At 44.0% G+C, this 70,607-nt stretch overlaps 6 protein-coding genes across 16 annotated transcripts in view; 4 read left to right on the top strand and 2 right to left on the bottom strand.

Moving 5' to 3' along the window:
• Positions 7,500–18,541, top strand: LOC8084390 (putative receptor-like protein kinase At4g00960). Of its 4 annotated transcripts, none has more exons than XM_021446526.1 (12): positions 7,500–7,682; positions 8,869–9,000; positions 9,102–9,512; positions 9,638–9,801; positions 9,906–9,973; positions 10,071–10,155; positions 10,317–10,419; positions 10,623–10,789; positions 10,875–11,139; positions 17,627–17,849; positions 17,941–18,103; positions 18,177–18,541. In XM_021446526.1, exons 8-12 carry the CDS (start codon positions 10,625–10,627, stop codon positions 18,399–18,401), a joined length of 1,041 nt encoding a protein of 346 aa, XP_021302201.1. In that variant the 5' UTR covers positions 7,500–7,682; positions 8,869–9,000; positions 9,102–9,512; positions 9,638–9,801; positions 9,906–9,973; positions 10,071–10,155; positions 10,317–10,419; positions 10,623–10,624; the 3' UTR covers positions 18,402–18,541. The 4 variants fall into 4 exon arrangements, with proteins under 4 accessions (XP_021302201.1, XP_021302200.1, XP_021302202.1 ...); XM_021446525.1 differs by having other exon boundaries at positions 9,638–9,805; XM_021446527.1 differs by lacking the exon at positions 10,071–10,155 and having other exon boundaries at positions 10,201–10,419.
• LOC8084387 lies at positions 24,285–27,753 on the top strand. 2 transcript variants are annotated; one of them, XM_021445993.1, is made up of 4 exons: positions 24,285–26,531; positions 26,673–26,790; positions 26,954–27,063; positions 27,269–27,753. In XM_021445993.1, the coding sequence occupies exon 1, from the start codon at positions 25,142–25,144 to the stop codon at positions 26,519–26,521; it is 1,380 nt and encodes a 459-aa protein (XP_021301668.1). In that variant the 5' UTR covers positions 24,285–25,141; the 3' UTR covers positions 26,522–26,531; positions 26,673–26,790; positions 26,954–27,063; positions 27,269–27,753. The 2 variants fall into 2 exon arrangements, with proteins under 2 accessions (XP_021301668.1, XP_021301667.1); XM_021445992.1 differs by having other exon boundaries at positions 26,954–27,133.
• On the top strand, positions 34,007–40,883 carry LOC8070150 (putative disease resistance protein RGA3). Of its 3 annotated transcripts, none has more exons than XM_021445991.1 (7): positions 34,007–34,231; positions 34,362–34,499; positions 34,593–34,762; positions 34,883–39,655; positions 39,799–39,901; positions 40,065–40,258; positions 40,404–40,883. In XM_021445991.1, exon 4 carries the CDS (start codon positions 34,978–34,980, stop codon positions 39,643–39,645), a length of 4,668 nt encoding a protein of 1,555 aa, XP_021301666.1. In that variant the 5' UTR covers positions 34,007–34,231; positions 34,362–34,499; positions 34,593–34,762; positions 34,883–34,977; the 3' UTR covers positions 39,646–39,655; positions 39,799–39,901; positions 40,065–40,258; positions 40,404–40,883. The 3 variants fall into 3 exon arrangements, with proteins under 3 accessions (XP_021301666.1, XP_021301663.1, XP_021301665.1); XM_021445988.1 differs by having other exon boundaries at positions 34,358–34,499; XM_021445990.1 differs by having other exon boundaries at positions 34,358–34,499; positions 39,769–39,901.
• LOC8070149 (receptor homology region, transmembrane domain- and RING domain-containing protein 1) lies at positions 41,819–48,565 on the bottom strand. Its single transcript, XM_002442472.2, has 5 exons — positions 47,954–48,565; positions 46,387–46,672; positions 45,806–46,030; positions 45,121–45,525; positions 41,819–43,010 (listed from the first exon to the last, which is right to left on the bottom strand). The coding sequence occupies exons 2-5, from the start codon at positions 46,523–46,525 to the stop codon at positions 42,127–42,129; spliced, it is 1,653 nt and encodes a 550-aa protein (XP_002442517.1). The 5' UTR covers positions 46,526–46,672; positions 47,954–48,565; the 3' UTR covers positions 41,819–42,126.
• On the bottom strand, positions 55,152–58,796 carry LOC8084386 (beta-1,4-mannosyl-glycoprotein 4-beta-N-acetylglucosaminyltransferase). Of its 4 annotated transcripts, none has more exons than XM_021466257.1 (3): positions 58,204–58,796; positions 57,078–57,644; positions 55,152–56,738 (listed from the first exon to the last, which is right to left on the bottom strand). In XM_021466257.1, the coding sequence occupies exon 3, from the start codon at positions 56,616–56,618 to the stop codon at positions 55,524–55,526; it is 1,095 nt and encodes a 364-aa protein (XP_021321932.1). In that variant the 5' UTR covers positions 56,619–56,738; positions 57,078–57,644; positions 58,204–58,796; the 3' UTR covers positions 55,152–55,523. The 4 variants fall into 4 exon arrangements, with proteins under 4 accessions (XP_021321932.1, XP_021321935.1, XP_021321934.1 ...); XM_021466260.1 differs by having other exon boundaries at positions 57,078–57,273; XM_021466259.1 differs by lacking the exon at positions 58,204–58,796 and having other exon boundaries at positions 57,078–57,402; positions 57,504–58,197.
• LOC110429932 (patatin-like protein 3) overlaps positions 68,262–70,607 on the top strand; it is a 7,792-nt gene continuing 5,446 nt past the window's right edge. For both annotated transcript variants that reach the window (XM_021446704.1, XM_021446702.1), the window contains exon 1: positions 68,262–70,607. This exon is cut by the window's right edge. The gene's annotated coding sequence lies outside the window, so the exon portion shown is untranslated.

The following is a 70,607-nucleotide window of genomic DNA, read 5'->3' as shown; positions in this document are numbered from 1 at the left end:
TATAAAAGATTTCAAACTAAGAGATTTTAAAATTCTTTTATTTTATTATTATTATTATTATTATTATTATTATTATTATTATTTTAAGACTTTTGATGTAAAGATTTCAAATCAAGAGACTTTGAAACTCTTTTAGTTTTCTAAATGAGGTGTTGCTCTCTTTTATTTGAATTAAACAAACTAGTTTTGAAAATGATTAGAAATCATTTCTCTCTTTTTTTTTGATAGAGCTTTCGCAACCAAAACATTTTTGAAACTTGAAAGTTCATTTTCATTTCATTTTTTTAAACTCTCTAGCAATTCCTTTTTCTTTTAAGACAAGGTTGAATTTAAAAAGGAATTTGGCTCTTGAGGTAAAATCAAAGGCCTTTAAAACAAAACTGAGCCAAAGATCTTTGATTTAAAAACCACTTTATTGAGCGAAAATCAAAACTTTTGTTTTTCTGAAGCGATTATGTCATACCTTTTGCAAATTGACTTGTTTTAAACCGTTTCATAAATAGAGCTTGAACAAAGTTGAGTTGAGAAAGGGATTAAAATTGCTTTCTTTGTGAAAAGGAAAGATATTGAGAGAGTTTTGAAACACTTTTCCTTTTGAAACCAAGATGTTTTTGTTAAAGAGGGGAGTCTTCCAACCAAAAAGAGGGATAATTTTGAAGACAAGCTCAGTTGGAAACTGAAAACATTTTTGAAATGGTTGGGTAAAACAAGATGCATCAGCTTTACACCCTTTTTCAACTCTGTTAGCCAGGGTCACTTATCTAGTCTCGGGACGGTCTCGGGTTTAGCGAGCTAGATTGGATGGGACCCAGAGTCTTTCTCGCATAAAACAGGTTCTATGACTTACACTCAAACAACAAGAAGCAGAAGAAACGCAATCAACATAAGATCCAAGCACTCAAACAGCATTACAACTCCTAATGCATAGTGTTGACTTGAGGCGACTCACAGACCTTCAAAGTCTCACACGACTACCGATCTAGCGTGGGCGGTATGGGAAAAGATTCCAACAGTCAACTTTATGAAACCGGGAGGTCAGTTAGCAGCAGAATTCAAGGCGAAGGGGGAAAACAAGTGTTAGCATCTATAACTCTACAAAAGATAGGATGTTTGGCTTCTAAACTAGTGTTTGGTCCTAAAGGTCTCGTCCTAGGGTCAAGTATGGCTCTGATACCAACTAAGACGACCTAGATTTTTCCACGAAGGGGAAAATCCACAGATTCGAATTATAATGTGATAATTCAAAAATTGAACCATCATATTATCATATATCAGCTATTATCACAGTCATGCATCGTGGAAAAACAAGGTTACAACACATTTACTTTACAACTCTTGGTCAACAAGTCTATTACATCGTTTTTCTAGCGGAAACACACACGGGTCTTTATCAGAGTCGATGAAGCGCGTCAGCGGTGAAGGCTCCTCCTTCACGGGCAATCATCAGAGTCGGCGTAGTTTATCAGCGGGCGTAGCCTTCATCTCCGAACCAAACTTGAGCGCAGGAACGAGACCACCTAATCCTTCTATTCTCCATAGTTATCGTCATAGACCACGTTCAAAACCTGCTAAACAATTTTCAGTACGATTTGTACTGGCCACTGGCTCCCACCCTATGCTTTTGCGTAGCTTTGTGGTAAGTGGAATGCAAAGGGTAGATCAAGAGGCCTATATTTATGGCTGTAGTCTTTCCTATGCAAGTTCATCAATATTTAATAATAATAATTCATCAGGTTTTATTCCATCTCATCCACACATCCATCCATCCATCCCATCCACACATCTCACCACACTCTCACTCTCTAGGTGGCAAGTACGACTCCCGCTCGTGCCTTGCCTCAACGGCCAACGCCGGATCCAACACAAACCCAGGGGAAGGTAGAAAGGACTCCTCTCTCTAGTCAAGTGAAGCTGTACTTAGGAAAGGTCCATAGCCGACGAATCGGCATATGTATCGATCGATCAACCAAACTCTGCAGAGGTTTACACTAACCACAAGATCACCATCATCGACGGTGGCCCCCGTCTAGGCTGATTCCGAGCTGCCTCCCAACTAGATACGATGCCACCCTACCACTCAGAACTGGGGCCATACCGGAGTACCACCGGCATGCTGAGACTGTGAGGCGTAGTACCGGGCCCCCAAGGTCACTACGCTGTCTTAGGAGGGTGTGGGTCCTCATGCCCGTACCTCCCTACACTATCTGCTTTCAACCTAGTAGTAGTGGCACCGCAGTAGCTGGTCGTACATCCGTCCCGCACCATAATAAGGCGAGTGGCGTGTAAGGCTTCCTAAGACCCGGTCCACAGAACATCTCAGTCCTTAGGGTGACCAAACAGGACATCTTCACGAGGGGCCAACCGATGCCCCGCTCGACGGGACATCCGGTTACCCCGTGCTAAACAGCACCTCCCATCCCGGCGCTTCGTCCCACGAAGACACTCCACTCCGGGACCTCTCCCTGTCACATGTACCCGCCACAGGTAACTCTCATGGAGAACACCCAGGTAGCGTCCCCCGGCAAGACTTGTCCCAAGACTCGTCGTAGATCCTGCTCGGTCGACTCGACCCTCACCACACACCCAAGACTCACGCCAAGATCTCCCCAAATCCATTACCATCTCATTATCCATTTATTGGCACCACGTGCCTTATCCACTCACATCCAATCTCCCACATTGCATCACATCACAGATATAATGCGTAGTAGAAGCAGTAGCAAGTAGTATGCAGCATCTAACCTAACAGCGGGTGTGCGAGGGTTATAGGTTGCAACAAGGCAATGGCTCACAAGCATTTCTACCATGCAACCTATCACAGTTCATTTGCATAAAAGTAAAGCACTAGCATCTACATTATTGCATGTCTAATAGGATTCTACGAGGTTGGGTGGGACGTGGCACCTGTCGAAGGTCATTTCCAAGATCCTTAGTGCAGTTGTAGTTGTTCTTATCCAAAGTCCTTCCATCTGCATGTCCTTCCTTCAAAGGGTTCCAATCCGACCAACGCTAACCCCGAAGCGACTACCTCGAAAGCGACAAACAAGGGAAACAATCAAACCACTAGACCTCGAAAGACTGCGAAAGGAGACGAAGAACACTGAAGAACAACTACACTAAAGGAGCACCGAAAGGATAATGACTTAGCCCTCTCGGTGGATGTCCGATCTCTGGGCTAAAAGAAACGAGAATGGTTGTTTACTAAGTACAAGCTAGAGTCTTGGCCTAGCCGGTACTTCTCGGGTCGATCGTGTCGACCTGTACGGCTTAAATAACAAAGGCATAGACCCTAACTTATTCCAAGTAAACACCAAGGCTTGCGGTCTTTCGATCCAAGTGTCATAGAGATCGACAGGAATCGAAAAGACTACGAGCACAAGAAGTTCCGGTCTCTCTCAATCTATACGCCATTGTAGTTGGCGAGAGCCAAGAGAGGGTGGAACAAAGAGAGAAGAAAGGGAAAGTGGTCTACTCCTTCCGATCCACTCGCCATGGTAAGAGATGGGGAATCTGAAAGAGTGACACACAAGAACACGAGTGCTCAAACTACTTGTAGGGTACCGCAACCTAGGTGCACTAAATGCACTAAGACATCACCAGGGTTCTTAGCGGTGCGGTTGTCACCACGAGAACCAAGAAATGCTACGGTCGAATAGGTACAAGCGTACAAGAGTTTAAGCACGAAGAACCAAAAAGGCAGGAAAAGACACGGGATTCACCTTCCTTTGATCCGCTCGCCATAGCAACGGCGGGAATCGCGGGATTGGAAACAAAACATCAAACAAGCAAAAGGGGCTTAATCCCCATCTTACTGGATCGACGGGATTGAGAACAAGAGAGAAGAGGAATGGAGTCCATACCCTTTCAACCAACCCGCCATGGAACAAACGACAGTTGGATAAAAGAGATACGACCCCACAATCCAAACCTACTCGTAGGGCACCATGACTGTGTATCTTAATCAACACAAGGCTATTCCTAAGGCTCGTAGCGATGCAGTTGTCACCGCTAGGTCCGAGGGAATGCTATAGTCGAAGTGGTACGAGCATACGAGGTGGTTAGGATAAACATGCGAAAACAAGGTAAAGCCCGATGGCTATGGCGAGGCGACTCGCAGCCATGAGCCGAGTTGGCTTCCGACTCTTCCACATAGGTTGTCCCCTAATTCTTATCCCACTAGACTAGGCCACATAGGTCTCGAGTGTGCGGGTAAGAACCGCGTCGATAAAGACATCGAGTCCACGATGACCACGTCCGCGAGACAAGAACAAGAGCTAACGACTGTAGCGCGACAGAGTCAACTGAACACGGGAAACGAGTTACGCTCGGCATCGCGATCACGGCGGGACGAACCCACGATCGAAATGGTCAAGTGCACTACCACTTCCCCGACCGGCTCGAAGGCTCAGTCCTCAGGCAAATAACAAACGAAAGAACGACGACAACCCGAGAGGAGGGATATGCTTGGCACTACGACCATGGCGAGACAAACTCGCGATCGCAACATTCAAACACATCATTCTCTCAACCGGCTCGAAGGCACGGTTCACAACCAACCAACCACACCACACGAGAACCAACACACAAAGAACCACAATGTCGCGACCAACACAAGACAACAATAGAGTAGCACATTTCCATAACGACCAAAAGAGATAGAGATAGATAAACAGATAGATAATAGACCGGCACGAAGGCACGGCACAGGCATAGAATAAATAGATCATGACATGGATAGATCATATACCGACAAGATAGGAGATGTATGATCATGTACAGATGATAGATAACGAGATGATGTATGAACAAATATGATTTAATTATGGAGTTCCAACGTCGACTAGGGTTTAGGGGGGGTTTCGACCTTGCCGAACACGAAGAAGGGCGTAGATCAGCTGCAAGTCTTCTGCTTGGCTGGCTGTGGCTCGCTGCGGCCGGCCGGGAAAGCGACACATCTTCGGCAAAAGCACGACGAGTCCACTGCTTCCCTGCGACAGTGGATGAAATGCGGCGCGAAGGCCGGCTTCAGATAGGAGCATGACGACTACGTGATAAAGGAAGGCCTGGGGCTCTGGTTGCTCACCGGCGACAGAGACGCTTGACGAGGTGGTGCTGCAGCAGCACAGCTCCACGGCGGTGCTGGTCGAGGATGAGCGGAGCATGCAGGGGGCTCAGCTGCAGCGCCGATGGAGACCGGGTACGGACTCGAAGGCGAGGACAGGGCCGTGAACGCCGAACGGGGTCGCGGTGCTTGATCAGCACAGCGACGTCGCGGCTGCCACGCTGCTGCCAAGGGCTCGGGCGACGTTGCAGTTCGCGGACAGAGGTGCTTGACGCGGTGGCGAGCGCGCGTTCCCGGCCACGGCGGAGTCTTGACGAGGACGTGCGGCGTCGCGTTGCTCGCTGTCTACTTCGGTGCGGTCGAAGCTCGGTGTCGGGGCAGGGGCTTCGAAGCGTGGCCGAGGCGGGGGCGAGGCGTGTCGCGGTCACGGCGGTGAGGTGCTCGGCGAAGAGGGGGTCCGCGGCTCCTGGCGAGGTCGGCGGCGAGGTGACGCAGGTGCGCGGGGGCGAGGTCGTGGCCATGGTCGTGGTTGCCACGGCCGGGGCGGCGTCCGCGCGCGACGTCGTAGGGGCACCGGCGTCGGAGTGGCCAGGCGAGGTAGCTCTGCGTCGCGTGGCAGGGCTCGGCGGCATCCAGGCTCGACGGTGGCGGGTGCGCGGGGCGGTGCCGAGGACGAGGCGCGGTCGTGACGGTGGCGTCGCAGGGCGAGGAAGAGGACGGCGACGTCGCGGGGTGGCGCGGTCGGGAATGGAGGAGGGCGGCGCGACACAGAGGAGGCGAGGTGGGTGACGGCGGCTCTGGTTCTTATAGCACGGTGTCCTAGGGTTCCGAGGGGGCACCGTCCATCCTCGACGTCCGTGCCCAGGGAGGGACACGCGGCGTCGATCCGGGCACGCACGCCGATGGGAGCAGGCGCGCGCGCAGGGGTGCGTGGCTTCTCCACATCAGGCGGCGGCGGCGGGCTTGGGGAGAGGCAGGGAGCGCGCTAGGGTTTCCTGGCTGGGGCGCTGGCGCCTCCTGGGCCGCGCGGCTGGGCCGAGGGAAGGCGCGCGGGAGCTGGGCCGCGCGCGGGATGGGCTAGGCGGGCGCTCTCGCGAGGTGGGCTGGCCTGGCTGCTGGGCCAGCAGAGGGAGAGGGAGGAGAAAGGCTGGGCCGACTTGAGGGGGGGGCGAGCTGGGCTGGCTGGTCGCGGGCCAGGAGGAGAAAGGGGAGGCAGGGAAAAGGTTTAGGCCCAAGAGAGAAAGAATGCTTTCCCAATTATGACAAGGGATTTGAGAAGGGTATTTTGGGAATAGATATCAAGGGGTTTTAGGTGAAGAGAGATTGGGATGAGTTCAAAGAGGATCAAAAGGAGTTTGAGACGTACTCCAACGAAAGTTTGAGAAAGGATTCGCTTCGCCTTTGAAATAGGCCCAACAGAGATTTAGAAAGACTTTGCTACAGATTTGTGCACTCCAAAAAGAAACTCAAAACCCTAAACAAGACCCGACTCAAGACGACTCACGAACAAAGGCACTCGCCTACAAACAATTCTATATGTATGCCACGATTTATTAGCGGGTTAGGATCGAGTTAGACCTAAAAACTATATGCTTCACACGATTACACCAAAAATTTTAAAAAGTTCGTATTTTTTATGTTTACGTAAAAAAATCTGGGGTGTTACAATATGCACCCAGTGGCGGATCCAGAAATAGACCAAGAGGAGGGCTAAATAATATAGGCTAATTTTTTTTTCTCGCTCAATCTAGTACACTAAGGCCTTGTTTAGTTCTAATTTTTTTTGCAAAATAGGAATAGTACTCAATCCAGTACACTAAGGCCCTATTTAGTTCTATTTTTTTTTTTGCAAAATAGGAATAGTAGCATTTTAGTTTGTATTTGACAAATCTAGGCTCAAGAGATTCGTCTCGCAAATTACAGGTAGACTGTGTAATTAGTTATTTCTTTTATCTATATTTAGTGCTTCATGCATGTGCTGCAAGATTTGATGTGATGGAAAATCTGAGAAATTTTGCAAAATCTTTTGGGAACTAAACAAGGCCTAATAGATATAGCTAAAATTGATAATTCAATATTGATTCAAAATGTTAAAAGACAAAGATTCATAAAATAAACATAGAAAAATTACCAAATACGTGGAATCTTTTGCTAAAAAAGAAAACCTGTTAAAAAAAATTTGAGCCCAAGAGTGGCTGCAGCCACCCAGCCCCCCTCATACGTCCGCCGATGTACGCACCCATCCAAATACAGACACGTTGTAAATGTCTAAAAGTAGTCTGATTATGTTTTTTATTGCGAACAGAATTTCGCTTCTTTTTATAAAGGCTCATTCTCGCTGTCTGCCGGGGCCAGAGACTCAGCCACTCAGGATACCTGCACGTGAACTATGGGTACTCCATCGGTTCCATTCCATATGGTGACCGTCGACCTGTAGACTGGCGTTGACGCAGTGGATGATTGCATTATTGTTCTTGCTCCTCACTTCCTCAGCCATCAGCTCCTCCGATCTCTTGCCTGGTTTGCGCCGGAACTGTGTCGCCGATTGTGTCCTCAAAGCAAAGCAACTTGGGGCATCAGATCAGATCAGATCCTGCTCGGCAGCTCCTTCCTCTGCTCTGTGAGTAAACTTGTAGATAGTTTTTCTCCTCTGGCTCTAGCACTTAATAATGGTGGTTTCTGTTAGATTATTAGGCAATTTCTATGTCATTTTAATTCCATAAATTAACAATATGATGATGACATATATGATATTATTGATAAATATAAACATGGCATGAATCATAATTACGACATGTAAATATGATCCATAAAGCATATCAAACATCAAAACATGGCATGGTATATAACTTTCTGTAACAGTACCAAACATAATATAGCTATCGAAACAGATAAACAGATGTACTGAAACAGACAAGCAGATACTAGCGAAACAATGAAACTGTAGAACAGAGGCATACACGCAGAACTTAAACATAGCAGGAACAGACAACGGATATTTTGTGAAACGATGAAACAAACCTACTGAAACAGATATGACACATCTACTGAACCTGCACGACAGAGCTACTGAAACAAACAGAGACAGAGCGACGTAAAACTGAGGGAAGACGAACAGATCATACCCTGAGACTCGGGCATTCAGATTTCCAGAGCTTTGTCCTTCGTCGATCGCCATGGAGTAGAGACGAAGGTGAAGACGACGAACCAATCACCGGGAAGGAGAAGACGGCGACCGGCAACACCAAGAGACCTCCGGGAAGAAGATGAACAGCAGCAATGGAGTTGGGCAGTCGCGTAGACGCTCCCCAAAAACCTAATTGCCGATCCCCCGTGCAAGGTCTCGAACGGCAAGGGCTCCGGAGGCACCTACCCTCTCGCTCCTCCGTGCGCGCGAAGTTACGAGATTGGGATTCCTACTTTGCAACGGAACTGTGATCTGTATGTTCTCTCTTCCTGTACCAAGGAGATGAGTCTCCTATTTATCCTTGTGGCTGGAGAGGAGAGGAGGGGAAGGGACTCCCCTGCTGGCGGCTGAAGAGACGGGCATCATCAGGGTTTTCACGCGGAGTTGAAACTCCCTCAATTAATTATCGAAACACCCGCAGATAATGAGTTGAAACTCCCACATAATTGAGTTGAAACTCCCGTACCATCAGCCAGCCACTCCAACCCTTGGACTTGCTCCTATTTGGTACAATATATATATTGTCCATAATTACACACCATAGAGTTTATTGATTTATTAAATCTAAATGGGTCTAACCCAAAATAAATCCAACAGTTTCATCTCTCCCTGCACGCAGAAGCATCGATTAAACTCTAGAGATCTTCGGATCCACTGCTGCCGTACTGCACGCAGAAGCATGCATCAAACTCAAGAGAAAGCACCAAGCAGACAGTCAGATCAGATCAGATCCTGCTCGTTTCTCTACTTGGTGAGTAAAATTGTAGACAGTTTTTTCTCCTTTGGCAGCACTATTGCTTATTAGTGACACACTGACACTCACTGATGCTGGTTTCATCTCCCTATGCACAGAAAGCTTCACTCAAGAGATGTTCTGATCTCGATTCTCGGATTCTCGTATTCCTGCCGCTGGCTCAGAGTCAGATTCCCGTCGTGTGTGTGGCCTCCTGCTTGTTTCCTGGCGCTGGATGAGAATCGGATTCCCGCCGCTGTATCAGAAATGAAAGGCTTCGGGCGCCACTTCGTCCCAGGACGTGGTAGTTCAGTATGTTAGAGGAGCTGCCCCCACTGGTCACTGCTCAGCTGTCAGCTCCTCTTGACCATCTCACTACCAGGTCCACCACCACTAGAACGAACCACCGGTTCTTGTGTTCTCCTCCATCATCTCTGCCGCCGGCGACCTCTCTCCGCAGCTGTTCTTTTCTTGCTTTCACGCAGCACAATCAAGTCCTGCTGGTTTAGTTTCTCTTCTTGGTTGGTAAGGTAATTAAGCTGGCTGCTTGTACTGATACTTTCCACTGGCAACAGCTAGCAGCATCAGATTTGTTTTGCTTCGTACTCACTTGCTGATGGCGGTTTTGTCTCCCCAATGCAAACGCACTCAGCAGCAGCTAGCAGACGCTTCAGAGTCGCACATCTTCCGATGCGGTGCTACTCTGAAGATCTTTGGAGTTTTCATGCCAGTTAGTCATCAGGGATATCTTCCTCTAGTTGTGTTCTCACAATCAACAACTTGGGTGATCAAATCGAATCCTGCTCGTTCCTCTTCTTGGTGGGTAAGCTTGCTTCTAGATGCATGATTTATTCTGTTCCGGACTCCTGGCGACAGCAGCATCAGTTTTGCTAATGGTGGTTTCCTCCTCTCCCTGCAAGCAGCACAACTCAAACATATATCTTACGGTGGTACTGAAGATTTCAACAACTAACACAACGGTTTGCAAGAGGTGGGTTTGGAGAATATGTGTTTTTGCATTGTGTGGCTATGCTGATCTTCTTGTAACTGCAGTGGCCTCACCATTAACTAGAGTATCTAAACTGTAGCTTCAAAGTTCAGACTTCAGACCCTTTTTTTGGCTCGGCATTCTACTTGAACCGACTTTTTACCCGCAGTTCAAATTTTGTCCAGGTGGGGTTTCTGTCTTGTGATGTAAGTATTCTTTTCATCTTGCAGTCTTTTCATGACGGTACAGTTAGCAGTTGGGAACATATATTACTGCCGTGAGCCTGTGACGTTCCATTTTCTATTGAATTGGAAGCTCATATATTAACATTAAAAACGGACTCTAGGGGACTCGACTAGAAATCTCAAGGAGATGGTCTTGGGTGCTGGCCAGGTATGATGAATTGATGAGTTGAGCTGGTCCATACGTGCTCTAACAAATCCACTCTGGTAAGTAGTTAGTTTTCTCACGTACAATATCGTAGCCATATGTATTCGCGAGTCGCATTATAGTTCTTCGTTTTGCTGTACATCGGATAAAGTAATTTACATGTTGGAGCAGCTCATAACAGTATAATAATTAAAATACCATAACAATCTATGTTTGACCCAAGTATAATTTTTCCCACCTAAGGCTGGCTCCTTATATATAGGAATGGACAGCAGAGCTACTGAAAGTGAGATACTGGAGTTGGAGAACAAACTGCTGCATCCAACTGCAGGACCAATTTCTGTGCCCCTATACTACCTGAAATTGATGACACGTGATTTTTGCATTGAGCGAGAACTCGGCAGGGGTGGCTACGGAGTGGTTTACAAGGTATGACTGATTCTTTTCGCTCCAATCAATCTTCAAATGTTGGCAGCAATAATTAATGAACGGATAAAACATCAATTCTATGAAGGGCATTCTCCGGTGCGGTTCAGTTATTGCTGTCAAAAAGTTTAATGAGATAATTCTGGCGGGTGATCACCCATCCTTCGAGAACGAGGCTTCTTTTCTGATGGATCTCAAACACCAAAATATAATACAGCTTCTAGGGTACTGTGCTGAATCAAAGGGGGTGATGATAAAGCAACCGACCGGGAAAGTCATTGTTGCTGAAGCGCAAACAAGAATGCTCTGCTTCGAGTATATGTGTAATGGAGGCCTTGATAAGCATCTTTCAGGTACGTTTCAGAAACACGTACGGGACATAATTTATCAGCTTCCTTTGTTTTCATTTTCTCTAGTTTACATTTCACAATCAGCAGAACAATGAAATATGTTGCCTCCATCTAAAAAAGGTTATTCCAGTTTTTTTTCTCGAACAGCGCAGGAGAACTGCACATCATTTCATTAAGGTAAAAAAACTATTAAATGGTCAAAGAGACCCAACACACACACCCCACACCTTGGATACTAAGTTACAGACTCGCCACACAAATAACAGAAACGACCAAAAGCCTCCGTGCGTTAAGCTCTAGCAGGCAGCGACCTAAATACAAGTTCCTACCGAGCACCAGAGCCCTCCCTCAGAGTTAATTGCCCTAAGGACTTCCTGAACGCTTGGTCTCTTATTATCAAAGACGCAAGAGCTGCGATAATCCAAATCTCCTGTGCCATCAAAATTATTAAGGAGTTGAGGCCTTTACGCACTTCCTTGGGGACAGCTGCAGTTAACCTTTTTCACCACCCGAGAAACGGGTCACAGTAGGCTGTGTTGTTAACTGCAGCAGTCCTAACTGTTGTAGAACCAGGGACCAGACTTGTCGAGCAAAAACACAGCCCCACTAGCAAATGATTTATTGTTTCATCTTCTTGATCACATAAGGGACAAGACTCAGGAAGGGCAAGATTCCTCTTCGCTAGTCGATCGGCTGTCCAAACCCGATTGTGGAACACCAGCCAGATGAAAAACTTACGCTGCGGGGGAGCCTAGGTTTTCCAAATCCTTCTCCAAGAACCAAACTTGATGGATCCCTGAAAGAAGGCTGCATATGCAGATTTACTGTTGTAAGAACCATCATATGATAATTTCCATCTAAAATGGTCTGGAATCTCTGGTTGCAAAATAATTTCCTCCACAATATCCCAAATGTGGAGGTAATCCAGGAGGACCTCTACTGTATGAGCTCCCTTAATATCTTGTACCCAACTTCTATTATGTAGTGCTTGAGCCACATTCCTTCTTTTGGCTATTCATTTTTGAATTGTTTTGAATAGGTTATTAGGCGCTATTTCAGCCATGGTATGCACCTCCAAGCATCTATCTATCCAGACCAAGATTTCCTCTCCATTTCCAACTATGGCATCAACTACAACATTGAAGACGGCTCGGGCTTTATAAGGAATAGTGATAGGAAGTGTTGAATATAATGTGGGCCTTAAGCCCATATTCTATTTGATGATTAATTCAAGGGCCCATAATAAATGCTATAATGCAAACAGTTTAATACCGGATTGATTGTTGACCATGTGTTAACTCAACTTAAATAGGCGGCCGTTGATAGCTCCTATAGAGAAGTTGAGGAAGAGAGAGAGGGTGCCACGCACGCGCGCCGCCGAGCCGTGCCGAGGCGAGCGAGCATGTGTGCGTGTCGAGATGAGACGAGACGCGCACACCAGACGTTTCCTCTTTGGCCTATATATTCCTTACCCGTGTCATTTTTTCCTTCTGCGAGACACAACACATCAGTCCTCCTCTCATCTCTTCCTGTCGAGTTGCTCTCTGGTTTATCCCCATCCCAAACCTCTGCGCGCAAAGAGATCGGGAGAGCAGGCCCCCGACGCCTTGCATCGAGACACCTGCTCGGGTGTGCGGGCAATTAGGTTTTTGGGGAGCATCTTCCGCGACTGCTCGCTACCTGGAATCGGCGAGATCGGCTACTTCCTGCTACCTCGGATCGGTTTCTTCCTGGTGGCGTCAAGAGATCGGCTAGTTCGTCTTCTTCCTGGTGGACTGTGGTCGGCTACATCTTCTTGCATCGACTGTGGTCTGCTACTTTAAGCAACGCACTATGTCGACTAGTGCGAATGGAGCCGCCGGTGCCTTCGGCACTGGTCCCTCTGGGTACAATCCTAAACGATTGTATTTTATTTTCAGTATGTCTACAGTAGTATTTGCAATGTTTATCTCTAATCTGAGTAGCGATAAAATTGCACACGTGCACATATATGCCACCACTTTATTATGTGTAATTTTCTGGATTAAATCAAACATTAAAATGTCTAAATTTCTAACAGGAAGGCTAGCCCAAGGCCTATGAGCCACTATCTTTTGCGACTAGAGCCACCGAATCCTAAGTGCCCTACCAAGAAGTTCAAGATTATGAATCCCAAGGCCTCCATATTCCAGTGGTCTCTATACTTTTTCCCAGGCTATCACACAATTGCCACCATTGGCCTATTGGAGACCTTTTCAAAGGAATCCTTGGCACTTTTTATCAATAGCCTTAAGCACCCATTTCGGAAGGTCCAAGGCTATTAAAAGATATATTGGGACAGCAGTAAGCACGACCTTCACCATGACCAACCACCCAACCCTATTCATTAGAGAAGCCTTCCATCCATGGAGATACTCTGCCACCTTGTCTACTAAAGGTAGCAAAACCTCTTGTACAAGGGAAAGCCTTTATGGGACATGAGAGGATGTTTGCTGTGAGTGTCAACTCCTCCTCAGCACACTGAATAGGGAAGACTGAACTCTTGGAGATGTCTAACAGTGATCAGATCCAAATTGTATTGTCTAAAAAATATAACCGTGTCATCAGCATAAAAGGAGACCTGGTGTCGTGCTTGCTGAATGGCAAGAGGCTGCAACATACCCATCGAAGTGGCAAAATTGACCAAGAAATTCAGGACATCCATTACTAGAACAAACAACATCGATGATAGGGGGTCTCCCAGTCTGAGACTGCGGTGATGAAAAATAGTGTCCCTAGGCTCTCCATTGACCAAAACTTGTCTCGAAGAGGTGAAAAGGATCAGGCAAATGAGGTCCTGCAACCACTGGCCGAATCCCGCCTTGCACATGACTTCCAGGAGAAACGACCAAGAAACAAAATCAAACACTTTGGAAATGTCCAACTTAAGAAGGATATGTGCCTCTTTCTTCTTATGTAGAGATTTGACCATCTGTTGAACCACCATAAAATAGTCGTGGATCTTCCTTCCCTGCACAAAAGCGCATTGGTTTACAGAGATCAAGGAAGGTAAATGAGGGGCCAACCAATTAGCCAAGAGCTTAGTCACGAATTTGGCAAAAGCTATGGATCAGGCTTATAGGCCGAAAATCCTTTACTTCCACCGCATCCACTTTCTTAGGTAGCTGGGTACCATGCATGTTCAGGAGTTAGAATTTGAAAACATGGCCTTTCTGAATGGCATCTAACGACATCAGCACATCACAATTAATAATGCTCCAGTAGGATTTGTAAAACCTCCCTGTGAATCCATCCGGCCAGGATCCTTGTCCAAGTTCATTTCCTTTATAGTAGCCCACACTTCCTCCTCAGAGAATGGGACATCCAGTTCAGATAGATCATGGTGTTGAATAGCCAATTCATCTAAATCAAGAGTATAATCCCTTTCTTTAGCCTTGCCAAGAATGTTCTCATAGAAATTATCCACTGCCTTCTGCTTCTCCTCTTGCGAGACGACCACCTGATTACCAACTTGCAGTTTGGGGATGAAACTCTTCTTTTTTCTATATCTAGCTTGTTGGTGGAAAAGGCCAGTATTGGCATCACCTTCCTGAAGATATAGTATCCTAGACCGTAGCAGTGCAATGGTTCGCTCTAGAGAAGCCAAACCGAGACAGTGAACTTTAAGCTTCTTTCTCAGCCATTCCTCATGTTCAGAGAGTGCCCTCGAATCTCTTTCTATTTCCAAATGGTGAAGAATCTCCTTGGTTAATTCTAGCTAAGATTTAATATTCCCTACTTTCTGCTGTCCCCATTTTCCTAACCCTTACTGAGATGCTGCAGTTTAGTAAAGAGGCGCTCTACAGCATAATTAGATTGTATCTGAGCCTCCCAATTCAGACTGACAGCATCAAGAAATCTAGGCATTTTGGTCCAGAAACATTCAAAATGGAATCGACACTTGCCGCTAGTGCTCACTTTCAAACCAAGGAGTGGGCAGTGATCTGAGACCCCAGCTGCATTGCTTTGCTGGACAGCAAACGGAAAAATATTTTCCCAATCACCACAGCAAAAAGCCTGATCCAGTCTCACCAGAGTACGCGATCTCCTCTCATTGGACCCACTGTATTTATGACCCAAGAGTGGAATTTCCTTGAGATCATTGTCATCCAGAAAACACCTGAATCTCTCCATCATTGCCCTAACCAAATTTGCATTGTTCTTGTCAGCTGCCTGATAAATCAAATTAAAATCTCCACCTAGGAGCCAAGGTCCATTACACAGGGCCCTGATATCCCTCAGCTCTTGCAGAAACAGCGCCTTCTCATCATCTCTTTGTGGCCCATAGACGCCAGTAAACCACCAATTGCGACCCTGTTGTTCTGAAAACAAATCAAAAGCTGAATAAGTGTCTACACTTGATGCAACTGCCTAGCAAGAACAGCCCTTCCAAGCAATCAGAACACCTCCTCTAGTCTGATTGGCCAGGAGCACGATTCGAACCCACACTTTTCTTTCTTTTTTCTTTATTTGCTTGTACATAAACTCTTTTGCTCTCCTACTTAATTGAAAGGCAGAGCTCCTGCCATTGCGTTCAAAAAAAAAAAGACCGAAAAGAACAGATGCTGAGATATATTCATGGCCTTAGTTTCTTGCAAACAACATTCCAAACTAGAATAGAAGAAGGATTCATTTGACCTGAGATATAGATCGACCCCAACAAAGAGCCAAACCATAACATTGTAAGGACATCTGCAACTTGCACCTACTCACCATCTCCTACTTCTTAGCCAAAAATAGCCGCTAAAGCACAAACATGGAAATCAGAGAGCATCTGGCGTGAAGAGCTTACTATAATTAACATGGAAACCAGAACCAAGTAGCTGGCAGCCGACAGAGAGGCAGGTCCCACGCCAGATGCTGGCACTGGCAGGGGAGGATTAGGTGCTAGTAGATAGGACTCTGGGATGATAGGCACAGGGGAGCATTGAGGCGAGTGTGGTGAGGCCGGAACTGACGCTCCATCCATTGCCTTGCCAACAGCGGAGCTTATGGAAAAGCACGACACTGTTGCCTGGCCGGGGGAGCCCCAAACCATAGGCTCACCCAGTCCAGTGGAAATATCACTCCCAAGTCGAGGGCCCAAATTCAGCCCAGGAGGTGCCGCATCTGCCGAGCTAGAGATGAGGATGCCCTCAAAAGTATTAGGCCCAGAGTCCACTTCAAACCGCATTAATGTACAGGAAGCCATCGAGGGGACCGAAAACTCAGCAATACGTGCGACATCAGCAACGTCGGGACCGATGGCTGGAACCTGGAAGCTTCACCACCCGCCAGACCTGAGCTGGATGGTGGAGAGGGGGAGGGAACATGTCATTGCTGTCTTGTGAAATCAACGTCATCATCCCCTCCATCAGAGGGAGAAGGGCTTGGCACCTAGAATACCAAGGTCGATAGGGGTTAGCCAAAACCCTTTTAACTGGAGGATCTTCAACAACGGCCGTCGGTGGCTCGACCATCCAGAGTTCCTTTAGGCCTTGTTTGGATGTTGTCGGATTCGCATCAATCCACATGTGTTGGAGTGGATTGAGGTGGAATTTAGTTCAAGTTCTATTTCAATCCACACCAACACATGTGGATTGATGCGAATCCGACTACATCCAAACAAGGCCTTAAGGAGGGGAGCACAAACAGGTCTGTACTCCAAGCCAAGCACCGAAAGCAAGATAGGTCCACAAGCCCAAGGGTATCAGGATGCACGTATTCAACCCAAGCATGAGGACTCAAGAAACGATCCACAGGAGAGGTTTCCCAAACATGGTTCAGTATGTGGTATGCCACAAAGCTCAATATCGATCAAGAACGGCAGAACGCGGCCTGAAGTTGAGCTCAACCAAGGCTCACTGGCTGCCGCAGCCCAACCAGATGCTCAACCAAGGCCAAGCTAGGAAGGACTGGCAGGTAACATGAGGAAGAAGCCTGCGAAGCACTAAGGAGCTGGCAGCAACATCAATTCTGGCCGCGATCACCACTGCCACCTCCTCCACCGCGGCCAGTGGTTCATCATTGATCACAGACACCGTTACCGCTCTTGCAAGATCCTCTTCAGCCCTAGCCACCGGATTGCTCCAATAAATGATGCATGGGGGATGCTTCGTCAAAGCTTCACAAGAAGTTTCCGATGAGGCAACGCCTGGCAACGAACCAGCAGTTGAGTGAAAACATCTTAAATTTGAACAAGAATATACAAAAATATATATATATAGCCTTAGTATTTATAATAAGTACTAAATAAGTGTGATAAGATCCATCATAAAATATATCTTGATAGTATTCCTATTTGGTGTTATCAATATGAGTCTTCTTTATAAATTTGGTCAGACAGAAATTGACTATCTATACATAACAAATTTGGTTAGAAGCTAGATATTACTATTACGTACTGCACTCAACCACACAAAATGTGTTTCATTGCTCTTATTATTAAGCATGGTATGACAAGATTAATTATGTCTAGAAAAAATTCCCACAGATGAATCTTCAGGTCTTGAGTGGAACACAAGATACAAGATAATTAGGGGAATATGCAGTGGTTTGAAATACCTTCATGGGCGCAATATTATTCATCTGGACCTTAAACCTCAAAATATATTAATGGATACTACTATGGTTCCAAAATTTGCGGACTTCGGTTTGTCAAGGTTTTTGAGTGAACAGAAATCCAAAACTGTCTCTTCAAATTGCCGCGGAACCACGTAAGCTACACCCCACAACAAATATCATTTGTTTTCTTAGTATGGTCTCGATTATACTTGCCGCATCTCAAACTCTTGATGTCTACTGCAGGGGATACATGGCACCAGAATACATAGACAGGGGCATAATCTCAAAGAAAGCAGATATATTCAGTTTGGGTGTCATAATCATAGAGATACTCAAAGGCTGCAGGGACGACTATCCAGACCATCGCCAAAGCACCGAAGCAGATTTCCAGCACTTCACAGAGAAAGTAAGATGGACTAACAGAGCTCCTTCATATGTACCATCACTCTAGCCCACTTATTATTTATGCAATTGTGTAGGTGCTAAGTAATTGGAGGAACAGATTCGAAAGGTCATCAAAGTATACATCACCGGAACTACATACCCAACTAGTAAAACAGTGCATCCACATAGCCTTGGAGTGTGTGCACCCTGATAAGGAGAAAAGGCCAGATGTATCAAATATAATTGAAGATCTTAATGTAGCAGAAGAAAGTTGTTGTGTTCAAAATGGCAAAGATTTATTGGTAGAACACCAGGTATGATATCTTATAGGAAAAAGGCTACATAACACCCCCCCCCCAAAAAAAACTATCTAGAGTAGAATACTTCATCCTCCAAACTATAAAATCAGATATTCTACCCTCTGAACTTTCAAAACCGATCAAATAACCTCCTAGAGTGGTTTTAGAGGGTGGTTTTGTCTTTTTATTTTTTATTTATTTCCGTTGAATCTTTGAAAAATCATAATAAATAACAAAAAACATAAAATAAAAATTCAAATTTGTTAGACTCTTGATGAGTAGATCTACACAGTGAATATATAATATGGTATACTTTAGTATAAAGTTTTTGTTGTAGCTTTAAATCTATGTTTTTCTACGATTAATTCAAATAATTCATATATGTAGTTCTTATGGTCCAGTTGTGGTAAAATTTCTATGGTGGGCTCATTATTATATGCTTCAACTATAGTAACAATTTATACTCATTTGCTCACATATAACTTAGTTATAGATAAAGCATAGATTTAACAAGAATAAAGCTAAATAAATCTATAACTAAGTTATACGTGATCCGATGGGTATGAAAGTTTTATCATAGTTTAAGCATACAATAATGAGCCCACCATAAAAGTTTTTTCCACGATTGAACCATAGGAACTACATATATGAATTATTCTTATTAATTATAGAAAAATATAGATTTAAAGCTACAACAAAAAACTTTGTACTAAAGTATACCATATTATATATTCATTGTGTAGATATACTCATCACAAGTCTAACAAAATTGAATTTTTCATTTTATGATTTTTTTGTGATTTATTATGATTTTTCAAAAATTCAGCAGAAATAAATAAAAAGGAAAAAACAAAACCACCCTCTAAAACCATTCTAGGGGGTTATTTGACCGATTTTGAAAGTTTAGGGAGTAGAATATCCGGTTTTATAGTTTTGGGCATGAAGTATTCCACCCTAGATAGTTTTGGGGGGAGGTTACGTAGACTTTTTCCTATCTTATATCCCCCATTAAGCAGCCCTTTCTGAACTTTATTACATTATTTGAGTATGGAAAGTATCTTAAACTTTAGAATATGTTAATTTTTGGGGGTGCAGTCATGACATGTGATTTAATTCTTATTTTCTTAAAACCAACTTGATATGTTTCTTTAGTGAAAACTAATGGATAATGTGTGGGAAATATCCATAAATAGTATTTCCTTTTCATTATTTTTTAGTGGGATGCAAACCGGCAGCTCAAATATTCTTACCAATCAACATTAACTGTTACATTTTTAAGGAAAAAATAAGCTTTAATACCTTGACGTTCGCTTTTTTTGATGAAGAGAAAAACAATCTTATTTCATTCTTATCATGTCCCACTTTAGACTCCTAGAATGAACTTTAAATCTAACAAGCATGATAATGGCAAACTATTGTCCAAAGGGCTCATTGGATTACTTTTTTTTTGAACTTGGGTAGATTTTCATTGAACTGGCGTCGACAAATCATCAACAACAATTACACTGACACTCTCCGGGACATTGCACTCAAAGTGCTCCATCCCTTCGATGCTACACACACCAAGCGCAGCCAGGGCATGAGCTGCCTTGTTACAATCTCTAGGGACATGAATACAATCACAGCTAATAAAATTAAAGGACGTAATCGACTTTAGCTCCTCAATCAGAACACCTGACACCGAAAGATCTTCATGGTCTGATACCCATGTTTGTTGGACCATCAAAACGTTAGTTTCCAGGATCAAATGACGGCCCATCGGGTTACTAGATTAGTACAAGCCTCACCTTATTATTCTTGGATTCCTTTGGGTAATTAAGTATACTAGTGTTACCTTATAGGTCTTGCATTGAGTATCATATAACGTTAGAATCTCATACCTCTAGTTATGCGTAGTAGTCACTACTACAATAAACTTAACCGAGGCGGGCAAAATTGATTTTGCGAGGCGGGCACACAAAACGCCTCCAATTGAGGGCCACGGCAAATGGAGGATTAAAGGAGACAGTTTCTTTGCCTGCCTTTGTTAATGGATTAAAATACATAAAAAAAATAAAAAATCCCACACGGGCCTGGATCTAGGACGCACATATCTAGACCTCGTGCTGCCACTATCGGTCCATCACCCCAGCTCCAGCTGCCTCTCCAGCGCCATCGGGGAAGAGGAAGGAGCCTAGACCACGCGTAGCCAGTAGATCAGGCCACCAGACGCCTGATCCAACCGCTTGCCGCTAGATCCAGCGACCCACCGCCACATGCACCCTCTTTGGCCACCATGGTGGAGAAGAAGAGGAGTGCGCACCAGATCTGGCCTCCCCGGTCACGCCGCCATCAGATCTGGCCGCACGCCATGGTGGTGGTGGAGACATGTCGTGGGAGGGAGCTCGCCCCCGCGCGTCCTCGGGAGGAGAGGGAGGAGAGGAAGGGAGGGGCGGCGCTAGGGCTTGGTCCTCACGAGGAGAGGGAGAGGGAGGTCTCAGAGGGAGAGGAAGGGAGGGGCGACGTTGGGGTTCGGTGTGTCGAAGGAGAGGGAAGGGGAACGGTGCTGCTCGGTGTCTCATAAAGATAGAAGTGTGAACCCTAATTCTCTTATATTTATATTGGAAGATGTGTATTGCACTCGTTTGGCCCTGTTGGGCTTTGACCTTTTTAGAGGCGTGCATTATAGTATGCCTGCCTCCAAAAATTGTTTTCTGGAGGCGGACATCTTTAGCCAACCGCCTCCGAAAATAGATGATTTTTGGATGCGATTAACTTAATATGCCCGCCTCGGTTAATTGATTTTGCAAGGCGGTTATTTGTAACCGCCTCTGTTAATAAAAAAGACCGCCTCGGTTAATCCTAGGCATTAACCGAGGCGGTTTGAATTGTTGCCCGCCTCCGAGGCCTATTCCAAAATGCCTCGCAAAAGATTTTTTGTAGTAGTGAGCCCTCAGATTGTTGAGAGAATCTTGTGAGTATGAGACAAGCATGAACAATATGTAGAATGATGTAGACGAATCAAGTAGAAAATCCTAAATGTTGATGTTGAAGCAAACATGATAAGAGATTAGGATTTTGGCGAAGTCGGCCTCAAATTCGATAATCACAACTCCAAGAGCACAAGAGATTGTTGCTCTCCCACAACTCTATTTGACACTCTAGACACACTAATTCTTGCCCCACACAAAAATCTAATACAATAGAACTATCTATCCTAATTCTCTTAAGCGCTCCTAATTGCTCCTTATAGGCTTTAGTTTATGTCTATGGCCTCCACCCCTTGTTTATATATAGTCCCTTCCAAAGCTCTCATACATGCAAGAGAAGACACTCAAGTCATAGCAGAATTAGAAGTCCCAATACCACACCTCTCTTGAGTTCTAATGGAAATAGAGTCGTCATACAACAAGTAATATGAAGATGATTTGATTGAGAACCCATACAATCGGTTGTCTTTTAAGTTGCTTTGTAAAACAACAGCATCTTTCTCTCATGTTCATCTATCTTTTATATTATTTAAAATCCTATGCAGCACAACTTAAGACAAGGTATGAGATTACTAACATGTATCAATTCACTTTCCTTTAAAAGTAAAATCACATAAAGTACCTCCTAGAAACAAGCTTAATACCCCCTCTATTCACAAATTTACGTAATTTTAGTATTTAATGTTTTCACAAATATAAGCACTTATGCTAAAACCCACCACTCTCTTTGTTGGGGATTCACCCACTTCCCCCTAGATGCTTCAAATGCTAAGGTTCCCAGGGTTGGGCGCAGAGGTCAAACCTTCGCGCCTTGCCGGGGACCTTTGACATCGGACATGTCTTCTTCCAATTCTTGAGCGGTAGCAATGTCCAACATGCACTCCTCAAAACAATGGAACCAACCTCCGGACCTAACGCTCAACAAATCATGAAAAGGGCCAGCAAAATTGGCTTGGACAGGACGAGGCGAAGGATGAGTAGCCACTGCAGACTACAATAGAAAGTGTCTAGAGGGCAAGTGAGAGCGAAGGCAGAAGAAAGGCTAGGCGCAAATGGCTGTGTGAAAACCTCACGACCCCCCCCCCTTATATAGGGAAGCCTTTGGCGATTCAGTGTTCGAGACCCAACGGCAACCTGCAACCATCGTCGTTCACGATTCTCGGGGAGAAACCATCGTGTCAACAACAGTTTTAGTCAAAGAACATAAATAACCAACAATGGTCATATCCTACGCACTAGGGGAAACCACAACCTCCGCCCCCCCACCAGTGTAGGGGGAGGTCTAGGTTTTGAGCCCACGGCCCATAGGAATGGCCCCACACTCAAAAGGGGGGAAACTGTTGGGGATTCGCCCACTTCCTCCTAGATGCTTCGAATGCTAAGGTTCCTAGGCTTGGGCACAGAGGTCGAACCTTCGCGGTCCAGGGGGCATAGGAAAGACAACTCTTGCACAACATATATATCACAGTCCAGAAGTGCAAGACCGTTTCGATGTCAAAGTTTGGACATGAGTATCACTCAACTTTAATGTGAATAAGCTGATAGGAGAAATTCAAGGATATATCCCTAAAATTGATGATGAAAGTAGTAATGGTACTGCTGGTGAGTTAATTCGGCAAAGGTTGAAAAATAAGAGGCTATTGCTTGTATTAGATGATATATGGGACTGCAGTGATGAGGATGAATGGAAACAGCAACTGGTGCCATTCCAAAAATCACAAGTACAAGGTAATATAATTATAGTCACCACAAGGTTTCCAGGACAAGCACAAATAGTGGTTCGAAAAAACGATCAGCCAATATATTTGCAAGGTTTAGAAAATAAAGAATTTGAGGAATTATTCCTAGAAGTTATCTTTGGTGATGATGATCAATCTAGAAAGGACCACACATCCTTGCTAGAAACTGGGTTCAAGATAGCTGGTAGACTAAAGGGTTCCCCTCTTGCAGCAAAAACTGTTGGTAGATTGTTGAAAACCGAACTTGATTTGGCTCATTGGACTAGAATCTTAGAAAGTAAGGAATGGGAGCATAGTAGCGGCAAGAATGACATTATGTCTGCACTGAAGTTGAGCTTTGATCACCTGCCTTCTCAGCTTCAGCAGTGCTTCTCGTTCTGTGCTTTGTTTCCTCAAGATTACAGATTCAAAAGAGAAGAACTAGTTAACTTCTGGATAGGACAAGAAGTCTTGCATTCATTACATGGTCAAAATAAAAGAGTTGAAGACATCGGGCGAAGTCATTTGACTGAGTTGCTTAATTATGGATTTTTGGAAAACAAAGTGGACGAAGATGGACAAACTTTTTATATTGTTCATGATCTCTTACATGAATTGGCACGGAAAGTTTCATCACTTGAATGCCTTAATATAGATAGTTCTCAATCTCAAGTGAGCACATTAGAAGTCCTACCATCAATTCGCCATTTGTCTATCAACATAGATGATACTAGTGCCAAGGATAGATTGACTCTAAAAAATAGTGTTGAGGATATCAATACATTGGGTACAAGATTAAAAGTTGAAAAACTGCAGACTTTGATGATATTTAGGGGACTCCATGGTTGCTTTGTGAAAGCTTTTTGTGATTTATTTAGGGAAGCAAAGGCCCTTCGTGTGATTTTTCTATCTGACACATCATATAATGTGGAAGATTTGCTACACAACTTTTACCATCTTGTCCATCTTCGCTACCTTTGGATTGGAGGTTCTTCTCTACGTCAAGCAAGATTTCCTAACAAACTTTCCAGATTCTATCACATGATGGTTCTAGATGCACATCATTATGCTTACATCGATGTTTTACCAAGAGATATGAGCAACCTTGGAAAATTGCGTCATTTTCATGTTCAAGATGATTCAACACACTCTAGTATTGTTGAGGTTGGGAAATTAAAATCACTACAAGAGTTAAGAAGATAAAGGTTTTGAAATAGGGGAGATAGGACATTTGGTACACCTTTGTGGATCATTGAGCATTGATAATCTTGAAAAAGTCCACGTGAAGGAAGAAGTAGATGAAGCAAAACTGTCGCAAAAAAGCCGACTACAAGAGTTGACATTACATTGGTTTAATATTGACCGGTCTCCCATAGACTATACACTAGAAGAACATGTTCTTGAAAGGCTTAAGCCAAACAACAATCTTCTAAAGTTATCTATTAAAGGGCACAGAGGAACCACTTGCCCTTCCTGGCTTGGTACCAACCTCTCCTTCAAAAGTTTGGAATCTCTCTGCCTAGATGGTGTAGCTTGGAAAACATATCCCCCTATAGGAGACTTGTGGCCAGTTGATAGGCTTGGCACATCAAATAATATCCCTATCATAAGGTTTGAAAATTTGAGAAGGCTAGAACTTGTAAACTTACCATGGTTGAAAAGGTGGGTTGTACATGCTCCCTGTCAGTTGTTTCGTTTCTTGGAAGTACTTATCATCAGTGGTTGCTCTCAACTAGAGGGGTTGTCCTTTCAACATTTGGCTTGTTGTCAACAAAGGAAAGAGCCAAATGTAAATTCATTTCCTAGGCTCTTGGAGCTCGAGATCAAGAAATGTCCACAGCTACTATCATTTCCTCCCATTCCTTGGAATAAGGCTCTACGCAACATCAATATACAAGGAATCGGAAGTTCAAGTCTTGATAAATTGGTTTGTGGAAAAGGAAATTTCAGTCGTGAATATTATTTGAAAATAGAGGGAAATGATACAAATTTTTTTGATGAAAGAAAGAAGGATACAATTCATAGCACGATTTGAAATGTGCTGGATTTTCATAACCTAACTGGACTGAAGGAGATGAGGATGCGGAGGTGCCAACCCCCACCACTAAGTTGCTTACAAATTCTATCATCCCTAAGGACCCTAGAGATGTCTTGTTCCAGTAATGCCTTTCCATTTGTTCAAGCTGACAGCCATGTCAAATACCAGTTTCCAGTTGAACATTTATGCTTCCCAGAGTGGAATGCTAGTGGGAAGCAGCTAACACAGCTACTCACTTACTTTACAAGGCTGTCAGATATATGGCTGGGGGCAACAACTAAAATAACAGGGCTGAGTGTGACGGGGCAACAGGCAACAGAAATAACTGCACCATTATGTTCAGCTAACAATGTGGACCCAACAGCAGAGGACGAAATAGTTGCATCAGAAGAAGCAGAACGTGGCATGTTGCTTTTGCCTCCCCAACTGCAAGAGCTGCGGATCTGGTTTTGCCCAGAGCTGAGCCTCCTCCGCTCCAATCCACATGACGACAGCAACGAAGAAGATGGAGGAACTGGGGGAAGAGGAGGAGGGCTCCAAGGTCTAACCTCCCTCCGACAGCTGCGAATCAACAATTGCCCCAAGCTCCTGTCCGCCTACTCGTCTTATTCATCCTTCTCTTCTTCTTTCCCCTTCCCCAACTCCCTGGAACACCTTTCTATTGACGGAGCAGTGGGCACACGGGCATCAGTGCCTCTATCAAACCTCACCTCTCTCACAAGTTTAGACATATCCAGCTGTGGGGATTTAAGAGGCGAGGGATGGTTGTCTCTCCTCGCCCAAGGCCATCTCACCAAATTATCTGTCATGGAAAGGCCCAATTTCTTTGTTGATTCCGATCCCTCACAGGTGCATGAACAGGAGATTCCATCCTGTTCCTCCAAACTGCAGGAGCTCGAAATAGATAATGTGACTGGATTCACTACTGCGGCCATTCATCGTAGCCTGATCTTTTCCTCGCTCACCAAATTGAAAATTCAATATGATCATAGGTTGGGGCGCTTCACAGAGCAGCAAGAGGCCCTTCTGTTTGTTGACTCCCTTGAGTGTATCATATTTTTTGGCAGCAGTAACCTGCAGTCCCTCCCTGAACGGCTACATACACTTCACAACCTCAAGAGGTTACAAATCTGGTCGTCCAAAGCAATCCAGATGCTGCCCAAGGATGATCTCCCAAGTTCACTTGAAGAATTGTATATCATGAGTTGTCCAGAACTCCAGTCACTGCCCAAGGATTGCCTCCCAGATTCACTGCGAAAGTTAGTGATCAGAGACTGTCCAGCAATACGGTCGCTGCCCGAGGTGGATGACCTTCCAAGTTCACTGCGAGAATTATATGTCAGTGACAGCAGAAGTGAGGAGCTAAGGAGGCAGTGCCGCAAGTTGATAAATATCATTCCAATAGTCAATGCCTGACAAACCCAAGGTAAAAAGAGGTGGAATTTCCAACCCACCAATTTCCCTGCTTCTCCCTAATCCCATAAACCTCAGTCATTCTTGTCTCGTTTATTTGATCACAATTTATGTTTTCTTCTAGGTAACCGGTTTGTTTCCATCTGCTGTGCAGGACATTTCTTCATATTTGTGTATTATTCTGTCCTCTGGGTTCTCTCTCTATCTATTCACAATTTTGAATTCTAAAGCATGAATCTCTCCACGTGCCTTCCACCCTGTACATCAAACTGGTAAGTGCCTGTAAATCACATCTGTAGTCTCATACAACTATTTACAAGTTCGGCATGTTGTTTACTGCTTTTTGATCATTGTTCTGGTTAGTTATACATTTTTTCCCTTATTAATGCCTTTGGTTTTCCGTCTAACAATAAGCCTATATATGTTTCCGATCAGGTGAATATCTTTAGCGTACTCCAGCCTTGTCGTTCTGAATCTCGGAAGATTTACTGAAACATGGATGCTGTTGTGTGACTTTTTTTCTAGTCAATGGTTTGCACTCTTAGGTTAGTTTCAGTCTTTCCATGGCACTTCGATCTCAGAAAAAAAAAATGATTGGCTCTACTTCTAGAAAAGGTAACAAACACATTTTAAAAAGTATGTCCTGTTTATGTTGAACATGATGTATATATATACCCATTTATAATTTGTTTAGAAAAATATATTCTGTATGACCCTTCATTTTCTTCACTTTTGTCATACTATGCACAGTTGTCTTGCACGACGGTGGTGCAGACGATGTGGTCGTCGTCGTTCCCGACGGACGCGGACTTGGGCTTTGCCGGCGTCCCTGGTCCTTCCGCTTCCGGTGGACCGCGTTCGGAAGGGTATGCTCGGACCTGCTCTCTGCATCGCCACGCGCCCTGGGGATGGCACGCGGCTCTGGATTCTCAGGGGCGATCGTTGTGCGGCCGTGCCTCGCGGCGGGGCTCGAGGAAGACGACGACCGCATCTTCAAAGCCGAGTTCCTTGGTCTTGGTCTCTCCTCCCGCGCCAACTATCTGCTGCGTGACGCCACTGCTAATGTAGTCCACTAGCACTAGGCCTCCTTCTCGTCTGTGATCTGTATACCTACACACCTGCTGCTGTTGCTGGATTGTCGATCCCCACTCCCCATTCGATTTATGATGACTACTCTTTCCGCCCTTGAATATTGAGTATTTTTATTTATTCTAAATAAACCTACCTTATATATATTTGATTGAAATTATAGAAAAATACATGGTTCACTTTTGCCACAGCAACAAAATAAGATATTATAAAAATATCTTTGGTAATGTTTCTAGTGGAGCTTATATGATGTCAAAAATAATATTGTTCTTTCCTTTAACTTGGTCAAAATATAAGATGGATGATGTCTTGACTTATTAGGATAAATAAAAATACATCATCTATTTCAGGATGTAGGAAGTAGGTTGCATGCTGCACAAAATATGTCATAATATATGGCAGGTGGCCGCCGACAGACAGTGGATAATCTACATAATCCCTTCGCCCTAAAATAAGCAATGATTTTTACTTGGAAACTTCTTTTTTTTGTCTTATTAATTTTTTTGTAAATAATAAAATAAATAAATTATTATTAAAGTATCTCTAATAATAAAATAAGTCATAATGAAATAAATAATATTACAAAAATTTTGAATAAAACAATAGCCAAACAAGAAGCCCATAAATAAATCATGATTGTGGGGGAGCTTTGTACTCTGAGAACCATTTTCATGTGGGGGAGCTTTGTAATCTGAGAACCATTTTCATGGAGCACATCCCACAATAGTCAACAAATCATGAATCAAATAGCAAAGCACGAGGGCTAAGTTATCGACAAACTTTTTGGACAATTGTTTCAAATTTAAAGGCTTGTATCCCAGTGAGGCTGTAATATAATATTGTTGACATTGTTTATAGTCTGGGCACTATTATTGATTTCGTTTTTGATAATGTGGACCTTATATCTGTTCACTCCCTGCCCTGCCTAAGCAAATGCTCTGAACATTAACTAAAGCTTTTTTTTTCTTGAATACGCAAAAGATTTGCGTATCATTGCTATTAAGAAGAAAAGAGTTTGCAGTACAGACAACGCGCATATAGCGTGCTAGGTGGTCTAGCAACTGAACCAACCTAGCAGACTGAACCCTAATCCGATATTGCAAAATGGGACAACCATTGTGCGAACACATGCGCGTCCTACCAGTCTTCCCTGAAGAGCTCCCGTGCACGCCAGTCGAATGTGGGAAACAACATGTCAAGGGCCTCCACATGGCCCAAAGACAAAGTTTCGGAACGCAAGGTGTCGAGTAATCCCTTTGGCGCAGATGAAATCGGAGCGGCCGGCGGCGCGATCCCCATCCGTTGCATGAGGAGTACCTCACCTTGTCGGGAGGCCGGTATGTGTGCCAACGGTTGGGCACCGATCCGATAGGTAGGGGGCTCCTGGATCTCGCCCTCTGCCGTGTTGAGGAGGAAACTAGTGGCGGCTCCCGTACGACCCGTACCTCATCAAGAAACCATGTGAGGCGCTGGGCGGCCTCACGTTGTGTGGGCGTGTCGTTGCCAATCTCGACATCGGTCTGACCCACTCGAGGAGGCATGAGCTGCACCAGCTCCTGCGCCGATGGCTGATGTGAGGAGACAGCCACCACCGTAGTCGACTCCGCAGACCCTGGGGAGGCAGCCACCACAACCGAGCAGCTCACGATGAATGCGGCGGCTAGGAGCTCCTCCAGCATCAGGTCAAAGGAGAGGACCAAAGCAGGAGGACCATCGCCCACATACATCGCCTCCGCAAGTGGGTCGGGCTCAGGAAGGCACAGCACAGGCACCACCACCGAGGATCCATGCGGCGCTTGGCCAGCCCTGGTGGCAACACCTGTTGCAGTCGCGATGTCGTCGGGCTAGGCGATGCCCCTAGGCAGAGCTTCAGAAGCAATCGAGGTGGAGGTCGGTGCTGTCTGCACATACTCAGCCGCCTGCCCGCGAAGCCTTCGACGCTTGCGTCGCCTCTGCCTTGGTCAACACCGACCATTTGTGAAGGGGGTCGTGGTGCTCGTCGTGGCTCTACCATGGCCACACAAACCACCAAGGTCCGTTAGCCCAAAGGAGCGAACCAAGGCATGACTGCTCGGAACATGATTGCCCGTCAGTCTGGGCGTTCGGGTTACCCGAAAACTTCGGGTCGGGTTATTCGGGTTTTTGGAGAGTTCGGGTAATGAGATTCGTTACCTGATAAGGCCCCTGAAAAAAAAACCCGATTGTTCGGGTACCCGCAAGTTCGGGTTCGGTTTACCTGATGTACCCGAAAATATGTAATGTACTCAAACATGCATACGAATTGAAAAACTTAATGATATTAAACAACAAATGATAAGCAGAACGCATTAACGTTTTTAACCAGTACCACACCAGAACTAGTGAACCACGACACAGACACAGTCTTACTGTCTTAATGACTACTTAGTACTGATAAGTGATAAGATAAGAGCAAATAAAAAAAGTTGAATCCTGCTGGCTGCTGCATGCCATCACACCAGTCACCAGTGCATATGCTTCAGATGAGAACAAAAGAAATGTTGAGCCATCCGGAGCTCCAAGCACCACGCCACCCACTGCAACTGCATTCTGCAACAGGCCTCCAAGGCTCCAACTCCATCCAGACTCCAGACTCTGAGATCTCCATGCTGTGTAGTAAATATTTGATGGTTAAAATTTAAAAATTCTAATGTGATCACAGGCTCACAGCTGCACATGTTTCATCTGTATCGTAGCAAATACGTAAGTGCATTGTTATCAGCAATGCACGTCATCTAAGATATATCAATCATATAGCTCAAACTTTTCACCACGCTACTTCTGGAACCTTATCTTATAGAAAACATATGTTGGCAACAAACACAGAATCACTCAAGATAGCCTTAATAAAAAAAATACTCAAGATAATGAATTGTGTATACAGTACACCTAAAGTACATACAGATGAAGGATTCATGGATCTAAATCAAATAACAAGAACAAGAAGGCCATAGGGATTAAGTTAGGGAATATGAATACTCACATTGCACGAGGAGCACGATTCTGCAGGTCCCCAGGCGCTGGAATTCCTCTCCGCCGACGACGAGGTGAGAAGTAGCGGCACAGGAGATGGAGTGATGGCGGCACCGCAGTCGCTCTCGCTCAGCTCGTTGTCGCGGATCTCACGGTCGCGGTCGCGCTCTGCCTCTGCCGGGTCCGGTGTCGGCGCAGGCGTAGAGGTGAATGTAGGCGCGAGCCGGATGAGGAGCATTGCCTCGCGTGTTCGTCGGGCCTTTTGAAGGGAGAGAGAGGCGAGAGAAGGCAGGCGACTCGGCCTCGGGGAGTGGAGCCGTCGGCGGCGACGCAACTATCGTGGAGGCGGGGATTGAAGATGGCGATTAATGAGGAAAGCAGCGCCCGAGGAGGTCTCACGGGAAATCTGGGACGCGACCACGGGGAAGACTCTTATTTCGGGTTCTAGCGTACCAGGCTACCTAACCCAATTTACCCGAAATAAGATCGGGTTTCGAGAATCAAAATCCGAACTAGACTTTGGGTTCTGCGGGTTCAGGTAATTCGGTTTCGGGTCCGGGTTTTTTGGGTTCGGGGATCGGGTTTCGGGTTTTGTGCCCAGACTGAATTGCCCGCGTGCCTTGGCCACTTGCAGTCACGCGCGATATGTCGAAAGCCCTTGCACTGCAGGCAACGCTGGGGCAGTTTGCAGGTGACCACTTGGTGTGAGGTTGAGAGGCAATTGAGGCACTTGCCATCCAGATCGGTAGGGATATGCCTCGGTGGTCGATGACTTGCTGGCTGATCCCCATAAGCAGGCTTGAGACGCACAACCGAGGCGGTCGCCGGACGCTTCACCTGCCGGTGGAGGATCTCCCGCCACCCATCGGCGTCAGGGGTGGAGACCCGTCGATGGTAGCCGAGGCACTGATGTGCCGAGATGTGGCCCTCCACTGGGCGAGGTGGCATGGCGTGCACTAGCTGTGGCCGTGGCCGATGATGACGCTTCCCCCTCCTTGGGCCAGCGCTCTGGAAGCCTGGCGTCGCATTGCCGCCGCCCAAAGGTAGAGGCTGAGCATGCAGCAGGGGCGGCGCTGCCCGCGTTAAAGGCCTTGATGGCTGTGGCCCCTGTCGAATAGCGTCCCGATAGGGCGCCATGGAGATTGGCGTCGAATCCGCATCGGAGGCATCAGTGAGGTCCTCATCTGCCCAACGTCGAGCCCTGGTCCATTCCGCCGTGCTAGGCCTTGGGGGACAAGGTGGACGACGGACTTGGAGCGGAGGGTAGATGGGTGGACCGGGAAGGCGTCGAGGCTGGCACATGCCCTGGTCAGGGAATGGAACGGACACCCACGCAGCTCCACCAGCATCATCGCCGTCAACCATGTCGACAACGTCTTCCTCGTCCTCGCTGCCTGTAGCATCCTCGATGAGGACCGATGGCCCGAATAGCTCGGCCTCAACCCCGGGAGCAGAACCGTGCTCACCTTGCTGCAGGGAGCAGGGCCCCAGACTCGCGGCCGCCGGGGAGGTGACGGTGGGTAGCGCGTTCCTAGGCAGGGCCGCCGCGTTGGCGCCGCCACCGACGAGGCCCATCCCCGAGTGGGGGCAGGAGCTTGACGACGTAGGCAGCCTTGCCGCACTCATCTGTGCCCCCGAACGTGGACTGGAGGCATAGGAGTAGAGGGCGGCCTAAAGCTTGGGAACGTAGAGGCGTAGGCAGGGTCGGGGTTGGGAACGTAGAGGCGTAGGCAGGGTCGGGGTTGGTGATGGGTCCTGTGCCCTAATAACACCACCTCTCTCTTAACTAAAGCTTTTATCTATTCACTTGGCATAGCTTTGTGGAAGTTCATGGTTTTCTAGTGTTTGTACATGTGACGTCTAATTGCAGTTTAAAGTCACTATTTATATTTTTTTTATTCCTTAGAGCAACTGAGCTGAGTGGTGGTGCCATATATAGTAGTGTTTCACAAACAACATTGTCAGTGTACAAAAATCAGATGGTCTTCTCAATATGTTTGCTGTAAAATACTCATTTATCAGCCTAAGCTCAAATACAAACCTTTTAGTTGTTTTGGGTTTCTGCCTATTCTTCTGTTGGGATCACAACCTCAGATGCTGTTCCTTTTTCAGTCTAGCTAGAGTTGGCCACACAAGCCAATTTGTTTGGGAGCTACACAATTTCAACTTTGTCACGTTTTTGTAATATAATGCAGACATAAATTGATGAGGTGTATTTGTGTGTTCTCTACGTTAGTGCTTACTTTAATAAGATTGTCACCCATACATGTCTTTTATTATAGAATATATTTTCATAATAAATAAATTTAGATATATAAATGTAAATATTATTCACTAGCTTGGTTAACTTTGACGAACACTGATACGTAGTTGTATCCTTGATGAGGTAGTACAAAAATAGTTGGAACACCAGTTAACTTAAAGGTGCAATGGTCATTTGAGCCACCCGTTCGACGACGTTTGCAGGAAACGGCGACAGGTGACAAGGACATAATAGTGTGGTTAGATGGGTGGGCAGCGAGAGCCTGGAGGCGACGAGGAACAGGCCCACGGTGGCCAGCATCTCTGCTAACTGTATTGGATGGCGACGAGGAACATGGCGTGCTTGTTTGGTTGGTTGTTCTATTCCAGCAAAGCTGTATTTGGTTCGATGATTTTTTGACCTAGTTGATATACGAGCCCCCCAGCTTTGGCCATCTTTAGATCCGAATTTTTTTTAGATTTTGACACTGTAGTACTTTCATTTTTATTTGACAAACATTGTCCAATCATGGAGTAACTAGGCTTAAAAAATTTGTCTCACGATTTACAAGCAAACTGTGAAATTAGTTTTTATTTTTATATATATTTAATGTTCATGTACCGTAAGATTTGATGTGATGGAGAATCTTAAAAAGTTTTTGGTTTTTAGAGTGAACTAATCAAGGCCTTTATATGCACCCATCCAAATATAAATAAGTTGTAAATGTCTAGAAGTAGTCTGATTACTTTTTTTTGTATTGCGAACATAATTTCGCTTCTTTTTATGGCCCTGTTTAGTTTTTCACCCAACAAATTTTCAGCCATCCCATCATATCTTTAGACACATGCATGGAACCTTAAGTGTAGATAAAAAATAAACTAATTACACAGTTTGGTTAAAAATCGCGAGACGAATCTTTTAAGCCTAGTTAGTTCATAATTAGCCTTAAGTGCTACAGTAACCCACATGTGCTAGTGACAGATTAATTATGCTTAATAGATTTGTCTTGCAGTTTCCAGACGAGCTATGTAATTTGTTTTTTTATTAGTTTCTAAAAACCTCTTCCGACATCCTTCCAACGCATCCGATATGACATCTAAAAATTTTTTATTTCCAAATTAAACAGTGCCTAAAGGCTCATTTTCGCTGTCTGCCGGGACCAGAGACTCAGGATAGCTCGTGAACGGTGGCGGCTCCATTCCATATGGTGACCGTCGACCTACAGACTGGCGTTGACGCAGTGGATGATTGCATTATTGCTCTTGCTCCTCATTTCCTCAGCCATCAGCTCCTCCGATCTCTTGCCTGGCTGAACTCTGTCGCCGATTGTGTGCTCGAAGCAAAGCAACTTGGGGCATCAGATCCTGCTCGGCTGCTCCTTCCTCTGCTCTGTGAGTAAACTTGTAGATAGTTTTTCTCCTAGATCAGGCTCTGGCAGCACGCAGCAGAAGCAGCATCAGTATTGCTTATTAGTGGCACTCGATAACGGTGGTTTCATCTCTCCCTGCACGCTGAAGCAAGTAATTAAACTCTAGAGACCTTCGGAGCCACTGCTGCCGTACTGCACGCAGAAGCATCAAACGCAAGAGAAGCACCAAGCAGACATTGAAACAACTTGGGTGGACAGATCAGATCAGATCCTGCACGTTTCTCTACTTGGTGAGTAAAATTGTAGACAGTTTTTTCTCCTTTGGCAGCAGTATTGCTTATTAGTGACACTCACTGATGGTGGTTTCTTCTCCCTGTGCGCAGGATGTTCTGACTCAACAGATGTTCTGACTCCATTCTCAGCTTCTGATTCTCGCATGTCAAGTTATCTTGCTTGAGGTCTTGACGCAGGAGTTTGCAAGCATCGGTCGAGTGTGTCCTCAAAACAACTTGTAGCATCAGATCAGATCAGATCCTGCTCCTTCCTCTGCTTGGTGAGTAAACATGTAGATAGCCTTTTCTCCTCTGGCTCGAGCAGCAGAAGTAGCATCAGTATTGGTTATTAGTGGCACTAACTAATGGTGGTTTGTGGTTTCATCTCTCCTGGACTGCAGGCAGGCAGAACCATCAAATAAACTCAAGAGATCTTCTGATCCAATAGTCCCGTACTGTGCACAGCTACACAAGCACACATCTCCTCGGCGTGATCATGGCGACTGCCATGGTCAGCGCAGCGTTTTCGGTGGTGGGCAAGGCGCTGGCTCCCCTAACCGATGGCTTGCTCAAGGACTGGGCAGCCAGCGTGGAGCTCGGTGACAACGTGGAGTCCCTCGAGCGAGAGCTAAAACTCGTGAAGGCCCTGCTTGAGCCCACCGCCGGCAGGGAAATAGACAACTCGTCACTCAAGGAGCTTTTAGAGGAACTGAAAGAGCTTGGGTATGATGCCGAGGATGTGCTGGACGAGCTGGACTACTTCCGCATCCAGGACGAGTTGGACGGCACCTTCCATGCTGCCGACAAGCATGCCAAGGGTGTCACCCATAACCTGGCCCTGAATGTGCGTCACACTGCAAAAGCTGTTGGCAAGCAGATTTGGTTACCTTCATGCTTCTCATCTGCTGCTTCTTCGGAGGCCAAGGCTAATCAAGGGGTCAACAGACACAAGGCAAAGCTCAACTCCAGATCTTGCTGCAACCCCATCCACACTGTCGGTAAATGCTTCCCTTGCTCATCTTTGCCATCTGATCCTGATGATGACAATGGTGACAAAGTTGACTATGGCATGCACAACAATTCACCGCAGAGAAACCTTATTACAGATAATGAACCACCCAAGTTGAGATTTAATAGAGTGGATGCCTCCAAAAGAATGCAGGATGTTGTAAAGAAATTGCGACTCGTGCGTCAAGATGTTTCTGGCATTATTGCAACATTAGGTTCAAATTGGAGCACTGTCCCAAATATTGCACAGAGTCGTCCTGTCACCACCTCTCAAAGTATAGAACAGAAACTGTATGGGAGGGACCTTCTAATGAATAACATCATACATGATATTACAAAGGGTAAACACTCTACTGAGATCCTTACGGTTATACCAATTGTTGGTCCAGGGGGCATAGGAAAGACAACTCTTGCACAACATATATATCACAGTCCAGATGTGCAAGACCATTTCGATGTCAGAGTTTGGACATGTGTATCACTCAACTTTAATGTGAATAAGCTGATAGAAGAAATTCAAGGATATATCCCTAAAATTGATGGTGAAAGTAGTAATGGTACTGCTGGTGAGTTAATTCGGCAAAGATTGAAAAATAAGAGGCTATTGCTTGTATTAGATGATATATGGGACTGCAGTGATGAGGATGAATGGAAACGGCTACTGGTGCCATTCCAAAAATCACAAGTACAGGGTAATATAATTATAGTCACCACAAGGTTTCCAGCACAAGCACAAATAGTGGTTCGAAAAAACGATCAGCCAATATATTTGAAAGGCTTAGAAAATAAAGAATTTGAGGAATTATTCCTAGAAGTTATCTTTGGTGATGATGATCAATCTAGAAAGGACCACACATCCTTGCTAGAAACTGGGTTCAAGATAGCTTGTAGACTAAAGGGCTCCCCTCTTGCAGCAAAAACTGTTGGTAGATTGTTGAAAACCGAACTTGATTTGGCTCACTGGACTAGAATCTTAGAAAGTAAGGAATGGGAGCATAGTAGTGGCAAGAATGACATTATGCCTGCACTGAAATTGAGCTTTGATCACCTGCCTTCTCAGCTTCAGCAGTGCTTCTCCTTCTGTGCTTTGTTTCCTCAAGATTACATATTCAAAAGAGAAGAGCTAGTTAACTTCTGGATAGGACAGGAAGTCTTGCATTCATTACATGGTCAAAATAAAAGAGTTGAAGATATCGGGCTAAGTCATTTGACTGAGTTGTTTAATTATGGATTTTTGGAAAACAAAGTGAACGAAGATGGACAAACTTTTTATATTGTTCATGATCTCTTACATGAATTGGCACGGAAAGTTTCATCACTTGAATGCCTTAACATAGAGAGTTCTCAATCTCATGTGAGCACATTAGAAGTCCTACCATCAATTCGCCATTTGTCTATCAACATAGATGCTACTAGTGCCAAGGATAGATTGACTCTCAAAAATAGTGTTGAGGATTTCAATACATTGGGTAGAAGATTAAAAGTTGAAAAACTGCGGACTTTGATGATATTTGGGGAACACCATGGTTGCTTTGTGAAAGCTTTTGGTGAATTGTTTAGGGAAGCAAAGGCCCTTCGTGTGATTTTTCTATCTGGCACATCCTATAATGTGGAAGATTTGCTACACAACTTTTACCAACTTGTCCATCTTCGCTACCTTTGGATTGGAGGTTCTTTTCGATATGAAGCAAGATTTCCTAACAAACTTTCTAGATTCTATCACATGATGGTTCTAGATGCACATCATTATGCTTACATCGATGTTTTACCAAGAGATATGAGCAACCTTGGAAAATTGCGTCATTTTCATGTTCAAGATGATTCAACACACTCTAGTATTGTTGAGGTTGGGAAATTAAAATCACTACAAGAGTTAAGAAGATTTGTGGTCAAACAAGAAGATAAAGGTTTTGAATTAAGGGAGATAGGACATTTGGTACACCTTTGTGGATCATTGAGCATTTATAATCTTGAAAATGTTCGCGTGAAGGAAGAAGTAGATGAAGCAAAACTGTTGCAAAAAAGCCGACTACAAGAGTTGACATTACATTGGGATAATATTGACCGGTCTCCCATAGACTATACACTAGAAGAACATGTTCTTGAAAGGCTTAAGCCAAACAACAATCTTCTAAAGTTATCTATTAAAGGGCACAGAGGAACCACTTGCCCTTCCTGGCTTGGTACCAACCTCTCCTTCAAAAGTTTGGAATCTCTCTGCCTAGATGGTGTAGCTTGGAAAACATACCCCCCTATAGGAGACTTGTGGACAGTTAATAGGCTTGGCACATCAGATAATATCCCTAACATAAGGTTTGAAAATTTGAGAAGGCTAGAACTTGTAAACTTACCATGGTTGAAAAAGTGGGTTGTACATGCTCCCTGTCAGTTGTTTCGATTCTTGGAAGTACTTATCATCAGTGGTTGCTCTCAACTAGAGGAGTTGTCCTTTCAACATTTGGCTTGTTGTCAACAAAGGAAAGAGCCAAATGTAAATTCATTTCCTAGGCTCATGAAGCTCAAGATCAAGGAATGTCCACAGCTACTATCATTTCCTCCCATTCCTTGGAATAAGGCTCTATGCACCATCAATATAGAAGGAATCGGAAGTTCATGTCTTGATAAATTTGTTTGTGAAAAAAGATTTTTCAGTCCTGAATATGATTTGACAATAGAGGGAAAGGATACAATTTTTGTTTATGAAAGAAAGAAGGATACAATTCATAGCAAGATTTGGAATGTGCTAGATTTTCATAGCCTAACTGGACTGAACACGTTGAGGATGGAGAGGTGCCAACCCCCACCACTAAGTTGCTTACAAATTCTATCATCCCTAAGGGCCCTAGAGATCTCTTGTTCGAGTAATGCCTTTTCATTTGTTGAAGCTGACAGCCATGTCAAATACCAGTTTCCAGTTGAACATTTATCCTTCCATGAGTGGAATGCTAGTGGGAAGGAGTTAACACAGCTACTCACTTACTTTCCAAGGCTCTCATATATGCTGCTGCTGGCAGCAACTAAAATAACAGGGCTGAGTGTGACGGGGCAACAGGCAACGGAAATAACTGCACCATTATGTTCATCTAACAATGTGGACCCAACAGCAGAGGACGAAATAGTTGCATCAGAAGAAGCAGAACGTGGCCTGTTGCTTTTGCCTCCCCAACTGCAGGACCTGTGGATCGGCAGGTGCCCAGACCTGAGCCTCCTCCGCTCCAATCCACATGACGACAGCAACGAAGAAGATGGAGGAACTGGGGGAAGAGGAGGAGGGCTCCAAGGTCTAACCTCCCTCCGACGGCTGAGAATCTGGGGTTGCCCCAAGCTCCTGTCCGCCTACACGTCTTATTCATCCTTCTCTTCTTCTTTCCCCTTCCCCAACTCCCTGGAACACCTTGAGATTAAGGGAGCAGTGGGCACAGAGGTGCTGCTGCCTCTATCAAACCTCACCTCTCTCACAAGTTTAGACATATCCAGCTGTGGGGATTTAAGAGGCGAGGGATTGTTGTCTCTACTCGCCCAAGGCCATCTCACCAAATTATCTGTCATCCAAACGCCCAATTTCTTTGTTGATTCCGATCCCTCGCAGGTGCATGAACAGGAGATTCCATCCTGTTCCTCCAAACTGCAGGAGCTCCAAATAAATGATGTGGCTGGATTCACTACTGCGGCCATTCATCGTAGCCTGATCTTTTCCTCGCTCACCAAATTGAATATTCAATTTGATCATAAGTTGGGGCGCTTCACAGAGCAGCAAGAGGCCCTTGTGTTTGTCGACTCCCTCGAGGATGTCACATTTCGTTCCTGCTTCAACCTGCAGTCCCTCCCTGAACGGCTACATACACTTCACAACCTCAAGAGGTTATACATCAGGTATTGCGAAGCAATCCAGATGCTACCCAAGGATGGTCTCCCAAGTTCACTTGAAGAATTGTATATCAGCAATTGTCCAGAACTCCAGTCACTGCCCAAGGATTGCCTCCCAGATTCACTGCGAGAATTAACGATCGAAGACTGCCCAGCAATACGGTCGCTGCCCGAGGTGGATGACCTTCCAAGTTCACTGCGAGAATTATATGTCAGTGACAGCAAAAGCGAGGAGCTAAGGAGGCAGTGCCGCAAGTTGATAAATATCATTCCAATAGTGAGAGTCTGACAATCCCAAGGTAACAAAGAGGTGGAACTTCCCACCCACCAATTTCCCTTGCTTCTTCCTAACCCCATAAACCTCAGTCATTCTTGTCTCGTTTATTTGACCACAATTTATGTTTTCTTCTAGGTAACCGGTTTGTTTCCATCTGCTGTGCAGGACATTTCTTCATATTTGTGTATTATTCTGTCCTTTGGATTCTCTCTCTATCTATTCACAATTTTGAATTCTAAAGCTTGCTTCCACCCTGTACATCAAACTGGTAAGTGCCTGTAAATCACATCTGTAGTCTCGTACAACTATTTACATGTTAGGCATGTTGTTCACTGCTTATTTGATGATCGTTCTGGTTAGTTATACACTTTTCCCTTATTAATGCCTTTGGTTTTCTGTCTAACAATAAGCCTATATATGTTTCCAATCAGGTGAATATCTTTAGCGTACTCCTTCCTTGTCGTTCTGAATCTCGGAAGATTTACTGAAACAATGGATGCTGTTGTGTGACTTTTTTTTCTAGTCAATGGTTTGCACTCTTAGGAAAGCCAGTTCAGCAATAAATGGTTTCATTCTTCCTATGTCTCCTGGATCTCAAAAAAAATAGGCTCTCCTTCTAGAAAAGGTAACAAACACATTTTAAAAAGTATGTCATGTCTATGTTGAACATGATGTTTATATATAGATATACCCATTTATATTTTGTTTTAAAAAAGTATATTCTGTATGACCCTTCATTTTTTTTTACACTTTTGTCATACTATGCACAGTTGTCTTGCACGACGGTGGCGCAGACGATGTGGTCGTCGTCGTTCCCGACGGACGCGGACTTCGGCTTCGCCGGCGTCCCTGGTCCTACCGGTGGACACCGCGTTCGGGAGGATGTGCTCGGACTTGCTCTCTGCATTGCCACGCGCCCTGGAGACGGCGGCGAGGAAGACGACGAGGTGCGGGGCTCGAGAGGAAGACGACGAGCGCATCTTCAAGCCATTCACGGACGAGTACCTCGGTCTCTCCCGCACCAACTATCTGCGCCTCGTCTGTGATCTGTATATGTACACACCTGCTGCTGTTGCTCGATCGTCGATCCCCATTCCCCATTCGTTTTATAATAATGACTACTCTTTCCGCCGTTAAATATAACGTATTTTTCTTTATTCTAAGTAAACCTACCTTGTATGTTTGATTGAAATTATAGAAAAATACATTATTCACTTTTCCTACAACAACAAAGTAAGTTATTGTAAAAATATCTTTGAGAATGTTTCTGGTGGAGCTTATATGATGTCAAAAATAATATTGTTCTTTTCTTTAACTTGGTCAAATATAAGAAGAAAGATGGCTTGACTCATTACGATAAATAAACATACACCATATATTTCAGGATGTAGGAAGTTGGCTGCATGCTGCACAAAATATGTCATAATATTTAGCGGGTGGCCGTCGACAGAATAATATACATACTCCCTTCCTCCTACAATAAGTGATGTTTTTTACTTTAAAATTTCTTTTTTTGATTATTTGTCTTATTCTTTTTTATGTAAATAAAGTTATTATTAGAGTGATACTTTAATAATATTACAAAATTTTTTAATAAAACAATAGCCAAACAAGAAGCCCAGGAACATAAAAAAAATGTCGCTTATTTTGGGATGGAAGGAGTACATCAAATGAGATATAAACAATTCACAAAGTGCTCGTCTAATATATATCAGCTTGTTTTGTCTAGTTTCAACTAATTAAGGTCAAAAGAGCATACGCCATAGTGTAGCTTCTTTTGCTGCACAGGAGCAGCATCTTTTATGTATCGCGTAGCCTTCCTTATTCCTACCAGTTGCAAAGGAAAGCAATATACTAAAATAAAACTTAGCATCAAGAGTTACAGGTTATTAGTTTCATTTGCCACCAAGAAAGAATCAAATAGCTTGCAAGTTTTTGTCTTTTCTTGGAATCAATAATCTTGTCTCATGGTATCGGCATGTACAGCCTTCAGTGCGCTGTGAAATTTAGCTCGCTTTGTCTAAGGATGCACTTAATTGGAGCCAGAATTGTCAGCAGGCTGAGGCACTATGCTGATGACACTTTAACAGCTCCCATATCTATGAAAATTCTTCTTGTAACTCGACGACAAAAATATAGAGAACAGAAAAAAGGACGATTGATAATGCAGCTAAAAGGCGTCGTATTTGGGAGAACAGCAGGCTTTCCATTTTTCCTAAGGCTTTAGAGTCAAAGGGGTGGCAACCAGCCCAACACCTGATCAAATGAAATGGAAACATTGAAACAAACGAACTAATTCAACCTACCAGCTTCCATACAAACAAAGATTCTTCCTGTTATTTGTCATATGCACACAAGACACGACAAAGATAAGAACAAGAACAAAATCTATGCTATACATGTTTCTCCCCACCTAGGTAATGTTACAGGCCTCATTGTATGCACAGATCATGCCGCATGTTGTAGTACACATCCGAACACCTTCCTCACTCCTCAGCACCCTGGCAATGACTGGGCTGATGTCATGTCAGACAAACTGGCATCTGAATCGCCACAGCGTCTCAGGTAGGACTGCCGCAAGGACTGAGCTGATGATGCGCCTGCCGCCACATTTGCATCCGACTGAAACTGCTGTGGCAATGACTGGGCTGACATCATGTCAGACAGACTGGCATCTGAATCCCCACAGTGTCTCAGGTAGGACTGCCGAAAGGACTGAGCTGATGATGTGCCTGCTACCACATTTGCCTCCGACTGAAACTGCTGTGGCGACTGAGGGGCCATGGTAGACAGGCTTGGCCCTGATTCTCCACATCGCCTTAGGTATGACCCATGCTGGCTGGATCCTCCAAGATAGTAGTAGCTTGAAGAACCATACCCAGAATTCGAGATGTAGGATGAACTGACATGTGGACTGAGTGATCCATGCCCAGACTGGGCCAATTGGGGCAATGAATACCTTATGCTGATTGGTGGAGACAGGTGGCTGCCAACAAGGGAGTGCGCCGATGACAAATGTGAGATGCGAGGGTGGGGAGATGACATATTTGCAAGGTCTGCAGTGCTTCTGCTTGTATGGATGCCAGGTAAGTTTGTGCGAGATCTAAAGGGGTTGGGAGACTGGGGCGTACTAGAAACAGAGTAAGCACGAGAAACTGAGTGTGATGAAGGATGACGGCTTATTGGCCTTGGAGGGGAGGCTGCCACACTGGACCTGAATGAAGATGGCCGAGAAGGTAACCGAACAGCAGAAGAAAGCAAGGGGGTAGCCTCTGTGGCAGGAAATTCTGATACTCCACTCATCGCATCTCGCTTGCATACAGGACAGAATGTTCTCCAAGAAGTTAGCCACAAGTCCACACAAGCTGCATGGAACTCTGCAAGGCAATGGACAAAAATTATCAGTTTACTACTTTACACATCCCATTCTTTGCACAACTCGTTTTATAAAGGGTACACAGTACACTTCATTCAGTGAAATAACTTGTTTTTCCCCATCAATTAAATTTGCAGTATTCTCGATGCCTAAGGATAAAAACTCAAAACTATTACAAGAAAACATTAGCCTTACATTCAGTAATAAATCAAGAAAATCTGTAATATTCTGACAGGAACCTGCGCAAGTCGCACAGAGTTGCCCCCGCGTCGCTCCCCCACGCGGGGCGACACGGGCGGCCCTCCACCGAAGCGCTAGCAGCAGCCCCTTCCCGCACCTTCCTATGCCGCGCCGCCGCCGGAGCTGGCCGCCGGCGTGGCCACGCGGCTCACCGGGATGGCGGTGGCGGGGCCTCTCCTCTCCTCGTGATTTGGTGGCGCATGCGGCAGCGAGCCGGCGGACTCCCATGCGGGCTGCGTGGAGCCCGACGGCGCGTCCGCTGCGGCTGTGGCGGCGCCGGCCAGTGTCCAGGCTGGTGCGTGGGGGCGGGGCGGATCTTCTTCTCCTCCACCTGTCCCTTCCTCCGGCCCTGACGGCATCGACGGCGCTTGCCCAAGTCGCCGGAGCTAGGTCCTGGGCGGCCAGATCCGGTGTCCGCATGGCAGCTGGAAACGGCGCTCACTTCGAGGGCTGGCGACGGCTGTGGGTGGCCAAGACGGAGGCGGTGGCGCCAGCCAGGGGTGTCGGCATTGGTAGTGACGGTTCCGACGCCCCCTGGGGCCTGGGCAAGGGGCGGCGCCCATAGGGTGGGACGTGTCTGGTGGCGGCTGGTGACGGGTCAGCAGTGTCGGCAGCACGTGCAGAGAGCCAGCAATGGTGGCTGGTGTTACGCGAGCAGCAGAGTCAGGTCCGGCTCTGCGTTGCCCGGTCAGAGGGGGTGGCGACCGACGCAGCTGTGCGGCTGCTGCGTGCAGCCGGCGTGTCGAGGCTCCTCTGAAGGGGTTGATGTGGAGCGGCGGGACAACGATGATGGTAGTGTTGGCCGGCAAGGGGCCTGGCTTCTTGGCCCGACGTCTCGTGCTAGAGGACTCCTTGGGCGAAAGCTTGGCGATGGCGACGCCTATGGGTGCCGCTTTCCCTGTTGGGGGCGTCGTGTATCTCCTCTACCACTGTCATCCAAGGGCGAAAGCTCTGTCCAGTTTGGACGTGCGATGGTGGCGCCATCGGTGCTGCGACCTTCCTGAAGGCGTCGTGTTTTGGATTTCGTGGCTTCGATGTCTCCTTCGGTGTTTGCTCTTCTCTTCTTGGCACCTGGTTGACGCTTTATGGCGGGTCTTGCTGTGAGAAGTCGACGCTGCTCGTCGGGGACGTGGCTCGGCAACGATGACATGCGGCGAGCCCCCACCTTCTTCGTTGGCTGGGGTTTTCTGGGGTTGGCATGCGCCGGAGGCAAGGCATGTGGTCGTGACTGGAAGTCGGCGCTGCTCTTTGCAGGTTGCTTGAGCTTGGCAACGATGACCGGTTGCGACCGCTTGCTTCCGGCTCGTAGGGGGTGGCTTGTGTGGGTGGACTGACATGGGAAGTCGGAGCTGCTCGTGGCTTTGCAACTATGCTCGGCAACGATGACCCATGCAGTGTGTCGTGTTTGTACTCAGCTGCGCCGCGTGTGTTAGTTAGCCCCTTGGGTACCCTTTTTGGCATCCCATTGGCTAGCCTCTTGTACATAATTTCTTTCGTCTTAATTGAGCGGCAGAGCTCCTGCCATTGTTTCAAAAAAAATAATCTGTAATATTCTGTAAACATAAGAATTAAGTGATTGCTACAGGAAAAGGCTTGCCCAGAAGTTCCCACACCAATTAAAAACAGTGTGTTTAAATGAAATTACTATATATATTTTTGTTACATTTTTTACTTACTGCTTTGTTTTGTCTAGTTCTTGTTGGATTTCATACAGATCTTGCACAAGGTTTTGTTTCTTTTTCATCCCAAATCAAAAGACTAAAAAGTACAGTATAGCAGATCAGTTTGATGTGGTAGAGTCTCAGTCATACTATTATAGTAGCATAATATAACAAAAAAAAACTAAGGTGTTGAAAGTGAGACAAACATACTGTGACGACAAGGCAGCACTCTTAGCTTTTCTCCGACACTATAGTCTTCCAAACAAATGGCACACATTGACGATGTACAGTTATCTTCTTGCACCTTTGTGAAAATAAGACTTGGCATTGCCTTAACTAATTGACTGCTCATTCCATGGAACTCTCTAGCTTCTGGGATTCTAGGGTGGTCTCTCCTTATCCGATGCCTTCTCACAAAGAAACACGTAGCTAATACAGCAGACATGGCAAGCAGCGATATGAATGAGATTCCCATGATCGACCAGGCTGAGTTCTCAACTGTAGGTAGTATCCACACCTCTACATCAGTATGGCCTGAAAAATTCTTCAACACCTCTCCTGAGGCCTTCGAAACGAAAACAGCATATATATGTATGCCACTTGAGCTTCCAGCCACTGCAACATTTCTAGTTAGATAGAGAAGGTACACGATCAATTGCCAATATAAATTAGTGGAATAAAATTGCATCAGTTATGCAGTTAATTTTTGCTCTATATTTGAGCATGATCATTGTTTTGACTCATTTGTAGAGAGCAGCTTGTGCACCAGTCTTGTCTCTACTTAGTGCACGGCTATCTATTCAACTTCACAATGCTATAGATAAAGTGCATCATGCATCTACACAATTTGCATTAAGAAAATGAAGGAGCATGTGCAAGTGACAAGGAAAATTACTTGAAACCAGGACCCCGCTATTTTCATTGTCATACACAATTGCAGCTTTGAATCCAGCATCCTGTGCATTTTTTACTTTCTCATCGAATGTGCAACCGCCTCTTACAATTAATGCAAAGGGGGATGGTGGGCCCTTGACTGCCTTGATTGTTAACGGGCTGCAGGCATCCAAAGGTTCAGAAGCATAAACTACGCCATTGACTCCTGACCCTTTCACTCCTGGAGCTGCATTCCAATTGAAATGGCATGTTTCAAACCTTAAGGAAAATAAAATACTTGATGAATGTGAAAAAGAATAAGAGAGTAAGAAAAAAAATGAAGATACACAACCAAAAGCCCAAGCTTAATGATAGTCAGAGAAATGGTGTAAAACAGCCACAAAAGCATGATAGTAGGCAGTGCAATGGATTCACACATCACCATGAATCAGCTAGTCTACAGTGTAAGCAAGAAGGTCAAACATAATACCTAAACTGAGCATATAGGCAAGCAATACAAACAAAAAGTTTTAAATTAAGTGGCATGCAATGCTAGCAGTTGACGAGACAAAATTAAATGACTGTAAGGAGTGCAGGACTCACAAAAGCTTGCCTCAATGTCATCAAAGGACAAGGTCAGATTATTCCCCAATAGCACGACATTGGCATCTCCCATCTGAGCCATGAGACAGACAATGACATAAAGAACAAGAAATCTACTCTTTATCTGGGCAGTCGCCATTCTCCAAAGCCCTAGTAGAAGAAAATTTAACTCTTTTTCAAGAAGCACAAGCACATAACTGACAATACGGAGAGCCAACTCAATACTTCAAATACTCCAAATAAGTATCTCCAAGTGCAGCTAAATGCTTACACCCGCCAGCAGTACCTGTGGGTCACAAAGCAACAAATCAGGTTCATTCCTGAAAGAATTTTGAGTAGAAGTTGGAGATATTAATATTTCCGATTTAGTAGAAGGAACAAAACTATTCCCATAAATTCTGTTTTTATTTCCACAATTAGCAAGGGAAGAGCCAATCTTCCAAAAGTATGTGGTCATGAAACACGGTAAATACAACTCCTCTCAATGGCCTTCCCTAAGAAATTGAACTATGACGAAAGAAGAAATTGGCATGGTATGACACTGAGCTAGAAAATCTCAAATCTGCAACAGTCTCCCAAATGTTAGGACTCAACAAATAATTTCAGTATTAAGCACACAATGCTAGATAATGACAGTCCGAACACGGAAGATAAAACTGGATGGTTTTGAGTCAGTGTAAAGAAGAAGTGGACAGAGGGAGATTCAGATTCGGCTAAAGAAGTGTGGCCATAACATAAAGCTAGGCATTGAGGGCATCTCGAACCCAAATCTCTAAATCTCAGCTACAACCAAACGCTGACTCTCGGAAAGTCAGAATGGTTTCGAGTGTCAGCACTTGGTTCTATTGAATCTGAATCTCCCTCCCATGTGCCACTTCTTTATACTGACTCCAAAAGCTTTTATCTTCCGGAGTCAAAGTGTCACATCTAGTGCTGTGTTGCTTAATAACGAGATTTTTGCTCAGTCTTAACATTGTGAGATTCTTGGTGATTCAAGTGGCAAATAGATCACATAAAAAAGGAATCATTACTGGTGTTTGTTTTCAGTTTTCCATGGTGACCCACAGCCATAGCAGCATCACTAAGACAATCCAATATAGCTATGTTAGACTACAAGGTATTGCAAGTTACCAAATTCTAAATGGCAATAAAAACATGCTACCTCCTAATCAGGCCACTGTACCATGCTTTTTTCCCCTTCTCAATCAACTATCTTGGGGTGAATAATATGTAGAACTGCATACTTAGGCCTTGTTTACTTCCACCTCAAAACCCAAAATTTTTCAAGATTCACCGTCACATCGAATCTTTAGACGCATGCATGGAGTATTAAATATAAACAAAAATAAAAACTAATTGAACAGTTTGGTCGGAATTTACGAGACGAATCTTTTGAACCTAGTTAGTCCATGGTTGGACAATAATTACCACATACAAACGAAACTGCTACAGTGTCGCGAAATTTTTCCCAAGGGACTTAAACACGGCCTTAGCACTGCATTTTCTGGATTGCTCATCAGAATATTAAAGACAGCACTTCCAAACATATAATTTTGACATCACTCACAGAAGCATCATGGCGAAGAAGTCCGTCCACTTCCCCCACACCAGCAGCGGCATCAGCTGACCATGGAGTGCCACCACTGGCTCCAATCCCTTGTTGCGTTGCTGGAGACAAGAGACCTTGGACGGTTGGACCACTTCCACTCACACCTGCTTTTCCGGCGACAGGAGTACCTGCTGTGGTCGGGACCCTCCAGCCCCTCCAATCCGCCGGATCCGCTTCGAGGAGGAAGGTCACGCACGACTCACATTAAGGTCGGGGTCGGAGAAGAACTCCCTGGCCGAGGGATTGGTGACCGGCGGCGTGACGGAGTCCTAGAACTCGCCGTCATCCCCGTGCTCCAGGAAGAGCTACCTCGCGGCAACGGCGGTCACGAGGAGGAGACACAGCGGATGGCGGCGACGGAGTGGGTCGGCGTGCAGCGGCGACGCGGAGGGGGAACAGGGACTCCGGAGCAGCGGCTCACCGACGCTAGGAGAGGAGGGGGACTAGAGTGGGAAGGCCGGAGGCGGAAGCGAAGTCGCTTTTCGTTTTTTTCTCGCCGGCGAGTCCGCGGGACGGAGACGGAAGAGACGGTACGAGTGGATAGAGTCGGGAGGGCAAATTGGTCTTTTGATCAACCATAAGCGCCTGCCGTTCTTGCAAATTGCAATGGTGCCAACACTACACCCTGGCTCTGGCTGTATGCTCAACTCATACGAGTTTTATGAGTATTATTATTATTATTATTATTATTATAACTTGATGTGATATAGTATTTGTTAATAAAGAAAGAAAATATAAATGTTTTATGTGATACTAGCAAATATACTCGTGCGTTGCAACGGGAGAAAAACATCAAATGGTCATAGAAAATGATGACATAATGTTACATATCTATTTATATTTACCCTTTTTACAAAATTTAAAGTCCATAATTTGTTTTATTAATAACCATGACATCTATAGTATTAGATAGTTAATATTTACAATAATATATAGCTTGGAGACATATTTATTTAATAATAAAAAAATTAGGTAAACATTATCTTACTCTAATATTACCTCCTAATATACCTTAGTATTATATTAAAACATGAGAAGTTTATTGCTAGCTTTATTTTTTTATTTAGATTAGGATTCTTATGAAATAGGATATATATATATCAGTTAAATATATGTAGATTACGAACACATAGACTTATGAAGTGTTCATATGATATAACAACACATCGTGCAAAGGTAGTGGAAGCCTCTTTTTTTATTTTTACACACTTGAATTGATTATAAACTATTTATGAAGCATAAATCTAGGTAAATTAGTAAATCAGTGAGATATACAGGAATGGTGCTAAAACTTTCACCACAAATCAAGCATCACATTAAATAGGCTACCATAAAATTTTCATAATAATTGAAGCAAGATAACTACAATTTCAATTTTACACTAAAAAGCATAGGCAAGCATCTCCAGCAAAAAAAAATATACTAAAATTTATGATATTTTTTGTTTACTGCATTGATCTACATATGTGGAGCTGAACAAAATTTGTTTTGTAATTTTTAGATTTTTCTATGAATTACTACACATTTATCGATTTCTAGCCGATTTAAAGAATAAAAGAAAAATAAACTAATAGGACAAACATTTTGCACCTAGGCTCGTGTATTCTCCTTATTCTCAACATACTCTGATATGTATTGTCAGTAATCTCTTTTTTCTTTTTCACATTAAGATGGCAACGGCCCGCCAAGCTGCTATCAAGCACCTAGGACTCGAGGCCCATCTAAAGGCAGCGAGAGCATTTATAACACGACCCAAGTAAGCCTCGCTCCCGGGTATCTGAGCAATTCTTCCTGTTACTTTTATAAAACTTCTCTCTTATATCATCAACCCACCGCTCATTAATACAATACCAACATTTTTGGATTCCAAATTCAGAGCAATACTTCTCGTCCCTTCTGCAAATTCGACTAATTCACCTAACATTATTTCACCAAGACCTATAATATGAGCAATCCCATCCCCCACTTGCACTACGTGACCGATATTCTTAATCCCTACTTTCCTATTATATTGTTCAATACGTTCGCGGAGAATTTTATTAATTTTGTCGACTCGAAGGGTTGACATTAATGTTTCTTTAATTTTTTGGAAGCAAGAGAAAAATAATGCCTAAATTCTAAACAAATGTAGTAGAAGTTCAAAACCTAATAAATTTAATTATCTTTTCCATTCTACTGGAAGCCCACCACCCAGCAGCACAACGCATCCACGCTGGAGTCCAGACGCCAACACTAGCTGCTGCTTGAATCCGTCCGAGACCGGCGGCTGCTTGAATCCATCCGGGACGTTGACCACCTGCCGGTAAGCTGTCCACGCACGGCTGCTTGGGAGCAAGCAACGAGCCGATGACACATGCGAGGCAAGATCCACTTCCTCAGCTCTCCAGGTAGCAGGGCGCTATAGCTTATGCTTGCTGATGACGATACCATCAAAGACTTGCGTGGATTTGGCTCTCTCGTGTCCACCTCTAATCTATTTTTGACTCCTATTTTGGACTTGTGTGGAGATGAGTGAAACAATTTGGGATGTATTTTTCTTGAATTTGACTTTTAACTTGTGGACTCTTATCAGTATAAATATATGTTGCGAATGTGTACTGATTTATGATGCCCTTATTTAAATGACAATGAGTTAACCGTAAAAGACGATGAACTAATGTGGGGGACAGGAATCCCTGACGGGGATTTTTCTTCTCGGGGGGGCGGGGATGGGGAAGAAAGCATCCCATGAGCTTTGGTGGGGAAGGGGACGAGGACGGGGATTTTTTCTCTCCGTGGGGACGGGGATAGGGAGACAATCCCCGATGGAGCGGATAGAAATAAAGGTAGACTGGAATTTTCACAATTATATATTAAGGGAAGAAATAACTAGTCTATAGAAAAATGAGAAAGCTTGAATATAGATTATTTTTAAGGATAAGTCCGAATATAGATGGTCATGTAGTCCTCAAGCTGTAGGACCAACCCGAATCACGTTATTTTGGTTTGGCCCGAGCACAGTCTTAAGCTAATCCACACGATATTTAGGGTCGTAAGTCCGAATATAGATGGTCATGTAGTCCTCAAGCTGTAGGACCAACCCGAATCACGTTATTTTGGTTTAGCCCGAGCACAGTCTTAAGCTAATCCACACGATATTTAGGGTCGTGTTTGGGCTGCATCTTAGGCACGTCAGGCCGCATGGCCCAACTAGCTGAATGCTCCCATGTTCGGTGTAGGCTCATATCTTTGTCTAAATACTCATATTTTACTAACCTCAGATTTTTTTTTTGAGTGGATACTAACCCTAGATGGAACTCTCTTAGCCCATCCGCATCATAGACCGTAGGCAATGTAGTTACTGGGCTGCCGGACATCTCTCTCTCATCTGTTTCATGGTGAATGGTGCATGGACATATGAGAAAAAGAGAAGGTTCGACGTCGAGCTATAGGTGCTCTTGTAATTACTACTTGTTTCATTCCAATTTATGGGTTATTCTAGCTTCTCTAGTTATATAAATTTTATTAAGCATCTAGATTTTTATTATATCTACATAGTAAAAATTATGTATCTGAAAAAGCTAAAACGGCTTATATAGAGTTGTAAGACCGCAAACAACATATAGTGGATTAGGCATTAATTGAAAAAGGCCTGGAATACATACATTTTATAGGGGTTGAAACATAAATATAAATAATGGTCTCAATTTGATGTTGAGTTTGAGTTGTGATCTTTTTTATACACTTAAAAGAATGCATCACGCCTTGTCCATCACCCTGTCATGCTCCATGTACCCTTCTGCTCTGACCAACACGCAGGTGCACTTTTTATAACTATAGAGTTTTTGTCACTGAGGGGTACTATATATGATTAAAAATATTGTTGTAAAGTTTCTGAGCACGAGAAAAGGACAAAGGGGTGTTCTAGTGAGAATTGGGAGTTGCCATTTTATGGAACGAAAGACAGTACTATTGTCGTACAATTCATGCCAGCCTTGTGAGAGGTTTGCCATCAATCCATGATTGGCCTTTTGATGCCATCAATTCACAATTTCTTTAAAAACATCTTCATTAATATAAAAAAATATTAATAATACCACATTGCAAAACTAAAATTTTAAGAGGCAACTCCTTTGGTCATGCCAGTTAGCACCTGTGTACGTAGCATTTTTCTAGTGTGTGTCTAGCAAATTATTACCCTATATATGTTTCTGGGTAAATTTAAAATAAAGAACAAACTTTTCATGAAAAAATGTAAGAGTTTTGATGAAAAGAAAATGACAAATTAATGAATCTGGAGGAAAGTGTGTATTATTGCTGCAATGAGTAGGTATCACACTTTCATATATAAAAAAAAAAGAGTAGGTATCACACAATTAATTTCTTTCATGAAAATAAATTAAACCGGATGACTGACATAGTTAGATCGAGAACCCTACGAGTAATTAATTTCAGATTAATTAATAAGGAGGTAGAACAGCATGCAACTGCTGACAGACTGATAGCATCGATCTAACGGTGTCTTATAGAGATGGATGGATCAATAGCTTGCGAGGGCAGCAGAGCTTGGCCTGCTGCTCCAGCTCCAGCTCCATCTCCTGCTGATGAGGGCAGCGGGCCGCCGCCGGCGCGGTACCACGCGAGCACCGACCGGGCATCGTCGGCTTTGGCGGCCTCCATCCGCATGGCGGCCACGAACGCCTCCTCCCCAGGCGTGGCCGCGAACGCCGCCGCGCCGCGGTTGAGCCTGGCGGCGAGGCTGGCCATCCACTCCTCCATGTGCGCGGCCACGGCCACGACGTCCATCCGTGCGGCCACGGCCATCTCCTCGTGCGTCAGGATGTAGCTGTAGCTGCCCGTCTCCGCGTCCGCCGCCAGCCTCCTCAGGTCCGTCTCCATCAGGCGGCGCGCGGCGGCGGCGATCTCCTCGGCGTCCGCGCGCAGCGCCCCCACGCGCCTGGCCTCCGCCCGCAGCGCCGCCGCCTCCTCCTCCTCGCCTGGCAGCACCGACGACGACGACAGGGCCCGCTGGATGTCCTCCAGTTCTCGTGCCATCACCTCCGCCGCTCGCTGCGCTACGGCCTCCACGCCCTCCGCCCAGTCCCACGACTCGGCTGGAAGGACGTCGTCGTCCTCGTCCTGCAGCGCCGCCACACTGGCCCGTAAGGCTTTCAAATCCTTCTCCAGCCCTGCGTCGTCGTCGTTCTCCACCATATGGAGGTTTGTCAGTGACATGATCTGCATCTGCTCCTCCTCGTCGTGGAGGCTGCTGTACGCTGGCGCGATCGCCATGGTGTACGTGATCTACTATACCCTATCGGATCGATGCACTGCTTTTGGCCTTTTGCGTTAGAATTTGCCCTTGGCGAGGAGGGTGGCGGCCGATCAATTTATAGACGGGATGGAGAAGAGATGGAGAGGAGGCGGTGGGCCAATTCATGCCTACGCGCGGCGTATCGCAGTCGGAGTCGGTGTCGGAGTCCGAGTCCGTTTGCATTGCATGCAACGCGTGTCCGGGACTCGGGCGAAAACTGATCTGTACACGCATGTACATTATTCAAAAGCTTTTGACCCGAACAGCAGGGTTCTTCACACTTTCAGGGGCAGCTACCAAAGCAACACCTTAAGTCCTTAACATGTCACAAGAGCTCATGACCCGAACAGCAGCTGCACAACCACTGCCGTAACTTATTTTGGTCAGTAATTATAAGTGGATCCAATGGAGGCTTTCTGAAATAAATAGTAGCTTGACACTGTCAGTTAAAGCAACTGTCTCTAAGAGCATCTCCAGCAATGCTACCTAAATGTCTATTTAGATAGCTACCAATTTTCATACTATCCATAATGACACGTGGGTCCCATACGTCATACTCTCGTTCTTCTTCTCCGCCATGGATGGAAGTGGAGGTGGCTGGAGGTGCGTCGGCGTAGGTCGCCACGCCGTCGGGGAGGGCTTCCGTGCCACCGAGCTAGGCCGCCGCGCCGCCATGGAGGGCCACGCCGGGCAGGGGAAGCGCAACGGCGTGCGTCGTGCCGTTGGGGTAGGGAGCCGAGCCACCGGAGCCGCCAAAGCCTGGAGCTGGGGAGCCACGTCGTCAGGGAGGGCCTCCACACCACTGAGACAGGCCGTCACACCACTGGGAGGGCCACCCTGAGCAGGGGAGGCACTACCGGGAAGAAGGGTGATGTTGCCTCCTATTCACCCGCCGGATTGGGTAAGAGGTGCCGCACCGATGGGACAAGTGTTTGTCGGGTGATTCGTGGGAGAAGAGAGACGAAGAGAAAAATAGGTAGGCACTTTTGTTGGCCCAACAGATCTAGGTAGTGGGAGGAGAAATTTAGGTAGCGTGATAGGTAGGCTGTTGGAGCATAGTTTTTTACCTACACTACCCAAATATAAGATAGGTAGTCTGTGGTAGGTAGTCTGCTGGAAATGCTCTAACCTAATCAAAATTGGGATACTCGCAGGTAGCGAGGAACACATACCAACATAGGGTCCATTACACACAATCAGTTAAGAAACTGAGAAGTATTATAAAACACCATGTTGGAGCAGCAGATTGATCCTATGTCCAGGAAAAAGGAGAAATGAGAATGATAAGAGTTCAGAACTAATAAGAAGTTTCAGAGTAAAAAGCATAAGGGTGCATTATTTTCTGTAGCCGTTTTGCTAGATGCCGTTATAGAACTGTTGGACTCACTTGAGAATTAAAACAAACCTTTCCCTACAAGTTTTACTGCATTATTGGGTTGCAGAAAGATGGGTTGCATGCAAGACGATCATGCATCATATGAGAAAAGTGAAGAAATGAAGATCCATACAGATTATAGTTTTTACAAAATTTTAAACGTGTTTACACAATCAGGTGCAAACTGCAAAGCAGTTAATATATTCAGAGACATAAACAGAGCATACTGTTCAACATGTGATCCTCACCTTGTCTATCATATATTTTATCTGATCCTCACCCTGTAATCACTTATTACTGAACTGAATTCCTAGAAGAGCAATCCGTTCCCTAGGGGGAAAAAAAACATGCAATGCACTAGCGCTGTTCTGCAGGAGACTGAAACTGGACAAAGAGACAGGGTTGTGCTGACCTTGATTTACCTTCAATCAGAATAAGAATATAGAAATGCCAGGCCTTACAGATTAGACATCTTGCACTATGTAATCGAATCAATCATCAGTACAAAGTTCATCTAGGGCATTTCCTCAACACCCACCAGAAATGAAGTTTAATCAGTGACTACAGGCAACAAACAGTTGTTTGGAAAAGAAGATCAGGATGAACCAAAAGGTACCAATTTACTATAGCCATTTTACATGTATGTTACTTGCTGTAAATTCAGGGGTTGATAAGCCCACCGCTACAGATACAACATGAAAACTCCCTTAGCTCCTCAAGTCCACACCAAAACAGCTCCTAGCACCCTATCTAAAAGTAATACTATTTCATATCAAACCAAAAAAACATTTCCCCCATGAACAACAGTATTGCAGCTAAAAGAAATACTGTTGACTAACAAAACAGAGCTAATCTCTGATCTACTCTGATCTCAAGCACCCACCAGGAAGCAAGAACTTGAACTTGTCTGCGTTCTTGATCAAATGGGAAGGCAGATGCACGGCAGATGCCGACTTGGGTATCGGCCCCATCTTCTTGAAGAGGTCAGTGAATGTATACTCCTCAGGTAGCATGTCAAACAGGTCGTCCCCATTGCATATGATCTTCTGGATTCTGTCTGGGTTTAGGAAGCTTTTCTGCTTCACTCGGTCCGCATGGCTGTATGCCTTCATCTTGAAAACAAACTCCTTAATCTCCCTGAAGCAGAAGCTGCAGTGCCAGCCCGCATCAGCCAGGATTAAGTTGCTCTGGCGGGAATGGCGATACGATGTGCGCTCATTGTACATGTGTGCTGTTGCTCTCCAGCTGTTGTCATCCACAGGAAATTCAAAGGAGTACATGTAGTTCTTCATCTCAAGGTGCATGACTGGTGGTATTCCATCACACCACTTGAGCAGCTGCACAGTCTCAGGGGTAGGGATCTCATCAGCATCAGCCATGATCAGGATATCACCGACAGCAATACCTGATCTTCGTATCAGCATATTAAGTGAACGACGGTGATAGGCCTCAACATGGAACGGTTGCCGATGAGAACCAGTATCCAGATCTCCAATAGAAAGCATGTCGTAGACAATCTTTGATCCAGCAAATCCAAAACGACTGAAGTTTTCAAAAAAGGAGAGTGACTTGGGGATTCCAGTGAAGGTGGAATTGGCCTCAAGGAGGACAAACCGGTCAACATATGGAAGGAGCTCACGGTAGCGGATTTCCAGAATATCCAGCTCATTGCTGAAGAGGACAGCATCAAAGACACGGCGAGGGGCGGGGAGGATGCCCCAGCCATGGAGTTGGCACAGCTGGGCCATGGACATATTAGGGGCATAGTAGTGTGGGATGCGGGTGAATGGTTTAGGCGGTGTGTCCCACAGTGGCCGTAGAAGGTAGGAGATACTTTGGAAGTACTGGGTGACAGCAATAACAGACACAGAAAGAACCAGAACAAATGGTATCAGGAACTTGAAACGCAGAATTTTCCGTCTAGCTACGGGCGGATGAGGCAAGTCTCTGGCCATGAGAAGGCCTTGTGTCTAAGACAGAGAATGAAATGGGCAGGGTGTCTGATTAGCATTCGAGAGTGGTCCAGATACTCTATCTTGCCGGGGGTGTGGCAAAAATCCGAATCTGAATGTAATCTGCATTTTGCAAGAGAAGACAGAAAATAATAAGAAGAAAAAATTAGTAGTGACATAAGAACTGAACTATGCAGATTATTAAACTATAGAAAAGTAACATATTGGAAAAAATGCATATACAGGAATAATGGCATGAGTTACAGACAGGTTAATTTGCAATACAACTGACATGTTCTTTAAACATCTAAAAAGGGAGTACAACACGAAGACATGGATTGATATACACTAAGACAAATGGTCCACTACCATTCTACCAATTATTCCAACAATAAAGGATCCAAAAGAACATCATGCACTAGAGCCAGCAAAGTTTATCAGAGGACTGCAAAAAACCCTCACCTGAACCATGATTTAGCCATTTAGTTGTTCTTACTTCTGAGTAATCCCAAGTTCCAACAGCATAAATAAACATAAAGGGAAATCAGCGATCAGGCCTAGTGAGATGGACTGTACTTGTACATTGATGAAAGATCAATGAACCACTACTAAATCCACATTTCCATTCCAGCAGGACAAGCAAGTAGCCAATTCTCTGCTGCACGAATCAAATCATCATTACATCAAAACAGGGCATTTGTCATCACCAATCCGCCGCATTATGGAACACATAACGGTGAATGGATAGCTCCCCACAGAAGAACGGATTTCTCATTCTTCTCTTGAGCTGAATGATCGGAACGCTAAGTAAGATTACTGCAGGCGTCAGGGACTCAGGGGCAATGCAAAAAGGTGGAGAAATCTAACTAAAACCAAATGTAGACAAACCAAGCTTGCTTCTAACGGCTCCTCCTGAAGAAAAGGCCCAAACTTTGTGGAGCGAGATGCCCCCAAGACAGATGATACTTGCGAAGGGAACGAGATCTTCCCCAGTGGGTGAGGTGGGGTGACAGCTGACAAGAAAAATCCCTGACATCAACCATGACTTAGCCATGTAATTGCTCTTACCTCTGAGTTATCCAAAGTTCCAACAGCATAAACAGAAAAGGAAATAAGTAATCAGGCCTAGCGAGATGGGCTGTACTTGTACATTGGTAAAAGATCAATGGACCACTACTAAATACACATTTCCATTCCAGCAGGACAAGCAAGCAGGCAATCCTGTGCTGCTGCCTGAATCAAATCATCATTAGATCGAAACAGGGCAAATTTCCTTCACCAATCTGCTGCATTATGGAACGCATATTGGTGAATAGATATCTCCCCACATAACGGATTTCTCTTTTCTCATTCTTCTCTTAAGCAGGGCAATCGGAAAGCTAATTAAGCAGGGACTCATAGGAAATACAAAAACGTGGAGAAATCAAACGAAGACCAAATCTAGACAAACCAAGCTTGCTTCTAATGGCTCCCCCTAAAGAAAAGGGCCAACTTTATTGCTAGTACTTGCGAAGGGAACGAGATCGCCCCCAATGGGTAGGTAGGGTGACCAATAACTGATAAGAACAGGGGCAGCGGAGACGGTCACCTCAGGGAAGAAGACGGCGAGCCGAGAGGAGCAGAAGGCGGGGACGACGGGGAGCTCCTCCTCCCATCTCTGGACGACCTGCCGCGCGCTCCGCTCCCTCCCCCTCCTCGTCAAGTCCTGTCTCATTTAACCTGGCCACCTCCGCTCCTCGCCTCCTCCGCCTCCTGCCTTGGCTCGTGCGCCCGCCCCTCCTTGACTCCTCCGCCAATCTCTCTCCAGCCGTCCGCCTATTTCTGTCCCATCCTCCTCCCTCCCTTCCCCTCTGATCCGGTAGCCTCCGTGGCGGAGGCGGAGCAGATGCTGCTGCTGCTAAATTTAGGGCCCCCCTGGCCACCTGCGGGGTTTGCTTTTTGGGTTTAAAAAAACAGGGTTTTTCGCTTTTACGTACAGGGGAGAAAAGTGATGAACTGTTTGATCTTGTTCTTGTGGGATGGATGGGATATGCGATTGGGACGAGTGCTTTGCTTTGCCTTGCCACTGCGACTGCGGTGCCAGTGCCAGCGCTCGCTCGGCGTCGGCGAGCTTTTGGGGGCGTGTGCGGCACTCGGCAGTGGGATTCTCTGCGTGGATGTTGGGTGTAGGATCCGCTGTAGGATCAGAGAAATGATGCTCCCACGCTCGAGCGAGTTTGACCAAAAGACACGAGTCTCCACGTGCACTCTGGTCTTGAATAGCACAACTATGAGTTTTTATAAATATCAATATATCCATAATTGATTTATTTATATAACAATATCCATATCTCTATGACTACATCTACATCTGTTAGGCCTTGTTTAGGTGTGAAAAGATTTTGGATTTCGCTACTGTAGCACTTTCGTTTGTTTGTGGCAAACATTGTCCAATCATAGACTAACTAGGATCAAAAGATTCGTCTCGCGATTTTACGGTTAAACTGTGTAATTAGTTTTTATTTTATTCTATATTTAATGCTTCGTGCATGTGTCGAAAGATCCGATGTGACAGTAAATCCTGAAAACTTTTTGGTTTTTGGATGAACTAAACAAGGCCTTATTATAAAGGATGAATGGTTTTCTCTTTGACTCTCTTCTTTCACTTTCCACAATGTCCGCCCAATGTATTGTATCTCTCAATGTCTTATCTATAACTCGGACTCATGAACGCTCTGATACAACATAGAATGACGAATTTTTGTGCATTCACCTCTTCCTTGGTAGTTGTATAGTTTTGCTTGTAACATTGAACTTGCTTTCGCCTTTTTGGGCTTTTTTATTGATCACCGTTGGGGTGCAAACCTCTTCTATTTCTTTAAAAAAAATGACATGATTTTTTTTAGAAAAAGATGACATGATTATTATAAGTCACAAGTCATTAATTTTTCTGTCAGCCAATAATATTTTTTTCTTATAATAAGTTAGTGAATAGTACTTTCAACCATGACGAACAGACCTGCAAGTCATCCAGGCAACAAAGTGTATGTTAGAGCATCTCCAAGAGACTCTCTATATTATTCTTAAATGCTAGGAATAGCAATTTTGGTGAAAAACTACCCTCCAACAGTTTCTCTAAATAATCATCCAAATATAGCCATTGTCTATTCTGGGTTTTTCGCTAGCCAAGTATAGAAGACGAGAATGACTCTCTAGAGTGGGCATGATATTTAGCAAAACTGTTGGAAAGTAAAAAAAATATAGAAAGCGACTTTTATGCAAATGGCTCTACAAATGATGATTTAGAAAGGCTCTTGAAGATGCTCTTACATTGTATTACATGGACACGTTTGTTATTTTAATATAAAAAATCATTTATGTATCAAATGCATTTCAAATTTTTACTTTACCACCAAAAGCATGATTATCTTAAGGCCTTGTTCTTAGAAGTGTAAGCCAATTCGAGACAGAGAGAAAAAGAGTTTCTTTAAACAACATCATAAACAACATATTTGTTTGAGCCTATCTGTCGAATCTGTCAGTCATTTAACAGTATTTTTTTTCACAACAAATCAACGAACAGTACTTTTAGCTGTAGCTTATCAGCCAAGCGAACGTAGGTGGTGGTGTCAGAGCCACTTAAAATCGTAACAGGACCACATGCCTTAGAGATAAAAGCAAACAATGCAATTTTAGCAAAAAAGAATAGATTGAATTTGAATTTTTTCATAGGAAACACCAAGACTACTGCACAGTCAAATATTGGAGCACCACGTGAGAAGATACACAAGTCATCCGTATGCTTTTTGCAAACGGCATGTTATGGCAACTATTATGGCTTATCGGTGTATGTATATGTAATTTCTCCTGCTATTTGAGGATGAGTACGTAGGAATATTGAGTCAATCCAGAATGAAAACGGTATAGCACGCAATGCGAATTTTTTTGGGACATCGAAAATGACATGGGGGGTAGATAACAGAATTGGATCAGAGACAAAACTTAAATGCTCCCTCCATCCATAAAAGAATACAACTATGAGATCTACGTTGGTCAGACTAGCTCAACTTTGACCAACATTATAATAAACAATATTAGCATGTTTACTGGTTTAAAAAGTCATGGCTGAAAATACTATTCGCTGATTTATTGTAAAAGAAAAACACTGCTGGCTAGTAGAAAAAGTACAGCTTATAAGATAAGTGAAAGGAGCCGATGGTACGTCTTCAAATTTATGGTGAAAAATATAATCTATAATTAATCTAATGGTACTTGTTTTGTATCATGGATGTTCACAACCAGAATTTTCTACTTCTCCTAGTGACGTGGGGTTCTTCTAGTGTTTTACCATTCAAAATCTGGTGTAAGCTTTTCCTACTAATCAGCATTTTATGGCCAGCCAGCAGTATTCACAACAAATGCCTCCTAGTAAGGATCTCATGTGCTATGACTAGTGGTAGTATTTTATTACTATTTAAGAAAACACTAGGAGAATTCCACTTTTTGTAGTGGTTAGTACTTTTTTATATAAATTTAGTTAAAGTTCAAACTATTGAACTTCTTGAAATACGATAATTGTATTCTTTTGTGGACACATGGAGTAGTTAGGTAATATGTACTTCCTTATTTCTAAATTAAATGATGTTCTGACTTTTTATGATACATAGATTTTGATATATACTATATCTAAATACATATAGTAAAAATAATATATCTAACAAACCAGAACATCTTATATATGTAGTAAAAATTTAAAGTAATATATCTAAAAAATCAAAGCATTTTATAGTCTAAAAAATAGAAGAGCACATATATGTGGAGAATAATATGCTTGTCATGAACTAACAACTTATGAGCTTCCTATGCGACACTTACCCGCCACATTACATCTCAGTGAACTGAATCGGTTTGCTATTGCGACAGCCCATGTTTCATTCAAGAAATCAAACGACGCCTCTATATGCATCACCTACTGAATGAACTAATTAAACATTATCTTTCTATAAAATGATGAATCAGTTGGCCTTCACGTTTAAGGCCTTGTTCTGAAATTTTTTGGTTTTTTGCTACTGTATCACTTTTGTTTGTATGTGATAAATATTATCCAATTACTGAGTAACTAGATTCAAAAAATTTGCCTCATAAATTATAGATAAACTGTGCAATCAGTTTTTATTTTTGTCTATATTTAATGCTCCATGATGTGTACAAGGATTCAATATGATGGGGAATCTTGAAAATTTTTTTGGAACTAAACAAGGCCTAAATCTTGATCTCAAAAGGGTGGGGAAAAGCGATTTTTTTTTAAAGACCCCAAAACACGCTAACCTAACCAGCCCACTTATTAGCTGGGCCGCATCAACCCATTTTGACTCGGCCCGTCGCTTCGATGGGCTTTAGTCATTAGTATACTGGGCCTCCACTGCTTCACATGTTAAGTAAGAGAGTGGCCTTGGCCCGTTGAGAGATCCTTCCTGCAACCCTGCCTATCAGTATTACTGCTGTGTCTATTTAAGCCTCTTCAATTTACCAAGTAAAACGAACTTCCACAGTTGCACTACCAAGATAACTGACAGTTGTGATAGTGGAGAGGTGCTTTTGGATGCTGTTTTCAGTTGAGAACTCATAAATCCGATAGAGGAAATAAAAGTTGAGTAGAAAAAAAAATGAACAAAAAGATACACTATCTCTGCAACTTTCACCTAGGCCGTCTCACATTTCATCTTTGCAGTTTTCACTACGGCCATGTAGGGAAAAGGTAGAACAGATGAGCTAACCATTTTCCCAAGTAGGTATGCAAGAACAGATCCTGTCTCACACTGCCACAGCATCTCTGAAATAAAAAAAATTCCAATTCAACTTCATGAACAACAGTTACAGGAAGTATCAGATCGTTGCAGGCATCAATTTATGTAGGGAAAAAATGTTGCTCAAATTCAGATGAAATCAAATACTTGAAACCCTGTTAGCAACATCAACCAGCATATGCAAAAGCAGTTCATGATGCTTCCCCATAGCAGTGCCATTCAATCCAGGTGGATACACATATTTATCCTCCCTGTCTGCTCAAGTTTCCCTGTCACCTCATTTCCCGGACAGGAGCTTGCATTGACATGCATGCATGCCATGCTTTTTTCTCTGACGACATGACAACCTAACCACCAGAAAGGTCAAGGTCAAGCAGAAACAACACAACTGGGAGATTAGATCATCAGCTAGAAATTAATCAGTCATGCAGACTATAACAGCATGGTCACCATTCTAGATGGAGATGGGAAGGGTAACAACCAGATGCTAGATTCTAAGGTGGTGCCTGCATTTGCATCCATGAGTGGTGTGGTCTTCCCTTTCTGCATTGCATTTGTGGTGCCTCACACCTCAGTGTCCATTCACATGCATTCAGTATCTTCTAGCTCTTTGTATTTTTTTTAAAAGACAAAACTCCATATCAAACTTGGAGGTCCATAATGATTGGAAGCCCAGGGACATCCTACCAAACAAGGGCATATATCCTCTTTCATTTCATTCCCCCTCCATTGGTGGGGAGGGACATGGAGAACATTTCAACAATGCTAGCTCATCAAGCTGCACCTAAAAAAACATGGTGATAAATAAAATTAATACTAATATCATGTCATTACTAAAAGACCCCCAAAATAATTTTGTTTACAAGGTGCATATTTGGTGACAAAAATGATGAGGATGGTGACCACAATTAGAGGAGAGTGCTGTGATTTCTGAACCATGACTCATGAAGAGAGAACTGGAGTCATCTGTGCATGTGTTTTTGTATATAGACGTACACATCATGGAGATGCATGTCAGGATCACTACCCCCACTGAAAATGAAGAGAAAAATGCCATCAGCGAATAAATAGTGTGATGGGGATGGCACAGACATCCTGCATGATGTGGACAGAATGAGGTAGTATATCAGCATGTTGTATTAAGAAAATCACCGAAATCAAGTCTGCTTATAATTTATTTATAAGCTTGTAGATAGAAAATCATATATACTATACAAGGATTGGATCTGAACAATCTGAATCATTGAGCTGCTGCATGTATAGGAACAAACAGACTTCTGACATCATGTTCAATCTTCTCGAAAATGGACCAGTTGCCTAAAAGAAATGCTGCAGTTGAGCACTTGCATGGTAGGAATACGCAAAAGATCTCAATTAATAATTGTTGGACGACTGACAAAATCACCAACCATTATTAGTATAATTTGGAAAATATGTTTTTATTGGAGATATTTAATATAATCCCAAGTGTCACCGCCTCAACCACTTTTTATATATGCTTGCACGTTTACAACTTGAGAATTCGATCGCATCAGATGCAAGTGTAGGAAGTAGTGTTGTACGCATCTGCAGCCAATTGGTATGCAGTAGCTGTGCGTGGCTGCCATTATACAACTCGTGGCACAGTGTACGCAACAAATAATAAACTGAAAAGATAAAAATGACTCAAATTTACTGACAGAGACGTACGGACGTGTATGTATACGAATACTACTCTACAAATTAGTCACACGTCGTCAGGTCAACATTAAATAAAGTGCGTGTTTGAACATACAAGACCTACCAATTCACAAACCACATGAAGCATATATCTTTTGTTTAACATTTTTTTCCACGAGGACAAAATTGCGCAGTACTATTATTGTATAATACACCGTCAAGTGTCACTGTCTCGTGTTCCTCCATTCTCCAACTGCTCAGCATATCATATCTTTGAGGTTCATCAGAAATTAAAGCATGTTAACTGAATTTAATGACCGGAAGAGATTAGCTAGACGAGAGGGACAAGAACAATACAACGTGCACGACACAAAACGCAACTGAAGGTAGGCACCATCATGCGGTTGTTGTTGTTGCGTTGCACGCCAACATGTGTTTGCAGTACGACAGGTTTGTACCACGCACACGGCACACACACCTTTGCTGTACACACGGTACGGTACATGCCGCACCTACTACCTACTCTTCACTGTCTCACACTCATGTCTTAGTCGCTAAAATTAACTAAAGTGCTGAAAACAAAACTTGATCAGCTAGCTGTCAGATAATAAACCACTCATTAGGCTAATTAATCTACCCTCCGTAGCTAGCGCTGTAGTTTAGCTTGGGCACGTAGCGCACACATGATTAATTAGATCGAGTCCAAAACCTCCGGGTTAACCGCTGGATCCATGTCCTAAACGACATTCTCATCAGTCATGGCTTGTTTGGCTCGTTGTCGCGCTTGGCACAGCTTGCTTAGCCGCATTATATTTGACTCTACACGCTCATCATGTTGCATTTCCTACCACACTTTGTTAGGATCACCACGCTAACATAACATTTAGTGACGGTGGAAGCGACTAAAATCAAAGTCATGATATCAACCACTTTTTTTTTGCAAACGGTCTCAATTTATTTAAGAAAGAAAACATATGCATCCCACATATATAGATAGAGATATTGACACCCAATAGTCACGTCACTAGATTTTTAATGTAGAAAACCCTCCAAATCAGGGCAAAAACCATGAGACTTTTAACTTGTTGGGACCCAACCAGTCGTAGAGCTAGGAAGGAGAGCAACTAGTAATGCATGGTAAGGATTTTCAATAGCTTAATTATTTTGGACGATATAATTACCATTTTTTGTTATATCAAATCCACAAACATATGCTTAATTAGCTTAGTTGGTTGTGTGTTGATGCAAAGTATTAGGTTGTGGGTTTGTTTCATTCGTCTATAATATTTCACTATTATTTTGATATTTTTTTAACAATAGTTGACTTAGATTACCTTGTGTCTTATGTGTTGGACCCAGGCTTCAACCCACCTAGCTCAAGTATTAGATCCATTCCTAATGACAACAAGTTCATTTCTACTCCATCTGTTCAAAATTTTAGACAAGAGAACAAGATTTGGAACCGCTACCTTAGGGCACAGATAGACCTCATAAAAATGGCGAACAATATATCAGAGGCACCAATGTTGCAGTCTTGCATATCCGAAACTTCACAACCTTTAGGTCAAATTTTCTCTTGCTCTCTTGTAAGATCTCTCTAATAACCTTCTAATAACCTTCTTCTATCTCTCTTAAAGGCTCATTGTAGTTCCATGGTCTAGTTGACCACAGCTCTAGAAGGACATTCCAATTCTTCTCATGTGAAGTCCAAGATGTCCTCTTTTTTTTGTGAAGAAGTCCAAGATGTCTTTAAGGTTGTTTCACACCATAGGACACGTCTCTTACATGTGGGGCTAACTCATTTACAACCAACAAGGTTGTTAAAATCATGATCGGATCGGAACTCCGCTAGTAGGATTGTAAATTGCAGGACCATAACTAATATGATCATATCAGAATTAGAATCAACCCGATAAACGAAGATTGTAAAGTCGTAAATTCACACCATAGAATCGTGAGTTTTAGCAACTATATATGTTTAGAACCCAGCAGGACTCTCTTCCCATTGCCTGGATGGCTGACATGAGTAGAATTTCTCAACACATTTCTTTAATTAGCCACATATCCCGACGCCACCGGTCCGGTCATATATAGGTCATGTTTGGTTCCCATTGCTAAATTTTAGCTAGCTAAACTTTAGTTACTTTAGTAGCTAAAGTTCCAAACACATTGACTAAAAAGAGCTAAAATAGTTTGGTTCCATTAGTCATCCAAGAGTAGCTAAAATTTAGCAAGGGAAACCAAACAGGCCCGTAATTTCTTACAAACTTCCTGGCCACTTTGTGGCGGGCGATGATCATCAATTTAGCACACCACATACACACACGCGTGCTTGGTTGTGTCATTGCCACGAAACTATATCCGATAGGCTTGTATTGTGCATGTTAGTTTAGCGTACATTTCAGTTTGATACTACGAATCCCGGGAATGCGACTGACGAGTTGACTAATCATATTACAAATTTGTATGATAGTTGCATGAGTGGCGAAAGCTACTACTTTTTATGGAATTATATTTAGTTGGAGCCAATCATGGGTGGACAAGTTAGCTTTGGATAGGAAGCAATGTCATGAAAGAAGCTACGCGTCAACCACCGTAGTCCAAGGCTTATCTGAACGGGAGAGTGTACGTGGTTACCACTTTTCAGATATCCTACTATACTAGCTAGTGCTAGCTAGCTCCACTGTTACACTATCTATCACTACTATATATATCTAACAGATGGATTATTTATAAGACTAATATGTAACTAAGATCAATCATATTGGGGTTAAGTTGATTGATGCATGGAGAAGCTAAGAAGCTTGAGAGAGAGAGAGAGAGAGAGACCCAGTAGTGGCCGGCCGCCGGCCGGCACTTTACGTCGACGGTAAGGCCAGTTGGAGACGAGCCGTGTGTGTGTCCGGCGGCGAGGACCCGAGGTACGTAGCTTAAGGTTGGCTTACATTCCGGTGCACGTGTGCAGGATGTGTGAAACACAATTTTCTTCATTTTCACTTCTGTTTCTCTTTAGTGGGAAAATAAATAAGAATAGTCAGATTAATATAACCTCGAGAAGAACGTACATGCATGAGAGCAACTCTAACAGCTTATCTATCATCATTGTGGAGGTTATTGTAGAATTTGTATAGCAAATGACTCCAATACATGTGCTATCTAATTTTGTAAAATAGAAAGTCGTCTATTCTTGGATTTTCTATGGTCATATATAGCTAACCACATGCACTCGCTACCTGACTTTGTGGACCTCTTCTTTTTTGAGAAGTTTTCTATTTTATAGATTGGCTAAATAATGAAATTTAGCTATTAATTTTAGTTAAACTGTAAGTTTGGAGTTGCTCTCATGATGAGAAAATGATATATTTGTATCATGGCAGTTGTTTGGTTTGCGCAGCATTTTTCAGCTCTGAACAGCTAGGCCCTACGTACATAATTAAACTTAATGTTTAGCCAAATTTTGTCTAAGATGTTGCTTTACAAGTTCTTAGCCACACCTTATATATATTGGCAAAGGGTGTGGTAGAGCGAGGTTAGGAACTTACATATGCCCTACAAGTTAAGTGCACACAAGATATAGTAAACTTGCTAGTAGAGGATGAAAAGATATAGGGAGCAATTTTATTCAAATCAAATAGGTTTCCAGACAAAAAGACGTGTTCGGATCGTTACAAGAGTCTATCGCAGGGTTGCTCGCCACATCTTGCCCAACTTCAACTAGCATTTGGTTCACTGCTGCATGTGTGGCATGCCACACCCTGTTTAGGCACCAATCGTTCATTTTGCATGTCGTAACTCGCAAAAAGTGTGGCGCTGCTTTAAATTTGTGTGTTAGTCTTGTGGCGTTTCGGGAGCTCTGACGTGGCAGGCTGCGTTAGTAAGCCAAATGGGTCCTTAAAGAGTGAGGCCTTGTTTAGTTCATTCCGAAAACCAAAAAGTTTTCAAGATTTCCTGTCACATCGAATGTTGCGGTACATGCATGAAGCATTAAATATTGACGAAAATAAAAACTAATCACACAGTTTGCCTGTTAATCGCGAGACGAATCTTTTGATCTTAGTTAGTCTATGATTGGACAATATCTACCACAAACAAACGAAAGTGCTACAGTAGCGAAATCCAAAAAATTTTCACATGTAAACAAGGCCTGAGTTTAAAAAAGACGAACTAGGTATCTATATTTAATATTCTATATATTATACGTCTAAAGATTCGTGAAATCTTAAAAAAATTTGGAAACTAAACTAGGTCAAAAAAAAAATCCAAACAAATACGAATGAGGCAGGAAATAGATGGCCGTGCATGCTCAAACAAATAGATGGCCGTGCTGCTCTGCTCCGATCGTCGCTGCTGCAGCCTGCCTCGATCACCTGACACTTGACAGCCCGGCGGCGTGCATGCACGGCAGTTACATCGGAAGAAGCTGCATGGCTAATAGCCGTGGCGGCAGGCAGTGATGACCGGCAGCGGCACTAGTGCAGGCAGGGCGCTCGATTTCAATTCGCCTGCCGCGTACATGCGAGCTGCACTAGTGCAGGCAGGCCCAGCGCCGGCCGCAGCAATGCCCGCCGCGTACATCCCGTGCACGAATGCTTCAGAGCAAGTATTATAATATAGCCAGCTGCTGGCTGTAAGGCTTCTTTACAGCCTTCTTGCAACACACTTATATAATGGTTAGCTCATCACTATTAATACATGGCCCACTTGTCTGTCTCACAGACTTTTTTGGTTTTTGTGTCTAAGCCGGCTTACAGCCCGCTTTTACTCTCTCTCCTCTTCTCTCTCCTCCACCTCGGCATTTAGCTGACTTACAGTCTACTATAATACTTGCTCTCACACGAATGAACGGGTGGATGGCTCTGGATATGCGACGACTCAGCATTCAGCAACGGTGTGGAAGGACCAGTAAAATGTGAATCAGACGGCGGAAAAAGGTGCGTGCTTGTTTTCACGCACCAAACCCAACCCCAACCCCACCTCCCGGGCCAGGCCCAACCGGCACAGCAAATTCAATCAATTAGTAGTAGCAATAGATTAGTAAATTTGATTGTACTGTATTTAATTAATCTAAAAAAGCAAATTAAATAAATGGTTAGGCTCTGGCTCGGCTTCAGCTCCATGAATAGTTTTTATCATGGAGCTGGAGCTTTTGATAAAATGACTCCACATGCATATAGAGTTCTTTGAACCATGCTCTTACATAACCTTATGATACAAGGCCCACCATGACGAGGTGAAGGCAGATGAAGCCACTATTTTTGACTCTATGAGCAAGAGCATGATTTAAAGGACTTTCTGGGTGAAGCAGTTTTGTTTTACCCTCGTTTAGCAAAAAAAAAAAAAGCTCCGAACGACTCCTGAAGCTAGCGGAGAAACCGTGCCAAAAGGACTTTAATACAGTGCTCGGAGCAATTGATTTGAATGTGTGAAAAGTCAGCGTGAGGTTTTGTCTTTGCTCCCATGGTTGTTTGATTTCTTCCCCCTTGATAGGCCCTCATGTTTCCTCTTTGCTATTTTGTTGGTAACCAAGCGATTATCAAACCTTTATGTAATTGAATTTGTATTTTCTCCTCCTGCTTAATAAAATATGTGCCAAGGCATGGCCACACAAAAAAAAAAGTCAGCACGAGGTTGATTTGATCTGTGAATTAAAACTCGTGTTGGTTAGGTTCATATGGTGGAACCTTTTGTATGGATTGAAGAAGCCCTCATTGGACTTTTGAGTGCGAGAATTTTTATTTTCTCCAGTTTAGGCACAATAATTTTCTCTAAGACTTTGATTCCAACTTTGCCTAGCTAATTAAAAAGATGACAGGAACTATTGACTGTACATTGGAGTCGTTTGTTTTTTTTTTATAATTTTGTAAGTTTGTAGCATGGAATTATGGAGTACGTGTGTGGAACACGGTCCAACAAAAGTCCATCCATTGACAAAAATAAAATAAAATGCATGGGAGTGACAGCATGCAAAGTGCGTCGTCCAACTTTTATGTTGTTCATGTTCTAGTACGGGGACCAAAAGTCTAAGGTAATAGTGCCAACATGGAACATCCCAACTTTATGTTGGATGTCCTTCGTGCTGTACTACAAATGCCAACAACAAAGTCTTTGTTACTACACGTGATATGCGTTGATTAATTGGAACTTGGAAGCGTTGATTAATTGTAAGGCGCGTCAATCATATCTGCTAGTATATACAGTTTGTCATTGCTGATGGATGAGAATGGACACTAGGTGGAAGCATTGCAAGCGTGACACGTCGTACCTTTGTACTCCCTGCATGGTCAAATAAATCAAATCCTAAAGTCCGTATAAGTCAAATTATCTTAAATTCAATTAATTTTATAGAAAAGATTAACAATATCTATGGAAAAAATAAGTGTATTCTAAAAATATATTCTATGGTATACTTAATGATACTAATTTGATATCATAAATCTTGACACCTTTTCTAAAATTTGATCAAGGTTTAAAAGTCTGACTCAAGACAACTCTAGAAACCTACTTATTTAGGGACGAATTGAGTACGTGACATTTTTCTTCATTAATC

Source organism: Sorghum bicolor, chromosome 8 (genome assembly GCF_000003195.3).
Source record: "Sorghum bicolor cultivar BTx623 chromosome 8, Sorghum_bicolor_NCBIv3, whole genome shotgun sequence".
Taxonomy (NCBI): domain Eukaryota; kingdom Viridiplantae; phylum Streptophyta; class Magnoliopsida; order Poales; family Poaceae; genus Sorghum; species Sorghum bicolor.
The sequence above is the reverse complement of the archived record's forward strand: the minus strand, read 5'-3'. Positions and strand labels throughout refer to the sequence as shown.

Coding starts and splice junctions, on each gene's coding strand:
- LOC8084390 (XM_021446527.1), top strand. CDS start 10,625: ATGGACAGCAGAGCTACTGAAAGTGAGATACTGGAGTTGGAGAACAAA. Junction 17,850..17,940: donor TCAAATTGCCGCGGAACCAC/GTAAGCTACACC, acceptor TGTCTACTGCAG/GGGATACATGGCACCAGAAT. Junction 18,104..18,176: donor TCCAGCACTTCACAGAGAAA/GTAAGATGGACT, acceptor GCAATTGTGTAG/GTGCTAAGTAATTGGAGGAA.
- LOC8084387 (XM_021445993.1), top strand. CDS start 25,142: ATGAGGATGCGGAGGTGCCAACCCCCACCACTAAGTTGCTTACAAATT.
- LOC8070150 (XM_021445991.1), top strand. CDS start 34,978: ATGGCGACTGCCATGGTCAGCGCAGCGTTTTCGGTGGTGGGCAAGGCG.
- LOC8070149 (XM_002442472.2), bottom strand. CDS start 46,525: ATGGCGACTGCCCAGATAAAGAGTAGATTTCTTGTTCTTTATGTCATT. Junction 45,526..45,805: donor TAGCGGGGTCCTGGTTTCAA/GTAATTTTCCTT, acceptor GAAATGTTGCAG/TGGCTGGAAGCTCAAGTGGC. Junction 43,011..45,120: donor AGTGCTGCCTTGTCGTCACA/GTATGTTTGTCT, acceptor ATTGCCTTGCAG/AGTTCCATGCAGCTTGTGTG.
- LOC8084386 (XM_021466257.1), bottom strand. CDS start 56,618: ATGGCCAGAGACTTGCCTCATCCGCCCGTAGCTAGACGGAAAATTCTG.